At 40.4% G+C, this 72,089-nt stretch overlaps 1 protein-coding gene across 3 annotated transcripts; it reads right to left on the bottom strand.

The window, feature by feature from the left end:
• Positions 1-15,404: 15,404 nt before the first annotated feature.
• Positions 15,405-52,314, bottom strand: SP3 (Sp3 transcription factor). 3 transcript variants are annotated; one of them, XM_035567777.2, is made up of 8 exons: positions 52,009-52,305; positions 51,539-51,663; positions 51,240-51,350; positions 39,984-40,074; positions 38,712-39,878; positions 26,209-26,401; positions 19,196-19,392; positions 15,405-17,178 (listed from the first exon to the last, which is right to left on the bottom strand). In XM_035567777.2, exons 1-8 carry the CDS (start codon positions 52,013-52,015, stop codon positions 16,862-16,864), a joined length of 2,208 nt encoding a protein of 735 aa, XP_035423670.1. In that variant the 5' UTR covers positions 52,016-52,305; the 3' UTR covers positions 15,405-16,861. The 3 variants fall into 3 exon arrangements, with proteins under 3 accessions (XP_035423670.1, XP_035423662.1, XP_035423654.1); XM_035567769.2 differs by having other exon boundaries at positions 39,963-40,074; positions 52,009-52,181; XM_035567761.2 differs by having other exon boundaries at positions 38,712-40,074; positions 52,009-52,314.
• Between the last annotated feature and the right edge of the window lie 19,775 nt (positions 52,315-72,089).

The raw sequence follows: 72,089 nt of genomic DNA, 5'->3' as shown, positions 1-72,089 counted from the left end.
CACCCACTCTCTGACAGCTCCCTCTGGATCATAGAATGATAGAATCATTAAGGTTGGAAAAGACCTTCAAGATCATCTGGTCCAGCCATCACCGTACTACCAATGTCACCCACTAAACCATTTCCCTAAGCACCAGGTCCAACCTTTCCTTAAACACTCCCAGGGACGGTGACTCCACCACTTCCCTGGGCAAAAAAAAAATCCCAAGGCAATAGCTGATTGTCAGTATGGCTGAAATAGAGCTGTTACTCTCCCTACCCTTTTCTCTCTCCAAGTTCATCTTGCATTAGATCTCCTGTTGTAACGACAGTGGATAATATTGCCATCCTGCCCATCACTCAAACAGAATTGGGACATCATCTTCAACTCAGACTTTTCTCCAGGTCCTCTCCTGACAGCTATATATAACTGTTACAGGACTTTGCTGCTTAGTGCAGGAGATAAAGTTTTCCCACCCATCCATATTGATGCCTTCCTCAGGCTCTTGTCATCTCACATCTTGGTTATTCTAGTATCGTTTCTCCCAATCCTGCCAAGTGCCACCTTGTTAGATGGTCAAATAAGAACACATTCACTTTATCCTACACCGCCCTTCATGCTTGGGAGGAACTTTTCAGAAATACCTGTTCAGGGCCCTGTTATCTCCAAATTCTTCCTTCAAACTCTCTTTTAGCAGTGTGCCAATTAAATGCAGAGAAAACTGTGCTCCCTGACCCACACTGTCATTGGGTCCTTCTGCTTCCCTATCTCCATGTCCATCCGTCACCTCTCATCTCACAACTACACTGCAAGGTCTTGGGATCAGGGATGGCCTCGTGTTTGTACAGCACCAACCAGAGCAAAGCCCACTGCACCACTAGGATTTCTGCAGAGCAGAGAACAGTACTGCAGACCACAGAAAAGCGTCACTGTGGTAAGAGCAGCTGCCACCCTCAGCACAGCTATCCTTACTGCATCAGGGAGAAAAACCCCATCAGACCTTTCTTCCCACACGTGTCTGCTTGCAGCTTCTCTTAACAAAATACTGTCTGCTTGACTTGGAGGCAGGCGCTCCAAGGGATACATCACTGTCTCACACTTTGTAGTCTGTCAAACACTCAACCGGCTCTTTTCCCTCATCAGAGAAATAATAAGGTAAACCTTGAGAGATCCAGCAAACAAAAACAGTGTCAAAACAAGCATGGGCCAGATCCAGAGCCTTTTATATTTAAGAGAAATGCTAAATTTACTTTAATGGGCTTTGACAAAGGTCTGCTGTTATAAAGAAAAACAGGCTTTTGCTGAAATTGGTTGAGTCATCACAGTAAGAGGCAGAGCACTCTTCCAGTCCCACCACTGAGTTATTCAGCCATTCCCAGCCACCTGCTGGCAGTTCACACTCCCTCTCAGCGCTGCCTTCCTGTAAACCTAACATATTCCAGCTGTTCTGTGGTCCCAGGCCTTAACCCTTGCCTCCCCTTACAGAGCTAAAGGACTTACTGTCTTCCTCTGCACCGTCCCTTTTCCCCAAGCAACTTCGTGTCACACTCTTCATGCAGCTCTGCGAGGAGGCCTAAGAGAAAGTTGATCTGTTTAGATTGCAAAGTAAAACAAGCAGACTGTAAAGAAACAAATGATCTGTTCTGGATCTGAATATTTTGCAATGATTTCATATTTTAACCCTAATTCTAACATGAAAAATAAATGTGTCTTTAGCATTGTCTTTTCTAATTTATCTCTTAGAGAACAAAATTAGTCCTTAAGTCCTAAAACACCAGTTTTATTTGTATACATATATATATGTATGTTTCCTTAGCCTTGTTTGATAGGAAAATTGCACCTTGGTATATTTACAATATGATATTGTAGCAGATGCAGCCTTAGTACTGTTGCCATTTGTTACTGGTCATCACGAGAACAAAGTCAAGGAAAAAACCTACAGTTTCTTCATGAAAAGAAAAAAAAATTTTCTTTTGATTTCACTAACCCAAACAAAAAAGTATCATGAGAATTTCATATGCATCTTCTTGTCAACTGCTTCTGACCCCAGACACTGTGGTTTATACCTATAAGCAGACTCTGTGAGTACTTATCCTTCAGCTTCATCCACAGTTCCAACCTGTGAGAGGAAGAGTAAATCAATACTTGCTGCCATGAACTTCTTGAGAAGTTTACTTTGCAGCTTTTCAATATATTTTTTCACGTCCTCAGACACTGCTTGTGGCCAGCCATCATAACTGTTTGGGCTGGAAAGAACATCAGTAGCATCTATCAATAAGTCACACACAGGGAAATAAGTGAGGTTCTCAAATGTGAAACTAGGAGCTGGCAGCGGGAGAATACATTTCCAAAAGGAATCTCTCAGCAATAAGAGCTCTACAATGAATGCACAGAGACCAAGATAACATGATGGCACACATTTAACACCCGCCTCACATTGCAACTGTTCACATTTGACGAGTTTATTTATATTCTCTCCGTTTTATGACAGGACACATTGGGACACAAAGTCATTAGCTGATATACCTTATTGCAAGACTGTCAAATTCCTACACACAGAAATACTGAGGGCTGAACGTAAGATACTTGTGAATGATAACATCCACTTCATTGGAGGTAATTATGTATGGCAAACCAGCTATTAAAAGTAGACAACCAATTCAGTGCTCTCTCTAAAAACTTAAGACAGTTTGAGAAACAGCCTCAGTTATTAGTAAGAAAAAGTTTTTGGTGGTCACCAAACATACTAACAAGGAGGATAAAGCACAACTGGGACTAGATGTGAAATTCACTCAAATTTTGAATGTTACTTGTATAAAGTGATATATATCTACATTCTTGATCTTTACAAATAGTTTTTTAGTTTTATTACTTCAAAGGGCATCAGGAGCTGACAGCATAGAAAGTAATTAGAGCACAGCATATCCACAGAAAGTATTTTGACAGATAGATATAGAAAAACAGGCATATGATGGATTGCCCTCAATGCAGGAATTGTTTCAAAGATATTTCAAAATTTTGCAATTGAATTTAGAAAGAAGCAATGAAAAAATACGGGGAATCCTATGCCAACCACAAGAGAGTCCAGCAGATGAGAAATACTCTCTACGAAGCCCAAATTCACAGGCTTTTCCCTGCCCCTAATGAAGCTAATCAATGAGATATAGGATCTGATTTGGATATTTATTTTTATATCAAGTATAAATTTATCCTTGGTTCCTTTTATCTTCTGTAATTTGGGATATTTAGATCCTGCCTCTTAAGCTTGTATTATATAAGCTTAATATTGTGAGTCCCTTTGAAACTTTTCCCTATGATATGAGCACATTGTGAAAGGAAGGTTTGTGCTGCCTACCAACCCAGACGATAACTGACATTCAAGACAGCTAAGATGGCAGTTGCGTGGGTTTTTGGTATATGCTTTATTTGAAAAAAAAAAATAAAAAAATATATATATATTTGTCTATATGGAAATTTGAGGAGTATTGATTTTAACCCTGGGTTACAAATCTCTCCATTTCATTTTTCTATTTGACTCTTTAGAGAGATCTATAGAAACACTGAAAACATGCATTTCCTACTCAAACCTCATCTTATGGAACTTGGTATGCTAGTAAAGTAGCCTTCATTTGCCAGATTCTTAAAATGGCTGCAAGAAGTCTAAGACCGTGTCTACTATCTATCTTCTCTTTATCATTTTGAACAACTGGTGCCCTTAGTATAAGCTAGGCTTATAGTGATGATTATGCCCTTCTAATATACTGTACAACATGTACAGTATATTATCGATAGTTGGATCAGATGATCTTGGAGGTCTTTCCAACCTCAGTGATTCCATGATTGTATGATTCTATGAACAACGAATTTTAACAGAGATGTTTCAGCAAGTTCCTGAAAAGCAGTATTTCAACTTAAAAAAGCAGAATCTGTTTGGTCCATAAAAACATAGTGATTGCTATTACAAGTTCTACATAAAGTATCTAGAAGTACTCAAAAGTCCTCCTATCTGGGTTAACTGGCTTTTTTCTGAAGATATTTTCTAGTTTTTTTCCTACTCAGATGGCTTCAAATTGTAATTTGGGCAGCTGGAACCTGGGGGCATATTTGCTTCATTACATATGTTATTTTGTCATCTGGAGCTGATTTTTTGTTAATATACAGATGGACACAGAAAACCTTCAAAGGCCTTACAAATATATTTTGTTTTAAATGTAAATACCACCCTGGTATCATTAATAGCTAAGCTAGCTTGTTTCTCTTAGCATTCTGCGCCTTATATGCCAATAATCTCAGGGTTTTATTTTGCCTGATATAAATTTTCATTACGCCTGAGGAGGGCTCTTTCTGTCTTTCTTGACTGATTCAGGTTTAATTGGCCTCTAAGGACAGTAAGCTGCTTGAGGGTTCTTTTAGAATCTGTGTTCATCTGCTGCTTTGCCAAATATTTTTTTATTATTATTTCATCTAACAATTTGTTTCCATCAGCTTCTTTTCCCCATTTTCCTCATCTGAGACAAAGCGGTTACATTTTTTTTCCTCATATTCTATAAGCATCCCCCCAACAGTGTTCTCTGAAGAACCACTATTTTTCAGGTAGCTCCACCTTTTCTCACCTTTTCTTTCCAAGTCTGGTTCTGGTATGTCCTAAAAAACGTTTAGACAAAAGATTTTGTCTCCATTCTAACTGAATCTCCATAGTAGATGTGTGGGCTGACCATGCTATTTAACCTCTTTCCAGCAAGGACAAACTGAGTGTAAGTTAGAACGTAATTGAATCTGACATAGAGACAGTATGGAAAAACAAAACAAACAAACAAAGCCAAAAAACTCTTATACAAGGAACTCAAAATTATACAGAAAAGTATTTTTGATTTCATCTTTTTTTTTTTTCATCTTTCTTAATAAGAATTTAGGATTTCTTGGAGCATTTTCCTTCTTCCTGTCTGTCAGGGAAGACTAGGATTCTTCTGCGATTTCCTCTAAAGCGAATAAAGAGTTTTGCTATCATTGTGCAATTTCCTGATTTTTTAATTTTCTTCTGTGTAGGTACAGAAGCCTCCACTTCAGCAATATATTATTTCCATGAGCAGTACTAAATCTATTATTTACCTGTCGTACTTCTAATTGTGCTTTCAGCGTTTCAGAAATAGTGCCATTCTGCCACAGTAATTAGCAGATTTCTAAGCTGGTAGCTCACAGTTTGCTCTTTGTAGCTAGTACTCTTCTACTCCTCTATGCAGCTTCTGTTTGTTTTTTTTTTTAATAATAAAAAAAATTCAACCATAAAGTTTGTGGCCATCTCTCTGTTCATAGATGATCAAAACATTCAAATCAGTAGCTATTTCATATGGCTGAGTACTCCAAAAGCCAAGCTTTGTCTGAAATAGATTCTGATCTCTCACAAGTGATATTCAGGTTTTCAGTAGTGTAAACTACAAACTTTGAACCTACTCTAATAGCCTTTCATGGTCTTGTCATTATTCTGATGTTAAAGAGCCTTTAAAAATGGAAACCACACCTCTCACAGGATCTGCTGAAGTTCAGGATAATACTAGCAGAAACTACATCAAGAGGAGTGTAGCAAAAGTCAACAAATTATTGCACAACATTTGTAATGTCTGAGTACTAAAACGTGCACAGAAAAGATAACAATTTATACTTTGTACTTTCCATAACAGGGACAGGAGACAGAGGAATGGACTCCAGAGATAAAAAGAAAGAGAAATAATAGGGAAGGGATAGATAAATAAAACGTTAAAACGGACAGAAAAAGGAATGACAGAAATAGTCTGCTTTTGACCGAAGTGTAGCAGATGTTCCCTATTAAAGCTGCTGTCTTAAATTAACACCTTGAATGAAATTCTGTATCCATTGAACATCAAGGAGGATGAAACTCCTTGAAAAAAATCACAATCTTTAAGATAAAACCAAACAACTGGATAGGTGTTTAAGACTGCCATTAGAATATTTTCTGTAGTCTTTCTTGAAATGAAGAGGAGAGAGAAGCATGGAAGTAAGAAGTTAAATGCAACTTTAATTATTTCACGCAAATATTTAAGCTTACCTGGCTGAGGAGAAGTAAGAGGGTATGTTCTCCTAGCTCACTTGCTTGCTTATAACCTGTCTTGGACCCTTTCACTACCTTTGTCTTCCTAAGAACCTGTAAAATTTTTGTGTTCCAAGAAGCGGGAATCTAAGATAACAAGCAGTAATATTTCATTGCCTTTATAAGTTTACATATACAAAGGCTATAAATCAAAGGATACAAGATCTCTTTCATAAACTCACATTACTCAATGAGCATCAAATACTGTACCTGTATCTCAGACTGTTTTTGAAGTCTTGGGCTGACAGGACCACATTTTGCTTGTCTGCTATACACAATCTGCATGCACTGAATTGACAGATCACAAACTGTGCTGACAAACGTAGAAACAAAACAACAAAAAAAACACTAGAAAACTTTTGGTCTCTGTGGTCTTTTCCAGTCTTTGCCGCTTCAACTGTTTGTTAGATTAAGCGCAGGTTAAAGTATACTCAAAAGGAAATGTCATTTTAAATTGCAGGGATCACTAATACATACCTAACAGTGCACTTGAAAAACAAATCACATTATGCATGCACACACCAGTCTTTAAGCATTCAGGCTACAAACTGTTTACATTTGAAGTGTCAAACGTGCATGGGTTTTTTATAATTACATAATTTTATTATTATTTTTAAAATTTATTGTAGTATTTTACACCTATTTACACGCTCTGACTCTGAAATCTATGATTTTTGCAGTATCTGGTGCTGAATTTCAAAATTAGCGTTTCTAAACTACGGAAAAAGTCATGAACGCTGGGAGACAACTTACAGCCCTTGCTCAAAATTATAAAGGTGTTTCACTTACTCATTTTTTAGTGTAACACTGAACTGAGCGTTACTGTGGAAATCCATTACTATTGTCATAAATGTAGATGTGAACCTTACTTGTACCAGTCTGTGACAGAAGGTCCAATGTACCACCAATGTAACTCGCTCATAGAGTCTCTGAAACTATTTCACAGAGATGGTAGAAAACATAAAGAAAAAAACGGCCTACTGAGGAACACAGAGTCCATTTCACCAGGATAGAAAAGCACCCTAGATAACCTGAGCCTCAAATTCCCCTAGGGAGCCAATCCCCCCCCAACTTCTCATGCTTCCTAGATAGCAAAGGTCAAACGATCCACACCTGGCAGATTTTGCTTAACAAGGGTAGAACCAAGAGACCTTGTGAAATAGGCTCATCTACCTGGCTTCAATGTTTTAAGGCCAATTGCTCCTTATTTTCCAATTGCTCCTAATAGAAATAACCTGACAAGGGGCTTAGTGGTTAGAGTTGACCTAATTGATTAACTACAAAAGGTGCACAAGGGTCATCTTTCTGTTAGTCATTCTGTGAGGAAAATTATTACAGAGTCTGTTAAAAAAAAAAAAAAAAGGAAATAAAAGAAAAAAGAAAATAACCTTAAAGGCAAAATTGCTATCATAGATTGTCATCTGTCTAGTCATGACAGATAAAGAATATAGCAATCAGAATTACTTTTCTTGACGTTAATGTTATTTAAATTTGCTTTTCTGAGATCTCTTCTTTATGCAGGACTTTTCAAAATCTAGCCCCACGACCTCTGGCTACAGCATTTACTTCAGCTGCATACAAACTATCACATATAAATGCCAGGATCCAGATCCTCACTCATTATTCAGGTCAAGGACTGGGATGAAAGTTTTGGCCTTAATTTGGTTATATGCCTACATTGCTGTTTCCTGGCAGGTCATGGGAAGAAGATTGGCTGGCTTGGGGGAGTTTATGTACACATGGCTTTTAGGCTGCAGCCAAAGTGTTCCTCTAGATCTGGAAGTTTGAACGTGGTTGCAGTCTCCGACCTCAGATACAACCACATATTAGTCTGGTGCAACTGATTTTTGTGTTTCTTGCACTAGCTGTTCCTTCACCTCCTCTTCAGATATAAGAAGGACACGCATCTCTTTCACTCTCTTTCATTAGTAAACAAACCAGGATAGATTAAAGACTCTTTCTTCAAGTCAGTAAGATACCTGCCTTTGGTTTCAGTGAGAATTCAAGCCCTAACAACTTGAAAATTCAAGCCCTAAAAACTGAAGAGAAAAGTATATCTTTCTACTTTGTCAGCTACTAGCAAACTTAGGAAAAAAAAAAGTTGTTAAAATTAAAAAGTAATGTTTTTTTAGGACATTTCACCGAATACGTAACATTTAGTAGTAACCAGACTACAAATGAAAGGGAAGATGAAACAGTAGAAGGTACTTGCACGGCCTTAATTTACATGGCAATTGACAACAACCACCATCTGCAATGATTTGTAAGTACCTTACACCATTCGCCCTGGAGACAGAAAAATGGGATTCCCGTATTAGCTAAGGGGAGTGCAATCCCTCTCAAAATATGAGCCTGGGGTACAGTTCTGAGTACTGAAAATCTTAAGACTACACAGCACCGAACTCAACTGAGAAGGGAGGATGAGTCTCTTTGGATCTTCATGTAACAGATTTGGCCACAGCAAAAATCCCCCCAGGATCCTTCAAGAAAGGAAACTCAGATTTTAGCCCTAAGCAACTATTTATTTGTAGAGACAGGCTGGGAACGGGTTCTTTTTTAACCCAGGGTCCATTTCAGCATCTTCAAAGCTAAATAAATAGCTGACTGCTCTGTTGAATCGTGTTCCAGGCGGAAAAACTCATGTTCCTATTAACGTAAAGAGCTTAAGGTCTTGCTTCTGTCCTAAGGATGAGTTTGGGATTCAAACATACCCCCTCCAAGATGAACAACTACCTTTACTTTGTGGGGCTCATAATCTGCATAAGAGATTTGTAACTTCAAACTTCATAATGTCTCCTCTCGATGAAGGGAGGAGGTTGCAGATGTATAAAAGGGCAAGACAACCTCCAAAAATACATTGCATTGCCACAAAACTACTTTAACGTATTCCTGCCAGTGCATAAACACCTTTGCAAACCACCACAGATTAGACATTAGGGCTAAAAAGTGTGGAACACGTTGTTTAACATTTTTCTGCATACTTTCAACTTTGTGAGCCAGTCAAGCCGAGATGACAGCTTGAGATCCCAACTGTGGTTTAGGATATGCTGTGCACCATAGAACTTCCTCCCCATAAGACGCCTTGTTTAGGAATTACATACTCTGTGGCCACCTGACTTTTAAAGTTCCTTCAAAATATTCCTAGTGTTATGTGCTAAATCACACTGCCTTAATCCAGAACTTTTTTAGCCACTGTTACTCTCCCAACAGCATGGTTTCAAAGATTGTTTATCAATATGGAGATGTGGGACAGATCTTACCTCCTGAACAAAGGCATAAAACGTTTTTGCAATCAATAAATTATTTATAAATTTGCATATTTAATTACAATTTGTAAAAAAAAAAAAATCTATTTATATATCCTTACTTGTATGAACTTACGTAGATTGGCTAATACAGATTTTAAAATCTACGCAGTGACAGGACAAGACACATGCACAAATAGCTCTTCTACCTTATTTACCATTCGCAGAGTTGAAGGCTCCTCACAGTAACATCAGGCCACAGTTAACTCCTTGCTCCCTCTTTATGTGTTCAGCATTCAAGAGCAGTGTCCTCAGTCTGTTTTTCACGCTGCATCTCTCATATACAGGCCAGAACAAAGTTTTGACCATTTCTACCCCTACACTTTTTGTCTACCACAGATAAACAAGATTTCGTACAGGAAACATCTGCTGCTCTTGCTCAAAAAGGCAGGAGGAGCGAAGAGGCTTCTAAGAAATTTGGAGAGCTGTGGAAGAGGTGTGTTACATGCTGCTGAAAACAAAGGTAGTGAGAGGCTGGGACGTGACGGTTCATCTCCTGAAGCCAGAGCTTATCTAGGAATCCTCTGTATTTATGTCTTGTATCATGCACAGAGTTAAAACTGTAAAATACACCAGATCTGCCAGTCTTCCCACACTGGAAATATTTCTCATAGCTACCTATTCCTTGCTCTCAGAGCTGTTATGACTTCAGAGGAAGCTAGAAAACACACCTGTTCTGAATCTCAGATGAGTATGTAATTGGACATTTTAAAAATCTAATTAGCACAACTGAAAATTGTACTATTTTAATCTTTCACATAAATATTGACTTGGGATCCCACTTGGGGTGAGATTACGCTTTTCTTTCTTTCCTTTTTTTTTTTTTTAAAGGAAGTGTAAGAGAAGTAATGGAACAACTAAATATTGATATAATTTTAAAAGGTGTGTTATTTACAGAAAATACCTGAATAGCTCCTTGGGAAGAATTTCAAGCTGTTTAATAATTATGCATTTAGGACACATATTTAGTAAAAACATCTATGAGTTTACACAGCAAAATCACTACTAAATCCTGTTATCTCAGAAAGCAGCTTTGGCATAAATCACCACAAAATTATGGGCATTTTTTTTTCCCCTGGGACTTCAGCTAAGAACATACGGCATTGGCCTGCATGTGACACTGTTCACATCTGTAGCACCCCTCACTAGCAGGACTGAAACATCACCTCAAAATCAAGCTGGACGCCACATGCTCCCATCCCGACCCACAGCCCACGCTGGCCCCCACTGCTCTCAGGCCCTGCTTGGCCTGCTTGCCCTTTCCCTCCCCAGCCCTACATACGGCTTGTGTGCCTTGGAAAGATGTAGGGGATGGTGAACGTGGGGCCATAATGCCCTCCCACCATGCCTGTGAGGTCCCCACCACAGGGAGGCCCCACCCAGCCCCGGTGGCAGGACCCAGGCTGGCCTGAGGTGGCTGCCGGGGGAACGGTGTGTGGTGGGTTCATCTCAGAAATAAATAACAAGCCTAGATACATGCTCTGTGTGTGTGCACGCACCCACGGAGGCAGGCAGAGCAAAGCTGTGGCTGGGGAGCCACGAGTCTGGGAGCAGGAGGGGTCTCTGCTTGCCCGCTCTGAGGTACTGTGGCCCACGCCGCCATCACAGGCCAACCGCAGCCTTCTTGTGTGGCAGGAGGCAGCAGCTGTGGAAACCAGCTCTGGCCACAGCAGGCACACACAGCTAATGGGGGCCGAGGGGAGCTGAGAAATAACCTTCTTTCAGGCAATACGTAAAGCTAATATGCAAAAAAGACATGCTGGTAAAGAGGCGAACAAATTTGATTTCCCACAGGACCAATCCCCTCTCTGGTGCTTAATTTCCAATCCAGTTCCTAAACCCTGGTATCTCTATATTTAAAATGAAATGACAGGATTCAGCCAAGATACCTTTCAAGTAACAGTCTACAGTTCAGTCATTAATGCATATCTGTTTATCTCTATCGTAAGTAGCCATCAGTAATGCATACTGCTGGATAAAAGCTTTGTTAGTCCTCAACCAATAATGCATATCGATGGCTAGACCTCAGTCTAGCAAGTGCGCTCTTGGTTTATGTTACCATCTGATGGGACAAGTGACCTGGCAGGAGAATTACACCAGGGGAAGAACAGTACACAAAGGTGTGAAGAATCAAAAGGAAGTAAGGACTACTATGAAAGCATCATGAGCACAGGAAAGCTTTATACAAATTTATGCACAAATTTAGTGCTGTAATAGCCACGCTATTAGCCCTGCTCCAGCCACAGTAAAACAATAAATGCTTATTTATATAAGGCAGAGGTCCCAGCTGGGATCCAAGGCTTACACAGTAAGAGATACGGGCCATGCCAAATCAGCTTGTGCTGAACATTTCTGAAACACATGAACAATGTGACCATAAACCGTAGAAACTTGGAGGAGTGGAAGGACTGGTGGAAGGCCCCAGAGCATGGCCACACTAACAATACAAGAAATGGCTTCTTACCTTTCAGAAGCTGTAGTTTTCAGTGATAAACCTTCCATTACCACCATTCACAGCACTAGAACCATACTCTAGTACTGGGGAAAAAAGAATGGTTGATAGAATATATATTAAAAAAAGAAAAAAGAAAAGAAAAAAAAAGAAAAACCCACAGTGCATGAAAGCAATAGTTTTTTTGTGTTTTGTTTTTTTTGTTGTTGTTGTTGTTTTTGTATTTAGCTATCTCCCCTACGTACTGTTAATGACTCATGCAGGGGCCTAGACAGAGAGAATAGAAATCAGGAATCAACTTATCCAGCAAACATAGAACCGTCTTATCAGAAACATCATGATGTCTCACCATGGAGTGAACACGTGCACAGAACCTGTCCTATCAGAAGCATCATCATGTCTCACCACGGGGTGAACACAAATCCCAGTGATTTTCCCTACAAACCTCTACCATACTGTCATTTCTTAACACTGCAGGTGTTAACAGGTTTTCACTGGCAAGGACATTTCTGGTTTCTGGGTGAAAACAAAAAATCTTCAAATAACATTTTACCTGCTGCCCCACGTATACAAAGAGAAATGTCTGTAAATTGTACATACATTATATATTTTGTACCTAAAAAATAAATTATGTATGCATTCTATAAATACTTATTTTCCAAGCACAAAGGCTGAGACACTGCAAAAAATCATACAGCACAGTTCTAAGCAAAGGGACAGCTTACATTTTTGGACTGTTAGGGGGGTGGGGAAGTCATTGAAAACATTCAAGATGTTTTTACCTTTTTTTTTTTTCTTGGCCTCTTGGACATCTCAGGAATTGGAAAGGATCATTACAGCTGGACTAGAGAGTTGGAAGGCTTCCACAGACCACTGTTTACTGTCAGGAAGGTGTGGCCACAAATTTTTGTGATTAATTACTGATCCCATTTGGAGCAATTCTTGGGGATGCATAAAGCACTTACACATCTAAGATTCTAGCAGACATCCTACAGACATGGAAAGATGTGCAAGAATATACTGACGTGATAATGAACAGCAAATCTGGAGCATCAAAATGAGGTGGACTTTTTATAAAAACAATCGTCTGCTGTGTAAGACCATTGTCAGCCACGTCAGTCTCTTCTGCCCTGTACTACAGTGCACACTGCACTTCTGGCGGTGATGGTGGTGGTAAAATGCTGGAGGAAAGAGAGCCTCACGCTCATTAGTTCATAAAGAAACTAATAACCATTTGACAGGTGACTGACTATTAGGTCCCTTCACCTCATTCCCTGACACCCTGAACAACTTGTTAGAGAACATATCAGAGCTTTCCTGAAGCCATTGGGAAGGTTTATGTTACTGATTCCAGAATCTGAAAATACCTCAAACCAAAGCCTGTTACTTCTTGTTCAGACAAGCTGAAAGAGCTCTGCAAAGTCCCTTCCCAGAGGAAAATCTGCATTTTGAAATCAATCTTGCTCTTCACAAGTGTTTCTGTGATTACATCATTCTCCTTACAATCACGTTGCCCCTTAGCTTGGTAAGTAGCAACGAAGAAAATCTCTTCTTCTCTGCAAGAACTGGTACTAGTTTGTAACTTGCAAGAATCAAACCATGAGTTCAGTCAGGAAAGAGACCAGGAATTTAGATTACAGCAAATGTACATCCCAGCCTTGTACTTACTGAAAATAAGTACCCTGAGTGTTGAAATTGAAAACATCGTCCTCTCAAGCTCATGCTCGCTTGCAGAACCAGTTTTAAGGTCTTCTTAATTACTGATTACACTAAGCTGCAAGAGAGACAAATCATCCAATGATCTAAAGGCTACCATACCAAGAACAAATTTAAGTAAGAAAGCCTCATATGAAAATAAGTATGAAAAATGGTAAAGATTGCACAAATAAGCAGCAAGGCACACACCAAGCAAGCATCACCAGGAACGCATAAAGAACTGTGATTCACAGATAAGCTCAGAAAGCCTTCTATAGAGCGCACAACTTAGTCTTGGTATCATACGAGTGCCTAATGCAAACAGAAGAGAGCCATAATGTGGTAACAATTTTAGAATACACCAACATTTTTATATCAAAGCTAGCGAACCTTTGTGCTAGGGGTGAGCAGAGATCTTTCAAAAATCATTACCCTGCAACATGTGAACGCATGCAGTAGCACTCTCAAATACAAACACTATGGCTGTGAACCATTAGACAGACAGCCCTTAGTCTGTAGGCTTTCCATCAAACTCTTACCTACACATTTCCAGTTACTTTCTTCCAAAACTTACACCTTCTGAAACTTCCGAAGAAAATATCCTTTAAAACTTGTGCCACCTAAACATCAGTTATATTAACCAGTTGATATACTGAGTATTGAAAGTTCTGAGAAATGAAACAACATGGTTTGCAGTAAGGAGGCATCAAAACCCTTGGCACTGAAACACTTTAATCCATGGAGGTACATCAGTGAAAGTGTCATTCGATAAAACTTCTGTATTGAAGAGCAGTTTCATTAAGAAATTAACCCTCTTGCCTCCATCTTAAATAAAGCACTAATACAGCTACAAATAAAGGGAGAGATTAGAATGCACGTAAATCATACTAAAATGCTCTGTGAACTAAAACAGCTATTGGAAATCAAACCCATTCACCTGTCAAAGTGAGGTGGATTCAGATTATGTTAAAATATTGACAGCATCCATGGAATGGTTCAAGTTTAAGCAGAACTTCCTTTTCTCCTAAGCTGCTGCCTTTTAGCCCTCCCAACCAACTGAACTCTCTCATTTATTAAATAAACTGATGGTGAATTAACTCCCTTTTCTTTGAAACCTGTCGATTCCTGTTTCTCCGAATCTTGAAAGATTTGCATTAATTTTTTCTTCCATTTAACTGCAAATGCAGAAAATCTTCTTTTCATGACTTCTTCCAGTTCTCTCTCTTCTAAGCTGAGCTCTACCCGGTTTATCTTAAAATTATCCTGGTCTGTCCTCTAGCAGTTTGATACTCCAAGACTTCAGGCTTCTTTTATCACAAATATGAACTTCTCGCTTTCATTTTAGCACCAAATGCAACCATTAGTCTCTCTGATCTCACAGTTCTCACTGGCCCTTCTTACATCATCTAAAATTTTCACCTCAATCTTCTAAACTCATTTTTCCCCCCTTGTCCTTATTATTTCTTCCTATGCTTTAAGCAAAAGGCCATTATAATTTTTAGACACAATTCACTATCAAGTCTGTGTGTATTATGGCACTTAAGTGTAAGGGGATTTAAATGCAATTTTATTCTCATATTCAATAGGATAGGGCCTATGTTTTCTTCACGCTCTACTCAGCATAAGCTTAAAAACATTACTACAGCACCTCCACAGTATAGTACATGTATGCCTGGGCATACAGAGATTTTGGGATGGAGGGAGAAGGAGGTGCTATCTCACCATCTCTGTGCGCACAAGGAAGGTAAACACTATTTCTATTTCCCACCATCTGAAGAAAAATAAGAAAACATCTCAGGCAATTAATATATATTATGAAATTACACCTTATTAGTTAACAAGAAGTACAGTAAACTCAAGTCAAAAGAAAAAAAAATAGTGTTTTATTAACTACCACACTGTTATAATACACTTTAAACGTACAATAAGGTAGCCTTTAAATTTGAGGTGGTTTTAAGAATAACAAATGAACAGATTTCCAAATGTTTGTAAATAGGTGAACTGCAGTAATTATTGTTGTACATTTTTGGAAAATGGTATAGCACTTACAGACTGGCTATATAACTTCATTTTGTACATTTTTTCTATAATTGAAAATATAAACAGTAATTAAAAAATAAAAAGAAAATTCAGCATAATAAAAAACATATATGTTTATCAGTTAAATGTACTGGATACATACAATTTTTAAGGGAAGAAGCAAAAAAGGAAAGATGGCTGATATTTAAATGCAGATTGACTAACCAAAAACTAAACAACAAACAAATAAAAACCTCATAAAACCCCTAGTTCACTATGACTATATCCATATGTTTGGGAGTACTGTCAATATGGAAGTGATTTTTCTGTTGTATTTGCATATGTTATATTTTACTGGTAATTTACATGATGGCTTTTAAGGCCCTGGCAGACAGATGTTTTTGGAAAAAGATTTGATAAAAATCACTGCTGCGACGCAATACACCTTATTTTTGGTCCTCCAATGTTCAAGAGAAGGGATATACTTCACTATAACATTTGCCTTACCACCCAAATGCCTCAACCTATACATATTTATTTTTTTTATTTTTTTTTTTTTAACATTTTAAGTTTTTTAAACATTGGTTATATTGCCCACCTTGGTTATTGAAAGAATATTAACAAGACATCATTTTGGCAAATTAAATCTTAAACATGGCTTTTCAATAGGATTTAAAAGGTGACTATCCCTAGAGTTCCATGTTAAAATGTAGTTTTCAAAATCTTACAAGAGTAATGCTTAAAATATTGTACATAGTTAACCTAATTAAAATAATTAGCTTCAAAATGACAAGTTGATGAGCTAAGTAAAGCCTACACTATGTAACATTTGCTTGGAAACTTGATTTGTCAGTTATGCATAATAAAAATTCCAGTCATCAAGAAAATTACAAAATTTCTTTTATCATAACATGATTTCTTTTCACCCATCAACTTCTTTTATCTTACAATAGATAAATACCAACATGTTCTCATTTTTTTTTACACTAAACCACACAGGATTGATGCATTTGGTTAGACTACCATTTCCATCGTTAAATTCTTTTTTTTTTTTTTTAATATAACTTGGTAAAATTTCATCTCTTCTAGATTCCAAAAGTACCTACAAAACCCATGCAATTTTACCATTTTAATATACTATGGAATATCATACAAAGTAAGGCATTTCAGTGTCATGTATAACCAAGTTACTGTCAATCCAAAAATTTTTGCACATCAATAAAAAGATATCTAAGAACTTAGGAACAATATTCTTCTCACTACTGTATAAAAATAACCACAATTAATAGGTATCTTGTGTAATATTTACTCCATTGTCTCGTTTCCCGAAACTGTGACAAGCTGTAAAGGTATTTCAGTGTTGGTAAGAATATCTTGATTGCTGGTGCCAGATGTATTAACAGTTCCTATTCCTGAAACAGAACCTTGTTGAATATTTGCAAGGATAAGTGTTGTTCCTCCTGCAGTAATCAAAGTATCATCAGGCGTTGCTTCTACTGATGCCAGCACTGTACTGCTGGAGTGAATACCTTTTTTATTCTGATGTGTTTTAATGTGTTTGGCAAGGTGGTCACTTCTCATAAAGCGTTTTGAACATTCTGGACAGACAAATTTCTTCTCACCTGTCATATAAGATAAGAAAAAAAATTGTTTTCAAGAACATTAGAAAAAATTCACACATACACCAAAAACTGAGGTAACTTAGTGCTTCTAAGAGTCAGAATTCTAACAACATTTTAAGAAAACCTCTATCCAAGATGATAAACTTAAATTGTCATTTAAATTTCTAGATATTCATACAAATCATTTAAAAGAACTGAATTATTTTTCTGTCTCTCACTGAGCTTAGGGAAATCTTTCAGGCAAAATAAAGAATATCACAATCTAATATCCTCAGCTGCAGTTATTAACAATAAGTAACTTCTAAGAGGAGAACAAACCCTGTAGAACAATGGACAGGAAAGATAACATGAACTGCAGAATACCACTTGAGACTGACAGACAGGACTATAGGGCAATTCAGGTTGGAAGGGAGCTCAGGAGGTCTCTAGACTGATCTCTCAGAGCAGGGTCAGCAATGAGGTCAGTCCAGGTTGCTCAGGATTTTATCCAGTCTGGTCTTGAAAGCCTGTAAGGATGGAGACTGTACAAGCTCTCTGGGCATCCTGCTCCAATGCCTATCAGTCCTCACAATGGAAATATTTTTCTCTGCATCTGGTCTGAACATCTCGTTTCAACTTGTGTCTGCTGCCTCTTGTCCTCACACCAACACACCACCATGAAACGTCTGGCATTTTCTTCTTAATGTTGGCCTTGCAGGTTCTAGAAAGCTGCACTTGAATTGCCCACCCCTTGCCATTACTCTTCTCTTTGCCTAGCTGAACAAGCTCAGTTCCTACAGCTTCCCTGCTTCCCAGTCATCTTGGTTGCCCTCTGCTGAACTCAAGCCTGTTGATTAATGTCTTTCTTATGCTGGGGGCTGAAATATTCTAGATGCAGTCTAACCAGTACCGAAAAGGTGATAAGCACTCTCCTAAATCTAGTGTCTGTGCTTCTGTTGACACAGCCCTGTGCATCTTGGCTGCTGGATCACGTTGTTTATCAAGATTTCCCTAGATCCTTTTCAGCAGAGATACTTCCCAACCAGACAGCACTTCACCTGCATCGATGCAATGGTTTATTTCATCCCAAGTGAAGTACTTTTCATTTATGGCTAGGACCCATTAACCATACCCTCTGAGCTGAATCATTTAACCAGCCTTTTTTTTTTTTTGATCAAACAAAAAAAAATCTGGCTGTCCAGCCAGCCAGACCGTAACACCCCAGATTAGATTCAACCATCCAACACGTTGAACAAAAGTACACCATTGCATACAAAAGATGAAATAATTTTCATAGACACTGCAGTTTTCTAAGCAATGCATATGCAGATAAGCACAAATTATCTACTGTCATTGGGTTTTTCAAATAATCTAATTTTAAAGATAAGCATGCTGTAGTTTGAACATTCTAGAATATTATCATGTGTTCCGTTTGTAGGAAAATAGGTAATACAGACAATAGACTTGAAACAAACCTCTTCTTAAAAAGATGGAGAGCTAAACTAATTTCTATTCCTTGTATTAGACAAAAGGAGAAGTGTAAACTTGGGGTCCCAGTATCTCTAACAAATAGTCTAACCACGAAACTAGAAGATGTAGAATGATGCACCATCAAATGCTCTTCCTTGATTTTGTGAATGACATCTAATCCCTTGGACATCTAGCCCTCCATTTTTCTTTTTTCTTTTTTGCTTTTATAAAAAGGGAGAAAATTATTAAAGTTAAGATGTTTAAAAACAGTTCTAATCTGGTTCAAACAAATCAAAGTCATCACTGAACTTGAATCAAAGTTTTCTGATTAAGCTAATTTAAATATTAACTTTAATGTCAGTTCTGACTCAGGGTGCATTTTTTCCTCCTCGGATCTACTAAAGGACCTAAAACATACACATACCTGTAAATATTAGCTGATTTTAGAAATGCCATACAACAGTAAAATCAACCTAATACAAAGATGTTTTCCTCTTTAAAGTTATTTATCCAAGCCCTCCCCATGACACTCCTTTAGTAAAAGGCACTGGAATCAAAAATTGAAAACCTGTGTGTGTTCTTCGGTGTCGCTGAAGCTCGTCGCTGCGAGTGAACCTTTTGCCACAGAACATCCAAGTACAAACAAATGGACGCTCTCCAGAGTGCCAGCGGAGATGAGCTCTCAAATGCGAAGTCTTCCCATATACTTTGCCACATCCTGGTATGTGACAAATGTGTTGCTTCTTTTTTCCCAAGTTGGAGCCTCTGTTAAATAAAAGTGAAGTTATTCATTGTAAAGCATTCCTCCTAAACAGTGGTCATACATAGAACTGGGGTTAAATATACCAATAGATCTATGAAAAAAATCTGAGCAGCTGCCCATTTTTGTTTCAAATATATTCAGAGCCCGGTACACTCCGTAAGAAGCTGAAAATAAAAACTATAATGGTATCTCAATTCTGCAGCAAATTATAAATTCAAAAGCATGTGACATTTAAATGACAGAAGTATAATCTTTAGCAAACATGCATGCATATAAAGTTAGAAATACAATAATTACAGCAGTTTGTATTACTTTGATATTGAAGTGCCCATATCTTAAATTTCTCCCAATTTCAGCTTTTACTATGCCAAACACAGTTTTGGCAAAGAAACACAAATCACTACAATTGCCACTAGGGAAATTGGAGATTTTGGCAACTGGGAAGAGAACAGATGGGACTTTTGGCATCTCGGGGAAACCTGAGAAACAGTTTCAGGTTGGAGGATAAACATACTAACCTGCCGATTTCCACTAAAAGGAATGACAGTGAAATAGCTGATCTTGCTGACATTTCTATTAATTCCTTGATATTTCAGAAATAAAATTCATCAAATATGAATACATAATTCCTAGAAAGTGTAATCTAGACACTTGAGCTTGATGCCTATTTTCAAGATGCTACCTCACTGAAATGGTAGTTGATTACATTCAGTGTAAGCACCTAACACAAAAGCATAGCTTTTTTTCTTTTTTCTTTTTTTTTTTTTTTTAATTTAAAAAATAAACAAACCAAAACCACCAGAGAGATAAGAACTTATGAATACTCAAAGAAAGATCAGTCTGGGCAGTGCAAGGCTGCTGCTGCTACGTCAGTGCAGTTATATGAATGATACAAGGTAAGAGACTGAAAAATGCAGCCAAGCATCAGGACACCTTATTCAACAGCAATGTTAACTTAAAACAGCTTAAGTTGATTCTGAAATCACAGTCTTTGGCACTCTGTCCTTGATGACTAGGTAGAGAATTTTTAGTTGCCTCCCCAGGACAATTTTTTTTTTCCTTAAATTAGGGTGCTCCACTTCCTCTCTACAGTCCAGTGAACGATTTTCCAAACAACTGTTAAACCTAGATTCTCATCCCTGCATTCAGAACATCGCTGTTTCACATTCGATGTAATCTAAAGGTGACAGAAGAGATTCTGCTCATCTCATTTTTTGTTGTTGTTACTGCTACCCCTCAAATCCATAGCCTCACAGAAAGTTCATCTGTCTTTTCCAGCTTGACTATAAATTCCTTGCAAAGAGTACTCTGACATCTGACCTGACATCTTAAACTCTTTCATCATTATTGGTACTGGCAAAAATATTTTTGACTTTTTTTTTCCCCAGATGTACCAAAAGCAGATTGTTTATCTGGACCAGATAAATACTGACTTATTTTTTAAACATCTACCCCAACTAAAATGTCCTTTGCTGCATCTAAACCATCATGTTCACACTCGTACATGGCCTCCCCTCAAGCCAATATTAAAAGACAAAAATCAAATCTAATGTCAGACTTATATTTGTACTGTGCCACCTACAAAAAATCTCAATATTCACAAGTTTTGAACATTCAGCCAATCACAAAGGTATTTAGGAAAATGTCTTCAGAGTGCCCCCTTTCTTTTCTAATTACTCAGCTTCCACAGAAGGCTAGGCCAAAGAAATCTCCGTAACACAAAATTCGATCTACCTCTAACAGTTTCAGTAGCATTCATCCATCATCCCCAAATACCCAATTCTCAAGACTCCAAGGAAGAAATTTTCTTTAATTCCCCTTTTGTCTCACTGCAACCAGTTCCCCGGTTCTCAGGCTCAGTTCACCTTCACCTAATGTTTCAGTTCTGGGCACTCATAGAATCACAGGATATCCTGAGTTGGAAGGGACCCACAAAGATCATCAAGTCCAACTCCTGGCACCACACAGGTCTACCCAAAAATTCAGACCACGTGACTGAAAGAACAGTCCAAACGCTTCTTAAACTCCGACAGGCTTGGTGCCGTGACCACATCCCTGGGGAGCCTGTTCCAGTGCGCAACAACCCTCTCGAACCTTTTCCTGATATCCAGCCTGAACCTCCCCTGCCTCAGCTTGACACCATTCCCTCAAGTCCTGTTGCTGGCCACTAAAGAGAACAGACCGGCGCCTGCCCCTCCACTCCCCCTCGTGGAGAAGCTGTAGGCCGCGATGAGGTCTCCTCTCAGCCTCCTCTTTTCCAGGCTGAACAGGCCCAGTGACCTCGGCCGCTCCTCATACGTCTTCCCCTCTAGGCCCTTCACCATCTAGAGGGGAAAAAGTCCTTCAGGTCTTCTTGTTTGGTGGCTCAAGGCATCCAACAATTGTGGCGACAGCTTTCTTGGCAATACAGACAAAGGAACTCCCATGTCTCTTCCCCATTATATAGTCTTGGTAACTGATGGAATTCCACATAATATTCTGCTATCCTGTATCTTTAATTGCTTGTCCTACTCCATGTAACCCTACAAAGTGCTCAATCTATGCTTATAACAAAATATGTGTCTGCATTTTAAAATCTGTATACATTTCTGTATACAGATTTTTTTTTAATTTGGTATTTCATCCTCATATACTCCAAATATACTATAATCTTCCCTCTCCCATAATAACCAGTCCAAATATTTTGGAACTTTGCATGACACAGTACACAAGTGTGACACAAATCACATGAAATCACATCCAATTTTGTTAAAATAACTAAGATTCCTTAGTCAATCATTTGGAGTTGCTTAACTACACCTTTAGTCTAGACTGAAGGAAATCATGGTTCAATTCACGGTCACGTTATTGTGCTTCAGAGGTAGTGTACATAATCCTGAGCACGTCACCTGATCGCTGAGGGAATTCCTCAGTGGACTCCGCAGTCCAAAGAGAAGAGAAAGTTAGGAACTCATAGAATGAGATCTGCAAGACTACTGTGAATGAGTAACTGAGTGTATTTACTGTACACAGCTTCATACAGGCATGTGCACGTTTGCTTCATGCGTGCTCTAAAGTGACTGGATATGAGCCAAATTCTGTCTGGATGCTTTGCAGCTGTGACAGACTGGCACTGCGCCCTAACACGTCACGCTAAGAGGCCTTTCTTGCTGCACTGGCCAATAACCATTGCCACTGAGTAAAAGGATATGACTCACACCTCAACTGGAGTCCTCAAATCAATTAATACGTTAAGTATTTTCATAGCACATTTGAGCTTTATAAACACAGGAAGCCACATTTCTCAGTAGCCATACAGAGTGCAATGGTTTCAACCGAAGATACCTTCATCTACAAAGAAACAAGACTTTCAATCCAGCAGTATTTCCAGGAAAAACGTTAATTATTTCAGGGGTAAAACAAAGGCTTTTTAGTTATTTTAAGAATGTGCACTTTAGGGTTAAGTATCTGAAGTGGTACTCAGAAACACTGTTCCTCTGTAGATCCAGAGGGTACTAGTTACATCCCAATGTAATTGTAGATATAATTGAGAGGACAGTGAAACTTCCCCCTAACTTCTGACACCCTAACAGTAACCTTAATACTATCCAGTTGGGATCAGAGTCATCCTCTGAGGCACGTATCTCTCTTCTCTTTTATTCACCATTTACCATGTAAGCTTGAGGCTATAAGGTTTTCAATTTACACATCTACTACTTTCTCCCTACTTCACAGAAGTGGTAAAAATATAAATTCTTTGAAGACTGCAATATGTTCTAATTCTGCATTGAGAGTCAAAAACCAAACAAAAAACAAAACCAACCCTCAGCTCTCCTTTGCCCCCTCAAAAAAGAAAATACAAAAAAATGCCAAAATTAAGACTACATAAAAGATGAAATTATGATGAAGTCTGCATATGTGAAGCCATATACACTGTATTTACCTACCTCATTCAGCGCACAGGAGGGACAGCATTCATTGAGCGAACTACCATTCAGCTTTCTCATATTGATTTAATGTGTTTTCCTAATCTTACTAGTTACGTATTATTTAAATACTATCTTAATAGAATTATTCATTTCCCATGTGTTTTTTTCCTCATTAAGAGCACTCACAACAGCATCTAAGCTTTTCAGAAAAAAAGAGTTTACCATTGTGCAACATACTTGTGTAGTAAGCTTGAACTAATACAATCATTTCATACATCCAAACTTGATGCAGAAAATGATTAAAATTGTCAAACAACCATCAACTTGAGGAATCAATCTCTATGTAGCAGAAGCTTGATTTTTTAATATATTTTTTATAATTATTATTTTTTAAATACTGTAGATATTCACAGTTGAGCTCAATTGACTCTTTACAGCAATGAAGTCAGTACTTCTGTAGTGAAAAAAGTGGGGTGGATAGTACAAACACCTCCAAAACTTCAGAGACCTGTTACTGCAATCCCCTATTTCAGTCCCTATATGCCTTCCAATTTCTGCAGTAAGCAAAGCAGGTGCCAACCATTATACTGTCCTGACTCACACCCTGAGCATCACCCATCCCATTCACTGAATAGTACTGGGGTTGTATGATTATTTTTTTTAATGCAAAATTAAAATAATTTAGCATAAATATAAATTTAGAACAATTATACAAATTTATTTTATATATATATATATATATGGAATAAATTAAATTTATAAATACATTCATAAATTAAATTTATAAATTTAAAATGATTATAAATAAATTAGAATGACCAAATTAGAATTTGGTTTCTATTTTTTAGAAACAAAATCACAATGCATATGCGCAATTAATGTCACAAAGGATATCTTAACTTTGGCACTTGCCAACTTCCAATTTTTCAGTTTTGCAACCTTAAAATTTAAAAAATTCTGATTGCTATCTGAAGAAATTTATGGAAGCAGATGTCCTATTGACTGAACCTCAAAGTCATCAGCAGAGCTGAAAGACAAAATAAAACTCTGCATTACAGCACTAGACATAAATGAGCAAATGGAACAGCTACAGAACATTATCCATGTGTATCAGAGTGAGAAGGAAAACATTCCTCTGGTGGGTTTATTGCTTTTTTGCTAGACTCTGAAGGAATTTTACATTCTGGTGGAAACATTGCTCTAGCAACTGTAGGCACTTTCACTCTTTTTCAGTTTCACTACCATTCCTACCATTGTCTCCTTCGCTATCCTGTTTCTATTCCAGTCCTAATTCTCACATCCTGACTTCCTGTTCTACTTTTCTCCTTACTTTGTATGTTTGATGTATCCCAGTCCTTCCCTTAACTGTGGAGTTCAGATTCACCCCCATCTCACCTCTGCCCTATCTGTGACCGCAACTCCTTCCCCAATTCCAATCAGAGTTTCAGACAATGTACACCCTTCTCCACACTTTCTCAAAACCATCTCTCAATAAGACTCTCTCTCTTGGGCTTCAACCTTACAATTTGGTGTTATAGCAACTTCACTTCGGAGTAAGAGTCAAGTTTAGAGTAAAAATGTCTTTAAGTTAAAGCCACTGCAGGCTGGAGTAGAGCACAAAGAAGAGAAACTTTATAAGAGTATAGTCATTGCCTGTAACATTATCAGAGTTTTCTCCTAGACCGAAGCAAATCTCAATCCAGGCTGTCCTTTGGGCAAATCTTCATGGCAAAGCCAAGGCTCACCAAGCCAGGTTTTCAGTGGACTACATGTAGGAATTTAAGAAAAAGCTGACTTACAAAGATGCTATATGACTATAACAGATATTATCAATAGCTTCATTTGTGATGAAAACATAGGAAAGTGTTTTTGTCTTCAAAAAAAAAAAAAAAAACTTTTATTTGGCTAGGCGGACTAAAATATTATCTCCTTGTGCTTGCAAAGAAGGTATCTGGAACTTGGAGCAAAAAAAGCTCAAAAGGCTAGACAATACATGTATTTAGCCAGTACTCGTTTACAACTCTTAAAGCCGTGGAACACTGACAGGTTCTTGAAACAGAACTCAGTAATTTACATTATAGTTCCCACAAAAATAAGACTTCCACTTTAGAGAATGAAGTATTATCAAAATGGGCAAATTTCAGTGTACTAGAAACAAGTCTTTGCATAGTTGTATCAACACAAAGTTAGGCTGCCTTTTACAAGTGAAAATATTTAGTCTATTATCCCCATTACCCCTCTTATATCCTTTCAAATATCACAATTATAGAAGTGTTTTAGAATAGAATAAAATCTTTGTATGCAGCCCTGAAGTCCTATATGAATAGAAACTTAATATCTTTGCGTTTGCCATATCTATACTAAATTTGACTAAAACAATCAGCCAATTAAAAATTTTATATTTAGGGTTATTATACAAACCTTGTTTTTCTTAGGAACCTAGCAAAAAAGAAAACCAGGATAACTGTATTTTTATAACACTCCAAAGCAATCAAACAGAAAAAAAATGCTCAATCAGTGAGGAAATGCAGGAACACAGCATTTAATCGAGTCCTTGACATATGATAGGAAGCCAATCACAGATGCACATATTCCAAAATATTTCATTTTCATATTATTTAGAGCAATGTTCTACTCCCCTCACTTGTACTAGGTGGCATCTAACTCCAGATTTTTCCAATTAATCTTAATGGAGTAACTCAGAGAGGATGGAATTATTTCCCCTTCCATCTGCAAGCCCAGAAATAAAGGTGGCTGTCCTTTAGCACATAAGCTCTTTTGCATAAGCCCATAGTTTTCTCTTTTTATAGCCAACTGTTATTAACTGTTATTAACTAAGGCTCCTTTTTTTCCTCACTCATTATTTGTTTTCATTATTACATGCATTATATGACACTGAAAGTTACATACCTTCCACCACCTTCTTTGCAGTTGGGACATGTACAAGCAACTCGTCGCAGTCTTTTTCCTTCTTGATGTGGTTGGTCCCCTTCCTCATCTACCACCTGTACTCTCAAATGTGTTAGATCATTGGTATTCAGTGTAGAATCACCACTGAGCTGCCACTCTTCTGGATCAGGTTCCTCTTCTTTAATCCTAATATCTGAGGAAAAGAACAGAGATCCATAAGTAGCCCATTAAATACAGAGAAGGAAACCATTATGATCAAATCTTTTTTTCTGTTGAGAGCACTATGTCTGTCAAAAGTCAACATAATTTAGTGCATACTGACATTGCTTCTGTGCCCTTATAACCCCTAAGGTATTTAAAAAGTTTATCTTACTATACAATTCAAAGTTGAAGACATGCTGTAACAAAGTATTAAACTTCAAGTTTGAACCATTCTTGGTAGTGAATGCTGTCACCTGCAAGATTTTGGCTGCTTGAAAGATAGGAAAAAATGAGGAACAAGAGGTTGGAAAAAAAAAACGTAAACGCATGTTTCAAATGATCCTGAGTATCCATTTATATTCCCAGAGGGTTTCTCAATTAATGTGACATATAGTAGAAACATCCTTTCTAGATGATCTTCACGATTTTTTCAGTATGCGCAGTAACAAATGAAATAATATAATAAAATAAATAAAAGGTTTCAACCTAAGAAAGACTAAGAAATCCAATGAAAAAAAAAACCTTAACTCCTTTGCTCCCTCTTCCCCTTCTCATCTCAAATTTATGTCTTTTTTTTTTCCCTTAAACTATTTACAGAGAAGAAAAAATTCAGGGAAGAATGTTCAGTATTAGAAAGAAGTAAACAAAACCCAAACTACTTTAAGGTTATTTTGAGCTGGCAGTCAAAATAGGTCTTTGCAGTTTCATGAAAGCAGAAAAAACGTCTCAAGTCTCAACTCACAGGACACACGTTCACAAGTATGTGTACTCTACCTCCCCTTCCAAAGAAGCATCTAAATGCCTCTTAAATAGTACACGTTTTAGGAAAAAAATTGAATCTTATACCACTCTTTCATCCACCTAAAGCACAGGTAGAAAAGCAAAGTCCAAACCCAAAACCTATAAGGCAAAACGTAGTGTCCCTATTGAACATTCAATGCTAAGCATTTGTTGGAAGTACTACATCCAACTAAAAGGTAGAGGACTACCCTCATGTAAAAGCTCTATTTTCTACCATCACTGCCGTCATAAGCTGAACATAAACATCACGCAGCTTTTAAAACAGTAACATGGAAATAAGCAGTTAGACCAAACTCAAAGAATAAGTGCTGCATATTACACACAATACCACCAGCAGGTAATGAGCATCTATCAACTGTTGCTTTGAGTGCTCTTTCTGGGCAGCCACACAAAGCTACACAGCATTCATTCGGTTTAATCCAAGAACCAACTACAGTATCACAGTACACTGTGAGACAATTATTTCAACAGATTTACATTTTAACAAGAACATTTTTTCCCTCCAGACACTACTCTGGATTCCCCATGAGCTGAAAGTCCGTAAATCAGTATTTATAAAAAAGTTTCTGTATGGCATTTTAGAAAGCTCTCTCTTAGATTCAGCACTCTAGTTTGGATTTTTTTCAGTGAAAATGATTAGCCACTAGCCCAAACTAGTGAATAAGCCATCAAAAGTGTTTTTGTTTTTTTTTTTTTTTCCTTTCTTTCCTTGAAGCTTCAAACTAAAAACTGTCTCCTCCTGGATGCATTTAGCAACTGATTTCTCTGCATAATTGACTCTCTTAACATGTAGGTTTTCATCCTCAACACAACCTCTGCTCAAACACTAAAACCTTAAGTGAGCACTGTGGCAATTCTAAATTCTTTTGGGGGGTCAGTGCATCAGCTACCACCTCTATAATGAAGACAAAGCTAAACAAATTGCATAGCAAAACATATGAAAAACTGTACTGGCCCAGATCATAATTGGCAACTGCTCACAGTGAAGATCAAGAAATAAATTAATGGTAAAACCTGTAAAGAGTAATAATTACCTGGTCTACCTTCCAAATGATGTCCAGCATGCGTTTAGAGACAAAGGATGCAGCTAAACTAAAAATTTCTTGGTGCTAATAAGGTGTCAGTGCACTCTTTCCGAACACCATAGTTTGCCGTCCTTTTGGCTGCATCTGTATAACCACTTGTGGGATTGTCCTGTAAACTACATTGCTGACATAACTTGAGAGTTATTTCAACTTGAGGAAATCACTCCTTTTGGGATAGCATTACAGGTCAGAACCAAGGAAGTCTAGATTATTAACCGTTTTAGCTGCAAAAGTCAATGCTAGAAACTAGATTGAAAAAAAAAAAAAAGCCAGTCTGAGCTATGGGAATCCAAAAGCTAGCACGCTTACTTTTGCTGATTCTATGCATATGGTAACATCAGCAGAAGTACTGCAGTAAGCTTTTGCACTGTCCTAAGTCGCCTGCACACTGAGATTTACTGCTACAGTAAGAAGCTCAAAATTTCAGGCAGCAACGTAAGTGTCTTTCACATGAAAGGTACAAATTTTGCTAGTAAATGAACAGAAAAAAAATAAAAACCTGCCTATATGTACCTCAGAAACATCATATTTTTTCAGGCCTCCAACTATCAGAAGAAAAAGAAAGATATACTATTAAGCATATCAATATATTCACTTACAGCATCTTTAGAAAAAGTCAAAAGCCTCATTGACTCTTATGCAACTGGGCACTCAATAGGAATTCACACACAGCAAAGTGGTAAGGTTGCCAGCACAGACCGATCAGCCTTGTATGGATGTGCCACAAAAAAATTACAAAAAAATCTCCAAGCGGTTCTTTAGGGCTGGCTGTGGTAGACACCACGGTTAAAATTCTTTGACTGATCAAGTGTGCCACAAGGTTTTCATCTAAAACGAGATGAAGTAATGCTAATAAAATAAAACATTGTTTTAAGAAGGTAATTTCATTATCAACTTACTAACATAAGATACAAAAGTCAGTAAGTGAATCCAGCTAACACTACATACACATACTTATAAAGAGATACCAACATGGCCCAGTAAAGTAGAAAGGATCACATCAGGGATGGAACTGTGCTACCAAATCCAACACTACTACTGAAGTCAAACATTCCACGTAACACAATTTCCACTTCCACATACCCACATTATATGGGCAAATCATATCTGCAATAACCAGTCACAAAGAAGACAATTGCCTGTGCATTCTCCTTGTAGCTATGGGCCTCACTTGTAACAACTTTTCTAGTTTTTTGGGTATCTGAACATGCGCACCAATATTCTAGATAAAAAGATGATCAAAACACTAGATGCTCCAAACCTAGTGCACAGTTGGTATGGTCAAGCTCGGAATAAACTTTGAACATCCCAAAGCCTGTCAGTTCTTCTCCATTATATATGCAACGTGGAACTGCTCTGCTCCTGAGGTGTGTGTCTGGACAGTGGACAACTGCAGACAGAGCTGGTCAAGAACTGAGGAGGTACACAGACTTCACAATCGCTTCATAACCCACTTCGTTTCCATCAGTGTCACTCTATTCCCAATTCCCATTTCAAGGTGTAGTCTAGGTGAGAGTGGATCTCATCAAATCCCATAGTGAATCAGACAGCCTTAATTAGATCCTTAGAAGCAATGAGGCTGCTGCTCTCTGAGCAGATTCTACATTATTGCAAGAGATAAGGGTAAATCCCACCACTATTTTGGGGAGGAGAAGGGGGTATAATTTAGACATTGGAACGAAATGAAGGGGTAGAAGGGAGAAAGCATGGAGAAGAGCAAAAGTTAAGAGTCTTCTCAAATGAAATGCAACTGCAGATTATGCAAATTCATATAGATAGCAACGACACCGTATTTCTCCCTTGGTGTTCCTCTGGATGTGTTCCATTCTAATTCGGTCTTAACTGACAGAATACTAGGTTTCACACATGCTCTGCAAAAAATTGGGACTAAAAACCTTTTTTTTTTTTTTTTTTTTTAAACGTAACCCCTAATGTCATGACAAGCACTGATAAATTTGAGGCAACTTTCATTTTCTACCAATTAAACACGGGCAAAATGAAGGTCACATTTGCTTTATTACTATTTTATTTCCGTGCTTCCAAGTTTCTTTATGTCCTTACTTCTTCATTATGTGTTCAAGACCTAGTCCTAAGTACGAAAGGGAAATTCAAAGATACTATTTCAAATGAATTCTTCTTGGTATCTAATGAGCTAGATCTGGTTTAGCATTTGCTTTCCTCTGAAGGATGCAAAGTGGGGTCCTGGTGCATAATTGTTCCAAAGCGACTATTCCATAATCACAGAAAAACTAGAGCTGGCTTCAACATAGAACAAGTTTAAGTGTATTTGGTGAATAAAAGTAATAACTAGAAGATTCATCTTCAGTGCTTCAGAGAAGATTAACTGATAGGATGAAACTATGCAGGTAAAAATGCAGCTGAACTATTCTTGAATATATTTCAGCTACAATCTAGTGTGGAAAGAATTACCGCTGCCCACCGATACAGCCAGGTCACTTACTCACCTAATCAGGTATCGGATGAATGCAGCAGTTAAACTGAATCAAAACAGAGAAGAAAAACTTCACATTCTATTTTGGTCTGTTTCAAGTGGAACTTCAATGCTATTTTTTTTCCATCTCTGAGAAAAGTTATTGGTTTACCCAACAGTTATAAAAACAGATATAAAAGAAGAAGGCATGAAGATGCAGTGCAAAACCTCTTCATTTGCATACTTCACTACCACCACCATAATTTTTGGATCTAACTGCCTCTGCAGACTGTCACATCAAAGTACTCTTGGAATTACCTGTAACTGACTCCAAACCGTAGGCTTCCAGTTTAGCTTCTTTTCCTAGATGCTGAAAACCACCCTGCCATTTAACTCAACTAAGATTTACAAGTTCCTGATCTGAGAAGCAGGAATATGGTTGTTCAACTGAAAACAGATTTGTATCAGCATTGCATACACCTTCACACGAATTTCCTCACAGCATCACAAATTGTCTGTCTACAGTTTCAATGTCTTGTAATCAGTCATGCCTATTCATTTATTTTTCCAAATAGATACTTCCTTTCCCACCCCTCTTCTCAAGAAAAGAAAACAGATGTGAATTCCCATCTTCTTTCCATCTTCTTGCTCATTTGGCTTTCACACCCACCATTCATTCCCTCAGTGTCTTGACTTATCCTGCTTTTATCTGTGAATGTGAGGAAGCTTTAATAAAGATTTCTTAGATACTGCCTTTGTTCATTCCCATCCAAACTAACCTTCTTCTAGCCTAATTCCTATCTAAATTAAAGCCTACCTAATTGGACAGCTGTCCAAGTCATTCAGACAGGAAATTCAACTAGGTGAATTATTTCTATTTTGATGTGCCCCTCAAAACTTATGTTTGAATTTAAGTATTCTTGCTATGTCATAAATTAGAAGGGGAGTAGAAAACACACTGCGGAATGTCATCTTGCAATACTAGCTCAGCTCAGCGAAAAGACTGTCATCTAGTTTCAAGAGAGCAAAAATCACACTTTAAGCTTCTAAGGAAAACAGCTTGTGTACAAGTTGTATACAAGTCTAAGAGCAGGACCTCACAGTACTGAATATTGAAGCAGCACCAGCAAAATGATTAAAAACAGAGCTAAAGATCTCTTGCAAGAAATGCCACATACTGTATTTCCAAGTGATCCCATGCATTATTCTACACCAATTCTTTAAAAATTTCAATCATGAAAATACTTATACCAGTGCTATCGCAGCACAAATTATGCATCAAAGAACACTTACTTACCCTACAGCAATTTCAGTTCTTCAAAGAAGATACACTGTCTACAGATTCTCAAGATTTCGGGTTCTTTTGAAGGGTAATATCTGCTATAGCATGCCCCTATTTTTTTCCCCTATTTCCCATTGTTAAAAATTTAAGAGGGGATTGCTACAAAGGGGGAAGAAGAGTTCACCATACTCAGTACAGAAGCCAGGAACTGCACAAATAGGTAAGGAAAGCAGTAGGACACAGAATTCTGGGTCAAATATTCCTACATAAGAGTACTAGAATGCTACTAGGATTAAATGCCCAAACTGTCATCAGCAATTCAGAAAGGCAGAACTGTACAGTAAGAATTTCTGTTACGTATTTGGCTTTAAAGCCAAATAATAGTTCTATCACTAGATGAGAATGAAATGCTTTCCACTGACAATAAATCAGGAAAATGTAAAAAAAAGCTACTAAAATAAATATTCAGTAACAGATCAAACGATCCTAATCAACAGATTAGGATGATTTTCATTCAGTGGTTTTAAAAGAAGGCTGAAGAGCTTTCTGCAGTTTTAATGCTGTAAGCCTTGGACCATGTGAATGCTCCACCAGGCTTAGAAAAAAGCTAGCACTGTGGTAATATTGAAAAAGGATAAACAAAGACTCAAGAAGTAGGGAAAGAATTAATGCCACTCAAGATGGGATTATGGGAACTATGAGATCAAAAAGTAAGTTGTTTTTTGGTGTTCGTTTGTTTAAAATCTATGGTGACACCATTCTTGACATAAATACTTGAGACTTCTGCACAGCAAGTGCCTTATTAGGATACAGTAAATGTTTTGAATAAGAAAAATTAGGTACAAAATGTACATGGAACACATGGGTTAAAAATGGCAATGACATTTAAATGCAGATTGAAAACTATCTCTTCTGTATGACCAAAAAATGAAGAGGACATGCCACTCATGATACAAATTTCTTCCTCCTTTCACCCTTAACAGCCTCTTGAGACAATGCATCTCATCCAAGCAGTATTCCCATGTGTACAGCCCATCCACAACCTATCGCCTGAACACAGATGCATCAAGAACCTTATCTTCAAGCGGGCAACCACGACTAGGAACTTGGTGAGCACTCCTGGCATTATGAAAAGACTGGCAGTGTCCTTGCTAGAAATTTCAGATGCACTAACAAGTTAGCTTGAGAGATCAGAACCAAAGTATGCAATCCTGTGAAGAAGGTCAAAAGGCAACAAAACCACACAGAACCAGAAGCACGGGACTTACAGTCGTGAGATTGCACAAAAACAGAAAATGGGTTGCCAGCCTTCTTTTTAAGTTAAAACATTACTGAAAATAAAATCCCTTGCCTCTAACTTCACAGACACGTCCCATGCATCCATCCCTATGGGTATAAGGGAGTTTTCCTCTTGCTTCATGTAAGAAGGATCTTTGAAAAACAAGCAAGGAACGAGCACCTGAAACTGGACAACTATTATTTTATGAACATTCTGAGGATGGCTGAGCCTAAAGTAACTCAGACTGACCTCCTTAAATTTGCATCACCAGACACTCAACGTACATGACAAAATATTCACTTAAGGGCAATATATAAGCACCTCACCACCGTGGGCTGTACGAAAGTGCATTAGGCTGTGAGCTGTTTTGGGATACAGAGAGCAGAGAAGCACATCAACCACAGACATGGAGGATGCACGTTAAGATTCAATCTTTTCCAGAATTCAAAGAAAAAATGCAATTCTATACCACAGCAGTAGATACTGCATTAAAAAAGACTAATTAAAGTTATACAAACTTCCTTACACTTGAAGTGAGTTAATTTGCTATATGCTGTTATAAGCAAGATTGTGAAACACGAGTATGATCATCTAATTCTTCCACAATTTATTAATTTCCTTTGAAAATGATGAGAAAATAGGGAATGTAATTCTTGCATGCTGAAAGCAAACTGTTTACATAAGATTGCTACATAAATAGCTCTAATTCCTGCACTAACTTAAATCTGTCAGTTTCCAATTCAAGTTTTTCGTATCAAAAATAGAACAGTGGAAGTACCATTTTAAACTACATTGATTTTACAACATGTAAGCTAAACGCCTCAAATTTAAATGGGATAGCCCAAAACAGATGTCAGATGAAAATATTTATTTAACATCATAGCTTCAGCTTACTTGATTTCATAAGACTTTTCTTTTTTAATTATCAGATTTAATTTCATATGAACACCATGCCCTTCTTGCAAAAGGTTGGAAGAAAGGATGCCTTAGAAGGAAAAACTGCAAAACCGAAAGTGAAATTAATAAAATTTTGAACTAGAACTTGAAAAAAGCCAAGAAAAAGTCTTGAAAAGAAAAAAGTTGTGTAACACTAAAAACTAGCGAAAACCTTTTATAAAGTTCTAGATGCCAGAAGAAAGCTATGCTTTAAGTAGCATTCTGCAGTACTTCACCAGAAGCATTAGAACACTGAAACAACCACTCCAGCAAATAAAACGTAAATATTCCATTTTTAATTATCTTGGGTGGGGGGGAAGGGGGTTAGACTGTTTTACCTAATGGATGTCAGACAACAGCCTCACAAGACATCAGCAGATGAGCAAGAAATTGTTACTTAGGCAACTATTTACCTAGAAAATTGCCATTTTTTTGGCCAAATTTAGCATAGCTCAATTATTTCAGCACGATAGTGACTTCAGGTTCTGGCAGGAACGGAATGAAGTCCCCACCACAAATAGCCAACCACTCCCACTCTCTATCAACTGGTGTAAGCTGATCAACAGGCACGACTGTAAGCTTCAGTGGCAGCAGGCAGATGAGTCCCTAAATAGCTGTACATACTCCTGCAATGGAGGAGCTGGGAAGAAAGATGCAGAAATTAAGATCTCAGTTTTGCTGCAGCACTTGAAGTCAACTCTTGAAAGGGACCCCTTTGACTTTATTTCAACTATAGACCAAATGGAAAACTGTGGGGTTTTATTTTTAAATAAATTAATCTTCCAGCTGAGTGTGCCTGGGTTGATAAGCAGCTAAGTCCCTTCTCAAGCCACTCGCTAGTTTCTTCAGATGCTACTGGAAAAGTCAAAAGGATTATTAAAAAACATTCATTCCAGCTTTACAAAAAGTGAAGTAACCTAGATCAGACCTGGTAAAGTTATCTTTTTTCAGGTAATAACCAGTCCAAATGCATGATTCAGTATATTAATAACTTAACTTAGACACTATTACTATATGTTGCCGTACTCCAAAAGGAAAGTTACTCCATATTAAACTTTTTAAGAAGAAACCAACGAAGAAACAAATACCTTCTTTGAACAGGTACGTTGCTAAAGAGTAATGTGAACAGCGTGCCTAATGCCTCTTTTTGTTACAGAAAATGCAGTATTTTATTACCAAGTGCCTATAAAAGGAGTAGACTACTGAAGAGTTTTCTCAGGCTTAGCTTCCTCTCAAGACCAAAGGACTGATGCTAGAACACCTGTGAAAAGTTATTCTCTCTTTGCCACTGGTAACACACTGATAGCATTTGATACCACCTAAGCAATGCTAAAGAAGGTTTCAGATATGACAAACCAACACCCTTCCCTGCTCTACCTCATGACAACACTAAGCACAAAAAGATGGAATATGCGCTCTGATAAACAGCCAAAGATAAAACAAACTCATCTAAGACTTTTCCAAAACAAATTTAGTGCAATGAAAGTCTCCACATATGTACACCCTGTAAAACAACCATTTTGGTAGAAGCATAATTACTGGACGTTTTTCAAAGAAAATTGTACATTTACAGGACAGAACTATTAGCTTTGTATGAGGTATGTGATGACTTTCCATTAAGTAAAATGTAGGATGTAGGTAAAGACATTTTTTCTTCTCACACGCTCACGAGAATAGTGAGGATGTTCTCCACTGATTACCTGGAAAGCAACACCTCTTGCACTACAGACTGTAGCTGCCAAAAGCTAAAACCAAACCTTCGGTTTTCCCAGCTACACAGCTAACAGAGCAACCTGTATTATTTGAATTTCAAATAATTACCAACCACCTCTGATCCAAAACTAGGAAAGTGTTTTATTTTAGCCTCAAGTAGAAAAGTTTTGCTAAATGAAAACACAAAATACAGCCTAGCAGTATCTGTTATGGAAGTTTTTGTTTGTTTGCATTTTAATGTGCACTTCACTGAGGTGAGGGAGAACATACAGGGAACACCTTATCTTGCTCCAAAGCTCATTGGTAGCTTGTAGAAAAGAGGAATAAAGTAACCTCTCACCCTTTAGCTTTAACTTCTCATTCTGCTGTCCCTTCCACACACCTTCCTCTTTCAACTTAAAATTAAACTTTTTCCTCATTTGCAGGTCAGAAGAGCAATATACTCTCCACTGAAAAAAAAAAATGAACATTTCACTATCTGTTTCTACTTGTGCATTTATTCTTCAAAATGAAGAAAGGGTGCCATACCATACCGTGGGGTGTTATAAAAAAAAGATGAAAATCACTCTACAAGATTGTCTTAGACAACCTCAATACAGACAAAATGAGAGATTCATATGGAAAAGGTAGCGAAGGTCAGTCAAGATAATTCCGTTTGAACGCTAGATTGATCGTTACTTTGGAAAAGTCAGTTTCCTGTAATATAAAGGAGGGACCAATTAAATTCTCCCCAAATTTAGGGGATGGCAGTTTTAATGCCTTCCAGTCCATATATCACTCCTAGACAAGTAGGAAAAATGTCACTGTAAATCTCTGCCCTGTCTTTAATATAACCAGGTGTTTATAGCTAGTCACTTCAGGCAATAGTTTCTGCTCTTCCTTGGCTGAATCCGCCTGTTTATTCACATTTCATATATCCCATTTATTCACTTCAATTCACGTGTGAAATTCCTTACAGAAGAACAGTTCAGGAATGCTTGATGGAATTCCCTTGCAGTTGATTATGAGCTGGCATTAAAACACTCTCAAAGAGTGTCAATGGACAAACTAACATATACACAGCTGGCTCAACTTCTTTTTCACATGCCTTTTGTTCTGGTTCTTCTCTGCTTTTCTTTATCTTTACTCTCAAATTTATGCTATGTTAATCTGTAAGCAATAACCATCATCTACATGTTTCTACCCATATAAACCTCAGAAATAAAGAAGTTCTCATCTTTCTTGTACTTCAAGTTAGCCATGGGGCTCTTTTTCCAAGGGTTGGAAAGACACCACCAGACAAATCACAGGCTTTTTGTTATTGATGTCTAGACACACTGCCCTCATACGTAACAAGGTGTGACAGAGACAAACCAAGACTTTCTGTTTTCACTGGAAATAGAAAATTTAAGAACAAAGATTACCCAGCAGAGCAAATGCTGTTGGCAGCACACTCATTTATTTGCTGTTGTTGCTGATGAGCCAATGAGAAACAGGTTTATCTAGGTCTGGGTAACTTCTCCTTAGTAAATCTATAATATAGAAGTAATTTCCAAAACAAAAAGAACTAGAAAAACATCCCACTTATTATTTTAAATTCAAATTTTAGATCACAAAGGAAAAGTAAGCTTATGACATACAATATATCAACAGCAGCAACTATGCAAGTATTATAATCAGTAGGCCTTAACTCAGCAGCTCCTCTAGACATTTTTACTTAATATTGCTTTCTGCTCACGTGTTTAAATAGGCATACAATACAAAACATTTATGCTTTACATTATACATGTATGCTTCAGTATCTTAATGAAGCGGAGCCTTGGATCACGTGATTATAGTAAAATAGCAATTCCCAAGCTACTTTGTGCAGCACTTCCCTCCAGAATTATCTCTACTACCCACTCCGCCCCTCATAACTAGCCTGAGCACAACGCCAAAATGATTAGATTAAATGGCTTCTGGTACAACAAAACACCTTGAGGCTCTCTTATTCTTGAACCTCTCCTATTCTTTTTTTTTTAAGTAGCTAAGCCCTGAAATTGGGAATGCACTGTATTAAATTTACCAAAAATAAACATGCGTTTGTATTTTCCTCACATTAAGAAATTCCTATTTTAAGAAAATCACATTTCTTATCTGCTTACACAGATAAAACATGCTGTGATGCTCATCATTCAAAACTGTACATTCTGAAACGTAATGCAAATACATACTACTGGAAACTCATATGTGTTGTTAAGTACAGCCTCCATTTTGATATTCAGATGCTTGTTTCACTTCTGCTTACACAGGTGTTGTACATCCTAGTAACACTGACATTATATCAACAGGAAATTAATTTAAAAAAACCATCGGGTCAATAACAGCACCTCAGAGGATCCACAGATTTTCAAGAAAGATAATGGTAAACATATATTTGGATTTTCCATGAAAAAATCATCTATTCGTTACGGGTAACGCTAATGACACTGCTTTATTGGAAGCGTAGTTGCTTGTCAGGTTTCTGTAAGACTTGTAAGTACTGACAAACATTGTATTAGAAGTGCAATCAACTAATATGACCAGCTGAGAGTTACAGGAGTTTACAGTAACACAAGCGGGGTAAGGACCATGTTCTACCATTACAGTTTTTTCTTATGCAATAGTACTTTCAAGTAAAATCTGTCATTACTTTAACCCGCTGTATTTTGAAGGCTTCTGCAGCAAAAACAATAATGTTATGATTATCATCATTCAAACCAAGTGCATACAATAATAATAAAAAACAATTTTATGCAAAAAGAGTAAAGTAAATACCTGCAGGACTGCCAGCATTTTCTCCTTGATGCAGCTGAATACCAGCAGAATCTATAGAGTTTACTGTAACTGTCTGTAGATTTGGCAATTGAGCAGTGCTTAGACTAACTGGAGTTGACGTCAATGCCCCACCTGCTGCAACTTGACCAAGAGTGAGAGTCTGCACAGGGGTTAGAGTTATTTGTTGACCAGGTGCATTCTGAATTTGCAAGTTCTGCAAATTCTGAACTCCTTGCACTTGAAATGTCTGCCAGGTTATCTGCCCAGAAGGGGTCACTGTTTGTGCCTGAATTAAAAAAGTTCCGGGGTTCAGCTGCAGTTGAAGGTTCTGAAGAGCCTGTTGAGATATGCTTTGACTTGCTTGCACACCGTGGATTGTCTGTTGCGCAATACCTTGTACAATCTGGGCTTGACTGGTTGGCTGCTGAGACTCTTGAAGCTGTATGTGTTGTACAATTGGCTGTGCTGTGGAGACCTGAATATTCTGAGCCTGTGTATCATCAGAGACTGATGTCTGAATGTAATTTCCCTGAAGATCAGAACTGTGAACCTGACCACTGGTTGTGGTCAAGTTGTTTGCATTTTGTTCCAATATACTTGAACTGTCTATGGTAACGGGCAATTGTGATGAAGATGATGTTGGCACAAACAAGTCGTTATCAGTGGCAGTTTCTGTAATTTCGGGAGAAACTTGCTCACCAGTCCTTTCAGAAGTATCTGAACTATCCATGGCCTGTCCAGTATTTATCAAGTGCCCATCTGCATTAATGCCTGCTGTCATGGTTTGAGAACCACTGCCGAGTCCCAGAGAATCTAGATCAACACTATTGATGGGTACAAAAGTAATATTTCCTGGCAGTCCAAGAGGGACGTTAGCAACTACTTGTGCTTGGCCAGGAAAAGACGAACCACCAATTGCAACTCCCTGAACCTGGACTTGACCAGACTGTGATAAGATATTCTGAATATTAGTTGAAGGTGTTCCAGAGGCAATGATGGTTTGATTAGAGCCAGGAATGATCTGAATTTGACCGGTTTCTTGATTTATACTGCTATTATCAGAAGAGGCTGCAAAGCCAAGTTGAACTTGCTGACCATCCGCTGTCTGGATCTGGGGTATTACTTGGTATTGTACGTTAGACACTGTACCATTCGACGAATCTGATCCTGGTGCAACAGAAAAGATTTGTTGATTTTGCAAACTCTGAATAGGAAGGACATACTGCCCACTTGAAGTTACTGTGGCAGCACCTGGAATCTGTACTATATTACCAGCTTCATCCTTTATAGTGGCAGGAGCTGCAGACAAGACCTCCCATCTATTTGGGGTTCCTGCTAATTGCACAGAAGCCAAATCCCCTGTCTGAATAAAAAGAAGAAAAGAAAAGAAAAAAATTAAAACAAGAGACATACAGATCACACGCTAGAACAGTCATGCAATTCAACACTAGAGATCAATACACTACTGAAAAACATGCAGTGCAGCCTATGTAAACAACAGCAACTGAATTAGAACTACAAAATACAGATTTTTGTTACGTGAGCTAATGCTTAAGTCAGGGTAACCAACCTGTGGTTCGTGAGCTGCATGTGGCTCACAAGCAGATCAAATGCAGCTCCTGTGCCATGGCTACATCAGGTGACCAGCAGCAGAGTTATTCTGGTGGGATGCTGCTGGGTAATCCAAACCCCTGGCTGTGGGAAGAAGGGAGCTGGCACGGGCTGATGAAATTGCCATCACCAGGTTACCCTGGGACTCAGCTACATGCCTTACCAAGCACCTACTGCACAGCAACGGAGGAACTCCTGTGAAGCCAGCATCGCCTCCATCTCCTAGAGTTCCACTGCCTTTTGACTCTGTGTTATATACGGTATATACGTGCATATGGTGACTCTCAGCAACATGGAGAGCATTCAGAGGTAACTTAGTCATTGGGTTGGAAAGACCAGATAGCCTCAGTTTGAGTTACGCATAATACAAAGTCCTAGTATTTATAAGCTTATATGAGTTACTGTTTCACTAGGCAAAAACACTTCTAGAACTAAGGATTTTTACACTGAGATCACGGTTGGATTAGTCGTATGCATCTGTTTGGAAAAAAAAAAATCTATCTGCATTAAGTTGGAACAATAGAAAAGGTCAGTGTTTCAGAACAGACCCCCGGAAGATTAAACATTAAAGAACCTAAAGACTGATGTAGTATGCTCTTGTTTCTTATTCAGTAAAAGAAAGGTAAATTGCACTTACCTTTCTTTACCAAAGCAAGCTTTTTCAGAATAGAGTATTAAGAATTAGATTTAACATCCTGCAATGCCTAGATGTGTGTAGTCAACCAACTTGGTAATGTAAACAACCATCACTTTTAAAAAAAGATATACATAGGTTTCTCCTCATCTGTTTTATGGCACTACAGTAAACCAATGGAATAGTTTAATATTTAGCAAGAAGTAAGTAACTTGCCTTACAATTCATTAAACTTTAATTGTGAAACAAATTTTGTCTCTTTGGCAGAGTCCACAGTGCATAGAACGAAAAGCTCTAGCTTGTCCTTCTGCACTGATCCCATGATCGCTCCTGTTAGACAAGTTACCGGAGCATATCGCAGCTTCCTTTAGAATAAAACCTGGATATGCAAAATATAGCACACAGCTTATTATTCTCCAGCATGGCATTGAGATTTAGCCAGCATGAATGAATTCTGTGGCACACATCAGAGTGAAGTTAGTCTACGACGTAGGCTGAGACTTCTCTAGTTTCACTTTCTTATCCTATTCTGAGCAGCGACACCAAAACGTTTACGTATTAAAAAATACTCAAGCTTAAGAAGTATTTTTCTTCTATAATAGTTTTACTGCTCTTGGTAAGCTTCTTTTCCAATAAGGAAACCCACATCTTGATTCTACATTCCTTCCAAGAGCTGTACAAATAAAAACTGTCAATAAAGAAAAGAATGCAAGCCTTCCTTTTGCCCTGAAAGAGATACAAAATCCTTCAAGCAGTTTGTTAGTAAATAGACACAGCATCACCAGAACAAAACTAATTTTATGGCCTTAATGCTTCCAGGAGCAGAAAGAGAAAAAGGGGTCTTGGTAATCCATCCTACTATTTTTTTTTCCTTATACTGATTAGCCCTTCACTTAAAGAACAGTTTTAAATCCTGTAGTCTTATAAGCTTGTAATTTACATGATTACAAAAATGTTCGTCAATATTCCAAACCACGCCTTCCTATCTAGAGAAAGGCAAAAAAATCCATTTTCCTCTACTACCACATTAGCTTTATAATCTTGTGTTTAATATTACTTACACATAGGTACTCGTTGCTGAAATACTGTTGAGAAAGTTCCTAACTACTCAATCTGCTAGTATAGAAACATTTGTTAACTGAAAGTTTTATAAAGTATCAAAAGATCCATAAAAGTCATAGGTAAACAGCATTCAGAAAATACCAAAAGCAAAAATATGATCATTATATGTTCAATGCATGCTGTTATAAAATAAATGTGGAATACAACGTGCTGATAGTGACTGTTAGAACAAGAGAAAGAAAGATTAATGGAAAGCACTGCAAGTCTGATACTACTCCTTGCCGATTTAAGATTACGCAACCTAAACATTTGATGTTTGGTTCTACAACTAGACTGACTTAATGAGCAACAGCAGGTATGTACGTAAGAGCATCCCCTATAGAAACTGTCCAAAGGGAACCTGTCTCCTTCACGGTACAGAGATGACCTACCGTGTTCTTCCACTCCTCCCTAAATGTACGTTGATTTCCACATCCCATTCAATGGCCTTTGGTCTTCTCACCTTGGGCACATATCTCTCCTCACCTATTTGTGATACAGTGAAATCTTCCCCCAAATCCTGCTCCGTTAGGGTTTTAGCTCAGTACAGGCACTCTTAACAGATGCACTTGCCAGTTCACAGAAAAGTTTAGGAGGGTCATGCATGTGGATACAAAGCTATCGCTACGCATAATAGGTGAAACGCCAGTTGTTCACACGTTGCCCTTACAGCTGGCTATATCAAAGAATACCAGATGAATCATGAGGAGGGAGGGGCAAAAAGAGGGCGAGGTTTTCAAGAAGCTATCTGCCAGCTACCAAAATTACTAGTATTAAAGCATGAAAAAAACACTTGTATGATGGTAAAGAGTATTTGAGGATGATTTCTAACCTCAACTGGTCATCATCCTGTCATAACAAGCTCGACTGCTATACCCTTTCTCAAAGACTCTGGAGATAGTAGGACACTTATTGGACTCCTTTTCCTGCTAAAAGGAGTACTCATCTTTCACTGCATCCTCAAGCAATTAGGAATTATTGTAGTAACTCAAATTTCTACCACTGATGCATAAGCAGCAACATCTACAGCCCACTCACTCACTCATCTTTACAGGGCAGTCCTAAATAAAACACTTTGTTTGCTGTGCCTCGGCCATCCGTGAAAAACACTTCAAGGGTATAGATAAAGCTACAGTTCTTCTTATCGACTGATACGCAGGCAACAGTTTTGTGGAAGCTGCTCCTTTAAGGGCGGGCTGGACAGTTGCAATCCCAACGCTGTGTGTCAAGAGGAAGGGACAAAGATCTGAGGAAAGCTCAGCACCAGCGCCGCTTAGCCCAGGAGGAGGGAACAGGAAGCAACTGGGAGCTCGCTGGAAGCAGCAGCAGGAAGCAAGAGAAAGAGACAGCAACAGAGCAAAGAGAGTAGCTGGAGCAGGGCACAGGAAGAATTAAAATCAAGTGATATGTCCACCTGAAGAAAGGTCAAGTACCACCGAAGAATGGGAGCAACAACTGCTATTCAGCCTGTCTGTTGGTTCAACAAGTCTTGTGTAAGTTTATGGCGGTAAAATAAAGAGATCTCTCAGAGCAAAAACTCTCATGCCTGAAGAATGAGGGGTCATGATAAACAGAAATGTAGTAATGGTCTTGTCTGCTTTTTAAGAGAATATCAAAGCAACACTAAGTTGAATGTGGAAGGAGACAAGAAACACACACACAAGGTAGATACCTTTATGAAGTGCTCTAAAGCACGTTGAGGGATGGGACTTGAGTTGGAATAAAAAAGTCCTTCAACCAAAGTAAAACCATCCCTGTGGTAACTGCTATGTGTTGTAGGCATCTGCATTTCTACAAGACAAGCGTGATCAGCTGGACATAAGTCATTAACCATGAGTACTCTGCTCCTAAAGAACTCCAAAAGTTTCCCTGTACCAGTCTACGGTGGCTTGCCTTTTGCTGCACTTCTCAGAAAGTCAATTTTTTTCCCCTTCAGTCCTGGAGTAAAAGCATCAGCAAACAAGCAAGCAGAGGTGGACAGATGAGTCAGGAGCTCCTAAACACTTAAAAATCACATACCTAATGAACAAGATTGGCCAGTGCCTCATCCAAATTGTTGTTTTATGAAAGACTTAGGGCACTAATGCAGGAGTTTAATACCATGTGTTTACCAAGCTACAATAAACTATCTGTGCATTCTTGGGTTATTACAAATATAAGATAAAATGCACCTGCTTCAACTCCCTCATTAAGGTATGAGCTAACACATTCTATCTCGTATTTGCCACAGGTTAAAAATATGCTTAGCGCCAGTCACTGTGGTTCAGATGACACAAAGCTTGTTAAGGCAAATTAATTCTGATGCATGTTTCAGAAGCACTCAATTCAAAGAAATACATTTTTTCCAAATCAAAATTTTAGAAAATAAAAGAAGGTTTCAGGGAAGAAGTATTACCATGGGCTGCTTAAAATGTTATTTTAAAAAGTAATCCCAATCTGGCAAAACACATTTAACATTAATTGCATCTCATTTAAGGAGGGTCCACATCATTTTGCTCAGAATGGACAATTGGGCCCAAAACTCTAATACATTCTTTTTAATCACCAGAAGTCCAGAACCTGTCTATATTAAGACAATACAACATCCTTGACATTAGTAAAAACTAGAAAGCTGCAGTAGGCATTTTTAACCAGACTGCATGTAACTTCATTTACTAATTATTAACCTCTATATATGTATTAGATGCTTTGTAACTGCATGCCAAACTAGAATTTTGAACAATTTAATGTAAACTTCTGCTCATTTTCCTCATGCCTTCACCTAGGTGCTGAAAGCTCTACCAGATCATCAAGATGGTTTAGAAAGAGGACCTGGGGCCAGTCAGCCTCAACTTGACCTCTGGGAAGGCAACGGTGCAAATTGAAAACCGCTTCCAAACACATCAAGAACAAGAAGGTGATCAGAAGCAGTCAGCCTGGACTTACAAAGGGGAAATGATGCTTAATTAACTAACCTGACAGACTTCTACGGCGAGATGACTGGCTTGGTAGATGAGGTTTCGAGTGGATATTCTTTACAGCTACTGTAGGTAGGCTATTGACACAGCTTCCTGCCCACCGTGACATCCTCACAGCCAAACTGATGAAGTACAGCCTAGATAACCGTGCAGTGGGGCGCACTGAAAACTTGCTGCATTGCTGGGCTCAAAGGGTTGCAAGCAGCAGCACAAAGTCCAGCTGGGGGCCAGTCACTGTACCCCAGTGGGTCAATACTGGGGCCAAGATTGTTTAACTTTTTCACCAGTTACCTAGGTGATCAGACAGAGTGCACCTTCGGCAAGTTGGCAGTTAATAGCAAACCAATAAGGTGGCTGATATATGTGATGGTTCTGCTGCCATTCAGTGGGACCTCAACAGGATGGAAAATTGGGCTGGCAGGAACCTAAAGAAGTTCAACAAACAGAAATGCGATGTCCTGCACCTGGGGAGGAATAACTTATACACGCACCAGGACAGGCTGTGGGCCAAATGGCCGAAAAGCAGCTTTGCAGGAAAAGACACAGGGATCCTGGTGGACACCTTCATCATGAGGCAGCAACGTACCTTTGCAGCAAAGAAGGCCGAGAGCACCTTCATTAGGAAGCGCATGGCCAGCAGGTTGTGGGAGGTAATCTGTCAATGCTGGTGAGGTCACATCTGGAGTGCTGTGTCCAGTTCTTTACTCCCCAGTGCAAGCAAGGAATGGACATACTGGTACAAGTCCAGCAAAGGGGCAACAAGAATGATTTAGAGACTGGAGTATCTGATGTACGAAGAGACTCATGTACAAAGACCGGATGAGAGAGCTGAGACTCTTTAGTGATTCAAAGAGAACACTTTGGGGGTGGGGAGGATGTCTTAGCAATGTTTATAAATATCTGATGGGAGGCTACAAAAAAGATGAGAGCCACGTTCTTCTCAGTGACACCCAGTGGCAGGACAAGAGGTGACAGGCAAAATTGGAATGCAAGGAAATCTTTGTAAATATGAGAGAAGACTTTTTCTTCCCCCCCCCCCTTTTTTTTTTAAGCATTAAGGGTACTTTAAACACTGTCAAAGGTTTCCCAGAGAGGTTGTAAAGTCTCCATCCTTGGAGATACTCAAAAACTACTGCACATAGTCCTGAGCAGCCTGCTCCCATTGACCTACTTTGAGCAAGGGGGTGGACCAGACGATCTCCAGAAGTCCTTTCTAGCTTCAACTGTTCTATGAAACGTTTATGTGAAATCTCACTCTTCCTGAATTTGTCTAAGAGTCAGAACTTTTTTTCATTTTGTTTTTAAACATGGAAATGTTTGGTGTTTTTTTTTTAATATACTTTCTCTAATACCATAGGGAAGAATAAAACCAAATTTGACAAACATCCTTAAAGCACTAGAAGGGGAACTCCTACGCTTGGTTCTGACCGAGGACCAGGAAGATGTAACTGGAAGAGGAAGATCAAAGAACATTTTAAAGGATGAGCTTCCAGGCAGCAATAAGGGGAAAAAATGGTTAGGGCCAAAATGGTTAGGCACTCTTTCTACCTGAAACTTCTCTGTTTTGCAAGAGCATAAAACAGAGGCTGGACAATCCCAGGTAGATTTCCTATAGTGGATAAACACATTCCAGTGCATCTGTTCACCTCCAGAAACGTAGCTTCAGGAAGCTTTATTATCATCCATAAAGGAGAAAACGGACATCAAGGTAACTTGGAGCTTCCTCAAAACCATGATATAGGCCAGAGAACTGAGAGGTATGGATAACTGATGCATGGCGCTCATCTGTATTTTTGCCTACTGCAAAATACAGAATTTGAAAGACCCTCGTGTTTCTCTATCCTACCAGCACTATCACTATTTCCATCTAGAATGAGATTAAGCCAGTTGCTTCTCAAATAGTTAAAGTAATGTTCCGAGGCATCAATAAACTGGACTTACACATTTTCATTAAATTCTGTGAATCACTGATACTCAATTCTAAAGCTGAAGATACGCCAAAGCAGTCTTGTAACACTCTAACCTTTATTTGTAAAATATGCAAACAAATGCTTTGTCTACAGCCCAGAAATGACACTCATCTTCCCCACATTGCTAATTATTAACCTCTACAAATGTTTTTAACATCTTGCTGGTAAGCAACAGTACGTATTAATCACTCCCCACCCTTTTTTCTTTTTAAAACTGAGGAATAAGTGCAGCCTGCAATGCACTGTTTGCAACTACCTACCGCGACTGGGGCAGTCAACTCCGACAGCTCCCATTTTTTGGCAGCTGTCAGAGTCAACGGCTTTCTCAGCCAGCCTGCCACTTTTCTTAATTCTTGGGCCTTCCAGCCCTCCCACCCCACGCTCCCATCAGTCTTGCACTCTATCCTCACCTATCCCAGCCATGCCTGGCACAACCGTAAGAATGACCCCTGGGAGCCTGGTAGTATCTTTTGTTTTGCATCGCAATGAAATTGGAGCACACACACACACCTGGTTACCATCTCAGCTTTGTACATCACCAAGACTTAGACTGAAATTTTAGAATGTTTCCTCTTTCGTTTTCTCCTCTATGCACGGCTCTGCCATCTTCTACATTGCTTCTCCTTTTCCCCTAACGCTAAAATCTTTGCAGATGTTTGAACTGGAATGAAACTAGATTATTTATAACTAAATGAAAAAGAATCCTAAATATGCACGTTTAAGTAGAACTATTAGTCAATGATAAACAGTGAAAAAGCAATACCCAAATTAAAGCTTCTCAGACTTCAAATTCCCAAGGGAGAGAGAGGCAGCCATAGAGGTCAGGATACATGAGCTGTCACTCTGGGTCAGGCAGTAGGGCGTACCATCCCAGCAAGACTTTTGTACGCACCAGTAGTCAGCAGTATTCAAGGGGAAGTGTCCATGGCGAGCGTTTGAACAAAGCATGGATACAGCAGTATGCAATGGAGGAAAAGATTCTCAGGTAAGCAGGCCACAAACTCAAGGCCATCTACATTTAAATGAAAACCAAGCAGGCAGAACACAAAGCACCGGGGTCAGATGGTCGTAGGCAGGACAAATCACAGTGGAAAAGCCTAAGTTGAAAGACTGCAGTCTCCATCAACATACAATGACAAGATCAACAGTAATGCTTGCTAATATGCTTGTCATCCAAAAGCAAATATAGCCCTAATCAGAATCCTAGACCAAGCTGAAAACCTTGTGAACTAGAGACAGCCTTTGCAGTTAGTTCCCTGCCAGCGGGATGGAAGGTAGTCAACGGAGCTAAGCCCTCTCCTATCTTCTTCACTTGCTTTCCACACCAAGCAGTTGCCACTTTTGTTAGTCTTTTTATTTCCATGCTAATCCTTTCAGTGCTGTAAAAGTGGTGTCTGCTCCAACAGCAGGCCCGGATTCAGACGCAAACATAGAATAATTTCGGTTGGAGAGGACCTCTGAATGTCATCTGGTCCAACCCCCAGGCTCACGGCAGGGCCAACTAGATCACAGCAAACACAACCACATTTGCTCCGGCTCTTTCCCAAATCCCAGACACACGATATTCCCCACATTCCTATGGGAGTTTTGTTGTTGCTGTTGCTTTTAAATCATTCTCCTGGTCTCTTGGGGAGCAGCTGCAGCATACCATTTCAGCCAGGAAAGCAGTGTGCAATAACTGGCTAGTCCAGCACACTGGCTCCAGCCCTGCCATTTCCTACCAAGCGAATGTCAGTAAAGCGTTAACAAAACTACCCTAAAACGCAGCACTGCTATCCTTATACATAAAAGCTCTTCAAGTGCCTCTAAAAGCAAATGCCTACTTAAGCAAATAAGCAAATGCTTATCTTCAACTATCCATTTACATGGCTTGAGAATCCTACCAGACCTTCAGCAGTCTGGACCACAATCCAGGCGTGGAAAACTTTGGGAAAGGATCTCCTCCGAGCTGCTAAGCTAAGCCCCACCACCCATACACATGTATCAAACTGATTCATCTGTAAGCCTGGGAAAGGGAAGAACACCAGAAACCCCACAAAGACAATACGCCTGCATCCCCGCATATAGACTTTATTTTCCCTATAGACTAACGAGGCGTCTACAATTTAAGCCTTTTTAGCTCCTCCCTCCTTCTCCCACTCCCCAGCAAGATGCATTCCAGGGATCAGAAAAATCTGTATTTCATCAAAACTCTTTTGTCATTCTTTTTCACAAGGAACACGTTTCAGGGACTTCCCTCCCCCTCCCTCCCTCCCTCCCTCCCCTCCCTCCCTCCCCTCCCTTAATCAAGGTCATCTTAATTAACTCCAGTGTCTAGTTCAGCTACCATAGACATCTCCTCCAATTTATATTTAGATTCCATCCAAAACATTCTGAATCATTCAAGAGCAATGTTGCAGCAGAAAAAAATTACCAGAATTGTATAACCTAACTCATGGCAGATATGTTGGAGAGGCCTATCTGCATGTATGCAGAACAGTGAGTAAACCTCTATTAGTATTTTGTTTTAACCAAGGTTTTGGCCTCTCATAAATTTTTTCTGCCTTGCCCTGAAGAGCCCCTCACACATAAGCCTAAGAGAAGTAAAAAAGCGACTTTTCAAAACCTATTTGCCCATTTTGAACTATTAGGAACTATTTGTCTTGTCCTGTACTAGCACTCCAGCACCCATTCAGACCACTGCTCATGCTGAACAGCCAACCCATTCTCAAGATGCACATTTCTAGCTTTATAATGAGAACCACCTTGAGATGGATATAGGAAAGCAAACCATCATTTAAGCATCATTCATTTTTTGATGTGTGTGTTTATGCAAGAGACAGATCCGACATCCCACTTTTCAGCACCGTATGCATCTGGTATTATGAAACAAATTTTAGAGGCAGTAGACACTTAACAATATCTACAAAGACTTTTAAAAGACTAGAGCTTAAGAACATAAACATGCTCAGCAGAAAGTGCAGTTGAAACGGGGGAAGAATTTTAATATATTTTCAAGTTCTGTTCTTAGGCTGCAATATACCGCATGACCTCAGACAACTATTTTTACATTCTTCCTTTACCTGAAGGGAAAAGGAAGCTGAAATATACAGATGAACATACAATATGTTAAAGTTTAGCACTTGAGTGTTTAGTAAGTTTAACGTTACCATTAACATTCTGACGTTTGTAAAAAAAAAAAAAAAAAAAAAAGGTCTGGCAGTGCCAATCTGCTATGCAGATTTTTTTTCTCCAATTTCCAGAACCCTAGAAACATAGAAGGCTTTTGTACAGCAATTTTTAAAAAACAGCAGACTTGCTTTAGAAGAAAAAGAAAAAAAGAAAACAGGAAAAAAGAGCTTTGTTTCTTGTTTTAAAACCCTGTTTGTTAAAAAGAGGTAGTATACGTGATTTCCCAAGTAGTAAGGCCAAAAGACCTTGTCACGTCATTTTTAAAGGCATTCTGGATCCGCCCTTTTTATATACCCGTATTTTTAGATACCATTTATTTTTAAACGCCCCATCTCTGCTCGCTTTATGAGCGTAAGCCAAAAGAAGAGATTAGGTCAACTGATCGAGGAAGATAGGAGGCTTTTGTTATGGAGATGGTTAAACTAGCCTCTACAGGAATAAATTTCTAGCGTGCAAGATCCATCTCATCATGCAAGGTCCCAAGGTCATCAGGGCTCCTTTCGGAGCAGACGGCACCCGGGAGATAAGGACAGAAATTCAGCCCGCGGTAGCAGAGACCGCGTGGCGACTGCGTCTGGAAAACACAGCGTCGACACAGGAAGCAGCTTTCCGCCGCCGCGCTCGGTTTCTAACAGCCATTTTACTTCGCACTACATCCTTCCCGGCGAGGCAGCCTTCATTTTGTGCTCCCGCCCGGCCGCGCCGTCCCGGGCCGCCGGCCGCCGGGGGTGCGCCCAGGTGGAGGTGAGGCGCCTCCGGCCCCGCCGGGCGAGCCGCCGCGGTGCCAGGGCCGGGGGAGGGCGAGTTTCCCGCCTGCCCCCGGTTTTGAAAGTAAACGGAGGCGCCGCTGCCGGCGGCGGGGGAGGGGGGAGCCAGGCTCCCGCCTCCTCCCGGGAGCCCGGCTCCTCCTGGAGAGGCAGGGGAGCCCGGGGACCCCTCTCCTGGCAGGTCGGCCCTGCTATCGTCCCTCCCCCCGGGCGGGCAGTGCCGTGTGTCCCGTCCCTCCCCCCGGGCGGGCGGGCTGGCTGGCTGTGCTGTCTCTCCCCCCGGCAGGCCGTGCGAGAGCGGCGGGGCGGGCACTCACCGCTCCGGCAGAGTGAGAGGCGGCGGCGGCGGCCTCATCCTCCTCCGGCGACGGCGGGCCGATCTTGCTGCAGGTGGCCGCCAGCAGAGCGAGCGGTGACGGCTGAGCGTCCTACCCACAAGGGGCGGGTTCAGGGAGAGAAAGTGGGTGGCGGTTAGTGCGGGACGGCGGCCGGGCTCCTCGCAGGCGCGCACACAGGAAGCGGCGGCGGCGGCACCGGCTCCCGCACCCGCTCCCGACGTGTCACCGGGGAGGGGGGGGGGCCGGGGGGGGTGCGGCCCGGCCGGGCCTGCGCTTACCTGGGGGGCGGCCGCGCCGGCGGAGGCCGAGGCGGCGCCGTTGCCGTGCTGGAGATACTCGCCGTGGCTGCTGCTGTCCACGTCCAAGGCAGCCATTTCCTCTTGTTTCACGGGCTTCTCGGGAGCTGCGGGCGCAGCGGGGAGGGGGAGGGGAGAGTCACTGACGGGAGCGATCACCCCCTCCCTCCTCCCTCCCTCTCCTTCCCTCCCTCCCTCCCTCCTCTCCCCCCCCTAACCCCAGCGCTCCCCCCGCCCTCCCGCACGGAGCCCTCCTCCTCCTCCTCCTCCTCCTCCCCGTGCTGCTGCCCCTGCCCCTCTTCTCCCTCCTCCCCCTGCTCCTCCTGCTGCCGCTCTCAGTGCCGCTCTCGCCTCGCTACCGCACGGACGGCTCCGGGGCCGGAGCGGGGGACGCGCAGGGCCGGAGCAGGAGCGGGGAGCCCCGCGGGGCGGCTCGGGCGGTGCGTACGTACCGGTCATGGTGCGGGTGCGAGCGGCCGGCTGGCTGGCTGGCGGGCTGCGCGGGAGGGAGGCGGGCGGGCTGGCTGGCTCGCACGCAGGCCCCGCCGGCTGGGGCTAGGCGGCCGCCGCCGGGGACATGCTTATTGTGCTCACGGGCTGAAGCGGCGGCGGCGGCCCGAGCCTTACTCCGGGGTTTTTTTTCCTATTTTGATTGACGGTGCGGGAAAGCCGAAAGGTGGGGCTTGCAGCGGGAGAGGGGGCCCGGCCGACACCGCCGCCCGCCCGCCCGCCTGCCAGCCCGGAACTCCCGCCTACGCCCGGCCGCGCGCGCTCATTGGCTGCGCCCCGCCGCCGCCGCCGCTCGCACCGGCCGCCCGGCCTGCCACTCACCCGCCGGGGGCGGGGGGGGCGCCTCGCGCCGAGGCGGCTTCCTGTTTGCCGGGGCTCGGCCGAGGAACAATGAGCGGCGCCCGACGCCGCCGCCGGGCTCCGGCCGCCCGCCGCCGCGCTGCCCCCGGCCCCGCGGGGGGCTCGGCACCGGCCCCCGGCCCGCGCCGAGGGGGGCACCGCGGGGCCGCGGCCGCCCCCTGACTGCCCCGAGGCGGCCCCGGCGGGGGACCCTCGGGGCCGCTCGCCCCGTCCCGGCCCTAAGATGTCGGCGCCGCGTCCCCGGGGAGCCTGGCGGGGGGCCCCGGGGCCGGGCCGGCGGGGCAGCGGCAGCCCGGGGCCGTGGCCGGGCCGGCGCCGTTGCGTAAGGCGCTGGCCGCGGCGGGCTAAATCCCCGAAGCTGCTTGGGCCGAGCCGGCCCCGGCCGGGATCAGGCCGCTGGCAGGAGCACGGCGCCGCGCCTCGGCACCGAGCGCTCAGGCAAACGGGCCTTTTTTAGTCATATTAAGGGGAATTGATGAGATTCTCCTCAGCAGCAGCAGTTGGTCGCTCATGTTACACAACAGAAAGGAAACTAGTAACTCGGGTTGCTAAACTGTGACAGGAAATAAGTTCAAAGTGTACGATGATGCAGGAATGATGATTAGTAAGGCCTGTTTGTTCCACCACAGCTCGCGAAGGCTTCCTGTGAAGCTGGACGGCTTCAGCGCGGCCTTTCTTCGCTTCCAGGTGCAGGTGCAGCATGATACAGCACCGCCTGGCCTGTGCAGCGAGCGTGACCCCAAGCTTTTAGACACCTCCAATAAATGAGCTCTACCTTTCATATAGAGTTCCAGGGAGTCCATGAACAAGGTTGAAAAGCATCAGACTGAAGAACTCAAGCCTACTTTCCTTTTAAAAAGAGTGATTATTGCTGAGAATCACTTAGAAGATCCAGTGAGCATATTTTCATCTGTCCGTATTTGTGCTTTATAGCTGAACCTACAGGCTACCCAGAAAGCCCTGCTGACAGTAACTATGAAAGCCAGGAACATGGTCAGGATTTTCAGCATATTCTCTGAACAGAAAATAAACATTTATTCTTAATCAGTCCATCCCTACGACCTTGCAGTAATCGCCCAGCATTACTTAGCCCAGAAACTGTCAGAGAACACGAAAAATGCACTGTGAAAAATGTGAATTTAATATTAGGAAGTTAGAATGGAGGAAGACTGCAGCATCTGCACCATCAGCATAAGATTGCTCTTACTGTGTCATGTGCAGTCTGACTTTTGGCATATGTATTTTGCAAGTAAATTGCGAGTGCCATCAGATGACTTTTAATAGTAAATTGCAAATCAATTTCCAAACTATTTGTCAAACTCCTTTTTTTTTCCCAGGGTATTAAAAAAACACTTCATTTTGAACTGGCTGTATGTTTACATAGTCTTTGTGAGTCTACTTTAGAATCAGTTGTTGGCGAGTTAAATAGCACATCCATAAAAGAGAGGAAGCTTTTTGCAATTCGTAATTTTTATTTTAATATCAGAACTCTAAGAACGAAAAGCTTTCACTAAGAACACAAGTCACATTTATTTTGACGTAATGTCAGAAATAACTTTTAGCCAGTAAAAGCTAGAATCCACAACGTTTAAGGATGAGTCAGTATATACACATGAGCAAGTTAGGGGATGATGAAAATGGAAGATTACGTGCTGCATAAGACCACTGTAGTATCTAAAAATTTCTGTTTGTATCAGACGTTGTTAGTGATACCCTGTCATCCTGGAACAAAAACTATTACAGATGGCTTTGGACTTCCGATAACCTAGGAAATAGTTAATTTAAAGTTTGATGTGTAAGGGAAGTAATTTCCTGTTCATATGCTGGGAATGATATTAAAAAATTGGGCCTTTCTAATTAGCAGGGTATTGCTGAATATTAGCATGGCATTTTGCTTTAGAAAGAGGATGTTGTCTAGGACGTAGATTTCAATTTCTACTGCAGTTGGATATACGTGGAGAGCTCTGTGACTTCTTCCATGAGACGTTGCTGATCTGGCAGTTTAGCTGTATGGATCTGACTGCAGACCTGTGGCATAATTGCAGTGCTTTAGGACAGAAGAATTTGAAATACCTGTATTGGGATTGTTTTTATTTATTAAGAGTTTTTTTAGCACAATAAAACTCAGATGTATAAACAGGCTTCACAACACCAGTTGAAGACCAATGTTTTCTAGTCCAGTACCTAAAATTAGGGGGACATGGTCATGGTATTACTAAATGCAGATAAAGAAAGAAAAGTGAAACATAATAGAATAGTTACAAGTATTAAAAAGAGAATAAGATAAATCACAATAAATTTGGAAAAAAAAACTTAACTAGGTATGTTATTACCAAAAAAAAAAGTAGGTACACTATTACAAAAAGAAGCAGAAACGTTAAATGAAGACTGATAAAAGTTTTGATTTACAACTTTACAGTGGAGATAAAGAACAGAAGAAAAAAAAATCAAGGAAAAAAGGAGATGAGACATTATTTGTAGCTTTGTGTTTATCAATGTACAAGAGTCAAAACATTCACCAGGAAAATCCTGGATGTATCAGGGAGGTGATCATATCCATAGTGTGTGAAAGCTCAGTTAGGTGGTGGTCTTGCTGAATTAGCGCTGACCTGATATCCCCACAGAGACTGAGCTCCATACCCAATTAGAGGAGCCATTGTTTCCTCTTTCTTGAGATTACCCACCAGATGTACTGCATCAGTATGTGATCTGAATAAACTAACCATGACCAGTTTATTATTAAACAGCCTTGCCTTTTCAAGCCCTCACCACCTCTTTCTAGGCTGCTAGTGATAAACTGCAGGCCCTGTGATGAATTCCCAATCTATTTGCTGAAAAGGTATGTTGTAGTTTGAGCCATGTAGATCTAGAGAAAGCAACACTGGCCTATAAATAATGAGAATAACCAACAGATTCAAAAATGCACCTATTTCAGAACTGAGATACAGCCCTTGCTGTAAGTAGCAGCAGAGTTCAGGAGAGGAACGATGCCTACCCGATTCTGATGAAACCTCAGGGAAGGTTTTGAAAGATCAAGTAAGATGCAAACTGGAAAGAACTCTAACACCTCTCCTGTCATTCACCTGTAAGCTTAGTGTTGCATTTGACCACTTAATTAGATCTCGTTGGTTTAAATCTTTGAGTTGTACAAATTCAGAAGGAAGTGCACCATCTAAGACAACTTCCACCAAGGAAATGTCTTTTCTGTCTGTACACTCCTTTGAAACTGCTGAGTTACGTACAGTACGTTATTTTTGGGTTTAGTAGTCCCTTCTACCAGTGACCCTGCATTTTTTTAAGGAGCATATTATTTAACAATTGCTGGTATGTGGTCAAGATCAGTTTTCACATCCGTGTTGCTCTGTTCCTCTGTAAAGTGGTGTTTTTTTCATACTGAAGCCTAGAATGCAACTGGACAAGACGCACAGGAATGCATGCTGGTGTGGTGTATTCTGCACCACTGGGAGAACTGGGGCTCAGGTTGTTTTAGTTTGAAAGCCTGGGATTTAAAATGAGGTTGAGTAATCATTAGGGATTCAGTTCAAAAAAACACAACCTTTACTGAAGGGGCAACAAGCAGAATATCTAAATTGCATGCCTGAAAAAGCAACTATGACACACACAAAAAAACAATGAATCAGAGGAGGTATCCTCTGAATGTGAGGTACCTTCTTTGAACTCAGTCACCTGGGTAAAAATTGCAGTAGAATCTGTAGGACCATGTTTTGCTTTTTAAACCAAACGTTTATGTGTTTCTACAGAGAAAAAAAAATACTGACAAGGTTCTGACTCGCACATTAAACTTCCTAGAATCCAACTTCATCCAGAATTTTGGCTTTCCTCTTCAAAAAAAATTTTTTTTGAAGTCTTAGCAACCCAGAAGAAAGATTTAGCTACTATTCCTAGACATTGCCCTGAATTCCTGTCGCATATGGATCCATTTGCTTAAGAAGATTGGAAGATCTTTACCTAAGGCAGCAGGAAGGACTGGCAGGTTGACTTGAGAGGTTTCTTGAGTCAGCATGTGGTAGTTGGAGGTAGTTGCATGACTGAGTTCAACCCTTCAGATACCAACAGAGAAATGATTCCTTGCGTGGTGTAAAATCAGCAAGGAAGCAGCAATGGTCAGAGAAAGGTGTTGGCTGGGATTGTATCATCAGCCCCCAGAAAGCACCTCCCTGTCCCGTGATGAGTGGCTACAAGAGCACAAATTTTGCAAGGCCGGAGCAGGCATGAGCAGTAGGTGTGGTTTGACCAGAAGAAGCTGAGCCAACTTAACAGCTCACTGACCTCGCCATAATTTAATCAATTTACAGATAGGCCACAAAATCAAGCCTGCAAAAATACTGCTTCCCACATTGCAAGCTAAATTGAGTCAAACTACAGTAGACAGGGCTCCATGGGTGGGAGCAAATGAGTAGAGGTAGGACTCTCTTCAGCAGCAAAAAGCAGATTAGTTCAGGGTGTCAAGCTTGCCAGACTGCTCAGGAACTTGCTTTTGGCTATGTTTATGTGAAGTGTCTGTCAGTAGCCCAGGATTTCTAGCCTCCAGAGGAGCACAAACAGTACTCAAGAGCACTTGAAAAGCCCTGTGGTTCTGTATGGCTGCCATGAATATCAAAGACCGTGTAGTCCGCTGTGCAAGTGTGATAGTATCCAGCTGTAACCATATAAAGGACAAATAATATTCATTAAAGATGGAACTGGATTTTAGACAAGCAGTTTTTCTGTTTTCAAAATACTAGTTTCTGCCTGAATGTCTCCATTAAGCACCTCCATTTTATAAAGGTCAAAGAAATCTCCAGTACTTGGGTCCAGCTGTTAGCAGGGGAGACATTTGATTCCACTGATCTGCTCACATCCAGTGGGAGCAGTTCATGGGACAAAGAAAGGCCTAGCCATCTAGTGAACAGTACAGTTCACAGCAGTAATACACCAGGCCCAGACTCTTTCTGCACTGAACTGGAGGTCTGAGACATACATCCTAGCCACAGAAGAGGAAGAACCTGTGAATAAGTAGCTTAACCAACCAGTCCACAAACAAATCTAAAGGCCATGACTCTTCACCAACACCGATGACAGATCTTCAAAGAATGGGGCCAACAGAAAGTCTGTCCAAGCTCTACACATGCCAGTGTATGAGGACAGTCATCAAGAACATTGTTTCTAGCCTAGTCATTTTATTTACAAATTTTTTTTAAGCAATTAGGACAAAAAAAGTCATGTTGCCTTTTAGTCAGAAATTCTTCCTCCTTCATTATAGCTGTAACTCACTGGGTGATACTGTTTTTGTATATTCTCCCAGTTGTCAAATTCCATGAGGATATCTTTTAATATTTGACTGGTAAACAGGATCTGTCCTTAATAAGATGCTAGCGAAAACTAATCCTGCTGTTTTTAATTTCCAGTGTTAAACTGTGTGACTAAGACAGGAGAAGAATTTCAATGTGCTATGCATGTGTGGTTGTTTTTCCCCATTAATTGTATTGTCTTGTTTTTATTTGTGTGTACCTGTAAATAAAGAGTATGTTAGTTTCTACTCTGTAAAATTTGGGTGGTTTTTATTCAATTGGCAACTTAGTCCATCTAAGTAAGTATATTTTAACAAAATTTGTTTCTTTCAAAGAGGAAACAAATTAATCTGCCCATTTGGAGAGAGGTGGCAGGAAAAAGCAGATAGGCACACAAAGCTAAAAACTTGTCATTTGGCAGGTAATGTCACTGGAGAGAGGAAAGAACTCTTATTTCACCTCACTTAAATGAGAAATATGTCACATTTTTCAAGCTTCCTAAAACTTACTACACTTGAGCCCTGCCATTATCCTGCTTGTTTATGCATAATTCCTATCCTCCAAGGTCATCACGACAGACATAATTGAATTAAATAAATAATTTAAATAAATAAATAAAAACATAGGATGCTTTAGGTAAGGTTAGAAAAACTGTTCAGAGGAAAATTCCATAACCATGACTTGCAGAATTGGTAATATGGTGTCTAAGGATCTTTCTCCATAGCCTGTCAGAAGGTTGGAACAGAAATAAATAAGTAGATACATAGATAAAAAGAAAAAAAGATATTTTTTTTCTTTCACCTGAAAGAAAAAAAAATGTATTATGTACTTCTTGTCTAGCATAATTCTGTCTGTCTTCCAATTTGGCATTTTACTTTTAATAATACTGATAGCAGAAAATTAGGCCATTGTGGAAACGAAAGAGACTGGCAAATTATATATATGCACATATGTTTACTGAAAATTTGAAAACTTAATAGCAGGAATTATGTGCTTTGAAAGGAAATATTTTTAGAAGGATTAAGTGACATTTTTAGGAATCTCAATCTGAATTCTAGTTGCCAGAGCAAGATCAGGCAGGACTCTGTGGCTCCGCCTAGGAGAAAGAAGCTTGGGGCTACAGTCCCAACCACATCCCGGCTCGTGCTGGCAAGCAGCAGGTATCAAGGCTGTTGGAGAGTAGCCCCTGCTCCAGCAGCCTCAAGGCCAGGGGGTTAAAGTGGTCTGAACGGTGAGGGATTGAATGCAAATTTTGTATGCAAAGGGGATTGATAAACCTGGGTAACAGCTCTAAACGCTTTCATAGCTTTCAGTGAGGGAGGGGTTGGTTTTGGTTTCTTAAAAAACAATGACAACAAAACAATAACAACAAAACTGGATCTTTGAAAGAAAAGTTGTGGGCAGTCACTTCTAGAAGAGGGCTCAGGGCCATCTGTGACAGGAAAACCTTCTCCAGGAAGGGTCTGGGGCAGGAATGACCTGAACACCCAGCAGTTCCCAGCATTTTGTTTTAGCTGGCCCTGGGAGACTGCATGCAGCCCATGCCATCACCAGACTGCTTGGCTTGGATGCTCCCCATGGTGCCTGATCTGCTCTTGCTCATTTGCAAGGAACCCCCAAGGTTTAGCTTTCTTTCTGGCCTGTCCACAGTGGCATATAAAACCTTTGTGGTTTTTGCTACAAGCGTAATTTCATTAGAAGTAGACATAAGCATCAAGAGTAATGGAACAAATTAGGTTTGTGCCTTTAACTTAGTAACTTCTAAAGAGGAGGTGGAAAGTTTCAAGGTTCACTGCAGGTTTTTCTGTTTTTACACTGCAGAAAAGTCAATATTTAAAATTTGGACAAGACAATGGTAACAGTTATGTTTGCCTTTTTTTCCCCGCAATACCACAGACAAGGAGAATTACATCACAAATACCAAGGAAGAGAAGAAACCTGGGTGAGATTTGAAATTCCAGTTCTAGTCATAGAAGAAACTTTTCAGGAAAAAAAATAGATACTTACTAAAATTTATCCAAGAAACACTGTAGTAAAAGAATTGTCAATATTTCAGCGTAAGTCTGAAAGAGAGACATTTGAGATTTGAAAACGATAATTAACACACTGATGGTACTGTATATATTTTTGACTGTTAATTAACCTCTGGCTTCTATAAACACCTTAAAAATGTGCATCTTCACTGCCTTTTTCGCAGCTCACTAGCAATCGCATAGCGCACACAACTTCTCAGACCATGCTGCAAATCACTCTTGGTCCTCTTGACCCATTTTTGTTTCAGAATTACTACACAGCCTTCCCAATCTAATGACACCCACTAATGTCTGTGCTTTGCCGCAGGTGTCCTTCCTATTTCTAAAAATTAATTAACAAAAGTTAATTATTTTTACTGTATTGTTTCTCTCTCGTGTGTCAATTAATATTTGAATTATTGAAGTGGATCATTGCTATTAGTTTGTTTTCACAAAGTTGGAAAATTCAGAAACCCCACTATCATCTTAATTACTTACAAGTGAAGGGTAAAATGCCTTCCTTTCCATGGCAAAAGTCCAAAAGATTTAACAGAGACAGGATTGCACTGCAAGTCTAAGTTCCCTGTGCATTCCTCCAGTCTCAGCAGGACCACTCAAGCACTGAAGGCTAGGTCTGCGTGCCCTGCATAAGCATCAGCATGCAATTCCAGGACAAGAATTCCAGTACATCTTTTACTTTGCTACAGTAGGGCCAGATTTTCAGCAATGCACACAATTTAAACAGAGGGGTAATTGAATATTTTATCTGCCGCCAAAAAACAACAAACCACCTTCCTGCTTTTCTTCTTTCAAAGAAAAAAAAAAATTACAGCACTTTTTTTTTTTTCCTCCTAGCCTGGATTCCTACAGAAATTAAAAGTTTTTTGGAGATTATTATCTCTTCATAGCTTTAATAAATCTCTGTGTGCGCCTGCGTACACACATACGTGCGTGTACATACTTGCACGTTATGCAAGAGAAAGAGGGGGAACAAGAACAAACAGTAGCCAATTTTAACCACATCTGACAGAGCAATAAAAGGCTCTAAAATGGTACATTCTTATACATTTTGTGAAAACAGGCTGCTAAGTAAAGGAGACAAGACCCACTGCAGCTTGAGTTAAACCCTTATTAAACACCAGGAAAGCTGGAAAGATGAAAGATGTAATGAATACCCACCCACAGGAAAAGCTGCAATCGGAGCCTCTAGCCTGCTAGACCTAGGAGAATCCAAATAAGAGATCACCCAAGGGAAGCCAAGCTCCATCAGATCTGTAGCTCACAGGACTACTGGTGTATGTTGGATTTCTAATCCATTGTTGTCCAGCTCTGAAGATGACATAACACATTTCTGCTTAAACTTTGGGGAAGAATATATCTTTTTTTTTTTTCATACCAATTCCTGAAATCTAATTCAATGAAACACAAGATAAAAGGACCAGAATTTATTTTCTAAGATGTCCTGGGATGTTCTCACCAGAGCCTCAGTGATCTGCATGCAGCACGCTAGACAAAGACAAAACATCTTCAGGTTCTTGGATCCTGGAGACTAGAGAAAAGCTCCAAGCCCTGCCATCCAGGACTATGGTCTTAAATCAGCAAGAGCCAATGCTGTTAAAATGCCTTTATCCCACATTTTAACCTGTCTCATCACTGATGTCCCAGCATCTATCCACTCTCAAAAGTTTGTCTGAGGGATACAAGGCTCAGGTCTTCTGACTTTTCCCATTTTTCTGCAGTGCAGCTGTGGTGTCTATGGAGATGCCACACTTAGAGAAAGTCAGGCTTCTCTGGACTGCTTTCTCCTGCCAGTGCAGCACAGTGCCCTCCTCTGGGCTGTGCTGCAGGAGATGTGGATGCCAGCACCATTATTTAAGCAAAGCGCAGGGACTTGCTTTTTGCATTCCTGGAGTCCAGGGCTGACCACAGTGATGAGTCAGGTGGCAGCTCCACTCAGGACTGTTATCAAATATCTGAAATCTCCTCTCACTTGGATGCCAATGGAAAACTGAAAGCAAAAGAGGTTCCAAACTGTACTGCATAATGTACCAATGAACACATTGTTTTCCAGATGATGCTTACTAACTGCAGTGTTTGTGTCTTGGTCACATTTCCTCTCCATCCATAGCTGGAGCATGTTTGACAAAGCTTGTTTACTTTATCCCAGAGTTGCATGTTTATCACCTATCAGTCGTACATCCAGGGGCAAATTATTTTACTCCAACGTTCACAATCCCTTCTGGATGACTGCCTTCCTTTTTATGTTCTAGTCACAGTAACTGATCTTTCATCTCTAACTCTCTTCTGCACTGCACACTTCAGTCCCTCCTTTGCTAGGCACGTTCACATCTCTAAAAATATCATCCAGGAACTTTTTATTCTTCTTAATGCTGTGTAGCAAGGAAACCTGGCTCTCAAGATCAGCAATCTTGCTCGTAGGTGCTCAAGAATCAATGTGCATAGACTCCCTTGGATGCCTGTAGCCATATCTATCAGTGCTCTGATTCAGTCCTTCATACCCCACACAAAGGAAGGATAGATAATGAAAGAATTCAGCAGCCAAATCCTGCTATTTCCTTCTTCTTCCCAAAAAGGTTAACTCCAAGAAAAACAAGTGCCCATTCTCATCACAGGGTGACAAAGGGATTTGTGTGGCATTTTTATTATTATTGCTGCTTCACACAATGTGTGAGGTTAAGCCTGAGATACTTTAAATTATTTTTTGTAACCTTTTGTTGCTAAGAGAGTAATAATGACCCTAATAAGAATGTCCAAGACTTGGAGCAATAAAATTAAGGTACAGTCTAATAAACTAGCTACATTTTGCAATTTTATGGGAAAATAAACATTCATTCTCTTCAGTATGTTATAGTTGTCAATTCCTGTTTTTCCTAAACTAACCTAAATTAGCTGAGACAAGTAACTGCCTTTTTATGGTCTGTCATTCATTACTTAAAGATATATAAAGTCGGAACAGCATGTTTGTTGAATAAGTAAATATTTAACAAACTGACTTTCATTTTAACAGAACTGTAAGAACATTTTAACTACTGTAAGGAAACAGTACCACAAAGTCTTAGAAATTCAGCGGTGTTCTTATTTTTTTGTTATGTGACACTGAAGTTAGTCATTGGAGCCATTATATTCCCGGATGAATGATAATTCCTATAGCAGGACAATTCAACATAAATATGTGCAATAAAACAGGTCGATTAAATCTGCAAGTTAATTCTGTGCAAGAATGAGAAGGCTGCCTTAGTCTTATTCACTGTTCCCTAGGGAGTTAAAGCCCCAGGGCAGTATGGCTCTGCCTGGACTAAAGGTTAAACACGCACTTGATTTCTGAGTTGGGACCCAGATACTCGCAGGTCTGTGATTCACTGCATGCTTTCAGCTGGGAAGTGGTTTTCATTAGGAAACATTTTCTTATTCACGTGATTTTCAGGCAATGTAATAGGCATGCTGGGAAACAGGTCTCTAATGGCCACAGGGAAAAAAAAAAAAAAAAAAAAGCAGTTTCCAAATGATCTGTAAAACTTTGTATTCTGCCTCTGGGCTTTCTGTGGGAAAAAAGTAATTTATTTGTCAAAGTCAGTATAAAGACACAGTTTGGCTTCTGTAAAAGCTGTGAGTTGGATATTACTTTTGCCAAATAGAAATCAATAAGAATTAAAATATGTTAATGATTTCCCACAGGGCCAGAGCGCCAGCCACTCAGGCATCAAAACCAAGTGTCAGCCAATGCAGACGGGAGCTAATACTCATTTCTCTCATTTTCTCATCGATTCATCTACCGTTTGCCCACATTTGATACACAGGTCATCAATGCCATGACTGTAAGCACAGAAGAGACTTCACTGGGAACATTACCTGCTGTATCCTGAGTGAAAAGGCCTCAGCCTGCCCCGTATCTAGCATTTAATTAAACTCCCAGTCACAGTCTATATCAAACCATTTCAGATCTATCAACAGAGTCTGAGAACTCCCAACTGGTGACTATGGAAAATATTTTCATTGCTGCCGCTAATCTACAAAGGCAAATATTTTCATGTTTACACTGTGAGAAACAAAATATCCTTATCTCACAATAGAAAACATTTGGTCTTTGTTGGATACAAATGCTATTCAGTTCCAAAACTGTTTTAAATCCTTGCTTGTGGCTTATCTAATTCAGTGATGCCCGTTATAGGAATGGGAGCATTGCCTCCAGTACTGCTCCATAAGCACTTCAGTCAGCTGAGGATGTTCTCCGCCTGAAGTCTCTGTTAATCATGAGAGAAACTATCCCCATTTCACAGACATGAATTTGATGTGCAAGAGTACTGAGACCCTTGCCAGAGGCTATACACTGAGACTCATGGCAGAAACAGGTGACCACCTTACCACCTCAAAGAAGAAAAACAGAACAATGTTTTTCCTTGTCCTCTGGTTTGAGTAAGAGCCTAATTATTTATTCACTGCTCCATTCTGTTCTTTGGAAAACATTTTTCCATCCTGTTGTAGATTTTCCACGTACATATGCATTCACAATTTGCAAATTTATGCTGCCGATCCAGGCTCTGCCTGTACCACCCACCTGTAGCTCTGCAGTTCCCAAACAACTTGAAGCATTAATGTGGATTCTCCAGCTCACAGGTGGAGTGGGAGCAGCTCCAAATCCAGCAGCAACTCAGTGTCCCCTTAGGTGGTGAGGCACTGGAACAAGATGCCCAGAGAAGGTGTAGATGCCCCACCCCTGGAGGTGTTTAGGGCCAGGTTGGATGAGACTTTGAGCAACCTTGTCTAGCAGAAGGCATCCCTACCCATATCAGGGGGGCTGAAATTAGATGGTCTTTAAGGTCCCTTCCAACCCAAACCATTCTGTGATTCTATGATCTGAAGGGGGAAACCTGCAAAGGCCACCACAGAGCTGCCACCAGGCCCAGGCTCCCTGGTTTGGGCAGTTTCTCAGACACTTGTGCATAGGAAGTGTATCATTACAGCCCTGGGCATAATATTCAAACAAGCTTTTCAGCTGGGATTTTAAGAGAAGCCATTCTCAACATTTTGCCTATTAGTGCTATTGCCAAAATACCAGCTGGAGATTAGAGCCCATTCAGAACTTGTTTCTCCACTTTTTTTTTTTTTTTAATTTAAGGTTTTGCTGTATTTTAAAACAAAACACTACAACAAAAAAAATTTAAGTCCACCTGTGCAGTACTAATAACTGTTTCCTTGTGGGACAGTGCTCCTCTTTCAGTCATCTCCGTACAGTTTTCAGTCCTTGCCCATCCAAGTTGTTAATTCTCTCTGACATTTTCCTATATCTTTCTTCCAGAGAAGAAAGAGGCCATTGAAGAATATCGTGCAGAGTGTCAAGCAGTTCCCGAACTGATCCCTCAAGGCTCAGGCTGGTGAGAGGGCAGCCCAGCTCAGAGGCAGAGCCCGGCAGAGTTTGTTGAGGAACCTTTGAGCCAGCAACATGCCACTTGAAAAGCCTTTTTCCTTTAGACACACTTGTGCCTCAAATCAGTACCAAATATAGAACGTATTCTTTAAAAGATACTACTTTCCCCGCACGAGGTATCTAAAATTGTTGGGAAAAGCAAAGCTGAAAAATACAATGATACCTGTTACCATATATGACACACAATTAAATCAAAATTCCCCCACAGCCTGACTTGGTGGCCATATAAGCCTTCACTTTACTCCTCTGAGTGGGTTTACAAGATACAACCAGATCCTCACGCGTGTACACAGCCACCGGCAGGGCTGCTTGCATACCCATTTGCCTAAAGGAAGGGGCACTTGACAGAATCATTGTTAATAAATAACAGGGAGATATTAACAATGACCACTACAACAATATAAAATCCCCTTGTCCAGACTCTTCCAGTTGCTGCTCCAGCTGTTGTGATATCTGGCAGTCACAGAAATGGCTTCCGACAGTATTAATATCTCTGTGATGCAAAAAATAGCATTGCTGGCTCTCCTTCTGCCCCATCCCTTCCCATTAGGGCTCCACACACAGCCATGAAGGGTCACTGGGCCCTCGCTGTTCTGCCTTGTCCTACTCTGGCACACAGCAGGCCCCACTGCAAGGCTGTGCCACAGACGTCACACATGCTCCCTCACCCAGGAAGCACAAGAAAACAATTTTCAAGGCTTATGGGACATCTTCCAACAGGAAAGGCTCCCAGGAAACTGTTAGGGATGAACAGGAGAAGGATAAAGTCCTCCCTCCCACTACTTTTTACACACACATACACTGTGTAAGCTCCCCTTCCCATTCCAGGAAGTAGGCTGCCATTTTGTGACAGCTCTTCATCTAAAAGCCATCTTAGTTTACTTCACACAAATTTAAAAAACAAAACAAAACAAGCAAAAAACTTATTCATTGCTTACAATGTATAGATGTTTTAGACCCCAGTTTTAGACCCGAGTACTGTCAAAGTAGGAGGGATAACTCTCCCTCTCTCATTTCTTTTCCATTTGTATCTGGTCTCTGGCCTACTTCCCCCATGGGTGATTCTGTGGCAATAGGTGCTCATGCTGCTTGGTTGAACGAAGGAAAAAATGGAGAGGAGGAGGGAAGGCAAACTATCACTACTTCTCTGGTCAGAGCCCCAACCCTCAATCCATTTCATTGCTCTGCCCAAGCACCTGAACATTACCACGATTGCACTGCTGAGATATGAATATAAATCCATCCTTTCAATGTTGGCCAGCTGATCACTGCCATCTTACAAGTTTTACGTATTCATTTTAGTATTCTTTCACTATAAGGCTAACAAATGCCATCTGAAAATTGAGGAAGTGGGAAGAGCCAGCATTCTTCCACACTGACACTGTTCCTAGAAGGCAAATCTAGTCAAGGCAAGTCTTACTCCCCAGCAGGAGCTGAAGAATAACCTTAGTTTACATTTTGTTCCCCTTTACAGATGGAGCGCAACACGTCTCTCATGGAATTTTGCTAAGGGTTATTTTTCCGCTTGTGCTCCAAGTAAGCTCCCTGGAGGTGCAGTACGCATTTATTAAAACCGGAGGACAGCAGCTGTGGGTCAAGAAAATCAGAGGCAGAAGGCGCATGAAAAGTATTTTCTGACTGATCACAAAAAACAACAGAGAGAGAAAATCTTTAAAATCCTCTCAAGATATTTTAATATTAAACATTAAAAATTTTACAGATGTGATACTTACAAATTGCTCCCAAATATAGAAGAACTTTGTAAGCAACTATTAGAATAGTATGCAGTTTGTAGTAACACTTAAAATCCTGACAATATTTACAGACTTTCCTTTTAAGCCAGGGGTGAGCCACAAAACAAAAAAGAATTATGTTAACAAGAAGACTACAGAGAGAATGGTCTTAATGTGAGTTTCCCAGGCTGTGGAGAGTGGAAATGCACTGAGATCCTGCTTGTTCACATACACCATTTGAGCAGCAAACATCAGATTTAAAGCAAATGGGTTCACCATGAGAGAGAGACTCTACAACTCCTGCTGGTCATCCAGCAGTGGGTGTCTCTCAGCTTGTTTTTAAGAACTTAAAAGAAAGAAACATAATATATCACTCTGTCTAGACTCTTACTAGTGAACTGTTTCTAGCTGCTGTTAAGTCAGAAGCCTCTGATCCTTAACCAATACTAGTCTTACCAACAGCAAGGAGTGCAAAGGAAACCAGTCTCTCTCAAAAGTGAGCAAGGATTTAATGCTAAATGTAGTGCTAACAATTGAGCAGAAGGTAGAATTAATCTATTTCACTGTTACAACAGACCACGTCTGGGATTCTGGGGGAAAGGCTAGGTAGGACTTTCCCTTTCAATACAAGTCCAGGATCCAAGTACCTCCCAAGTGAACGGGGTCTTCTGGTGTTGCTTTCTTACCTGCTTGTTGTGGTTTAGCCCCGGCAGGCTGCTGAGCACCACCCTGCCCCTCGCTCACTCTCCCCGTGTGGAATGGGGGAAAGAATCACAAAGGTAAAGCGTGAGAACTCATGAGCTGAGACAAAGACAGTTTACTAGGTAAAGTAAAAGCCACACACACAAGCAAAGCAAAACCAGGAACTCACTTGCCACTTCCCACCGGCAGGCAGGTGTTCAACCACTCACAGGAAAGCAGGGCTCATCACACATTAACGGTTTCTTGTGCTCCAAATGTCCCCCCCTTCCTCCTTCTTTACCCCACCTTTTAGTGCTGAGCATGATGCCATATGAAATAGAGTATCATTTTGGTCCATTCTGGCTCACCTGTCCTGGCCATGTCCCCTCCCAGCTCCTGGTGAACCCCCAGCTCCCTTGCTGGCAAGAAGCAGAAAAGTCCTTGCTCTGTGTAAGCACTGCTTTGCAACAACTAAAAACATTGCTGTTATCACCACTATTTTCACCAAAATTCTAAAGCACAGCATTATACAAGCCTCTACAAAGAATTAACTCTATCCCAGTCAAAACCATCACACTGCTATATTGGGTTAGCCATGAGAGACTGTAGAAGAAAGCGCCCCATTCTGTTCAAGCACAGACGTCCATCCATCACCTGCTCTACCAAGACTCATATTCAACTGGCTGTGCAGGGAAGGGCAGCTCAACAGAGCTGTGTCCTTGCCAGCTAGTGTCTCAGCAAGCCTGCCCATCAGTGGATCAAGCCGTGATGTCTCGTGGTTTCTTACTTCTCACCCCAAAATTCTTGCTTCACTTCCCATATCTTCTTCATTCTCTTCCCTTCATCCCTAGCTATGCTTGATATTTATAGAAGTTTTACTTCTCCTTTTTTTTAGCTTTGTTTATTCTGTTTTCTTGTTCTCAGTATTTTCACCAGAAGCTACACGTTTTTTCTCTCTTTTGACATGCACATTTGGAACAAGCAGCACAGACACCTGAGCTCTGCACTTGTCCCTGCACAATAAAGGAGAAGAGAGGCATACAGTAGGAATGAGGAAAAGCAATAGAGACAGAGGCTGACTTCCTTTCAGCTGCTGTGCTGCCTCTCAGCTGCCTAGTCCTCCCACACGAGCCTAGAACCACCACCCTACTTCATACCAAAAGCAACAATTTTGGCAACCCAAATATCACATGGCTTTGCCTCCTCCTGCCAGACAGAGGACAGCGTGGCAGAGGACAGCTGGGAAAGAACTCACTCCATCAAAACAGCACCTCCAGTGAATCTCTCCTGGATCTGCCAAAATGCCAGCTGCAGCGCTTCCAACAGTTCAGCACAGAAGTATGCGGCTACCTGGGACATGCCACCTTTGTTCCCAGCCCTTCTGAAGTCTGATGAGTCCTGGTGGCCTCAGCATTGCACCCAGCCCAGATGACAATTCCAGTTGGTGCTCTTTACCATGCCGTTGTACTGGCACCTGCGGGGAAAAGTCCCATGTAAGGTCCCTGTGCCTTGCTGTGCTGGTGTGGGGGAAGTGGGTTGCAGCCTTTGACTGGTTGCCTCCAAGTGCTCCTCAAAAACCCCAGGGAGATGAATGAGCCTCTTGCATACACCTGCCTTGATATGATTATGGACTGACCAGTTCCTCCCTTCTACCCCTTCATTCAAAAATCATCTTAGAAATTCCTGTTAATAACGAGTAATTTTTTGCTGTCTGGTGTCTTTCAAATACTGAGTGATATCATGTATGCAGAGTCACAGCAAGGTTTTTGTCTTTCAAAAAAGCTTCATTTCCTGAAGTACATTATATCAAAATCCTACCCTATGAATCCCTTCTGTGCAACACAGCTCCTCTTGTTAAAATTCTGCACAAGCATATTGCCTTCCCTCTCCCTTAGGTACCATTCTCTCTATGTACACTACAATAACAACTGCGCCTTTACTAAGATTGAGCACAATAACCAGGTCTTTGTAGAGGATAATTAACAGCCAGCAGTGAATCTTAGTGTTTATTCAATGGACTATGAATGAGTTATGAAAATTCTTTTCTACTGGGGAAGTAGGGAGATATCATTACGTTTGCATATGCTTTGCCTCTTGCATGATAGCATATTTATGGTATTCATAGTTTAAAGTCAGAAATATGTACACAGTTATTGTACGTTTGCATTCAGGCAGTTATGGCTCAATGTTTACTTCTCCTTCTGTCATTAATGAAATCCCCACTCCATCTGTATCTAATCCAAATGCCTCATGTCCACCCTGAGCTGGATGAGTAGACCTGAGCCTCTGCAGCTGTTCCAAAAGATACAAAGGTTCATTTCTTGGACTGAATTTCTACAGCATTACATAAACTATCTAGATTAGTGCCCTCACACAGGATACTTCACAGAGTGCTTGGAGGTGAACACAATGATATTACACAGCTCTGAGATACATGGAGCACCTAAATTTGCATGTGAGCTTTTCATTTCATGATAAAAAAGCTGTCATGTTGTTCTCTACTATTTAATAGATTTGTCAAATATTGCAACTTCCAGTTGTAGCACATGTCTAACACTAATTAGATTACTAATTAATACTAATAATGAATCTAATAATGTATAGATAGATACGTATCTATAAAGTGTATTCATATACATATAGTCAATTTTTATATAACACAGAAACATCTCTCAAATTAAGACTGGAAAACAACTGTTGTATAATTTAAATGAGAACACAGCCTTTTAAAGTAGAAATACTAACAACCATTGATAGAAAAGCAAAAGGAAGAAAAAACATCCAGATGCATTAGAAAAATAACAAATAAAAACAAAGCTTTACTGTTACTGTTCCGAATATCCAGTTTCAGTTCTCATCCAAGCTACCAGGATATGACTAAGAGAAGAGGGGACTCGGGCTGAGGAAACGTGCATATTCACTGCTGACTCAAAACACCTTTCCCCTACATTTTTCTGACCAGGAAACATTGATCCAGTAGGTAAGCTGCTCTTACCTGGATGCATATTGCCGGAAAAATACAGCAGACCTCAGTGTTTTTTCTCACAGAAGATCCTCCCTGGGAGCTTCCAGAAGCATCTGCTCTAGGTGCTTGAGCGATGGAGATGAGGCAGTCACCTCTGAGCAGGGAAGGTGGGTGAGTGCCTTCAGGTACATCCCCCAACTTGCGCAGGTAATTGCCACACACAAAGAGACACTCGAGGATGAGGCCCAGGAAAGCCTAAAGCATCTGAAAAGGGTGTGAGGCCAGGCACTGTGGTGAGCAGAGGCCAACAGAGAGCACCTGAAACATTGCACTTAGGAAGTGCTGAATCTGTCCAAGACACAAGTCACCTGGGACAGCAGAATGGCCCTTTTCATGGTGGGACAGGTGCATTCCTGCTTCTGTAGAGCGTGTCGGGGCACGATTCCTGAGGCACAAGGGCTTAGGCAGCGAGCAGACTTTGTTGCTGCTGTTACATGGTTTTGCATTGCTAAGGCATGCACAAAAACTTCAGAACACTGCTGAAAGATGAGCCTTTTGGTCTGACCTTGGGTGTGTGCAGTGGCTGGCACTGCAATTACATGATTGCTGGCGTGCCAGTAAGTGTGCCAGGCAGCCCAGGTTGGTGGAGGAGTCCCGTCTATAAGTGGGCCACAACTGGGAGTTTTCCATTTTCGGCCAGGATTTGCTAGAGCTGGAAACATGGCTGTACGTGGGCACTTGGAACTAGCACTCCTGACAATGAACTTCATGCCATTTCTGTAATTGTTACTGAATAGGACTTTTTTCCTCTCCACTGCAACCTAAAAATCCCCTTTCAGTCCAGCAAGTCATTCACACTGAAGGGCCGCTTCCGAAGCAGCGATCTGACGAGAGGATTGGGAATAAAAGCATCACAGCCCTCAGCTGCAGCGCAGCAGCCCTCAGAGGTGACCTACAAAGGGAGCCCGTGAGCCTCTGACCTCCCCGGCCCTTTTATGATATTTTAAAGCTGTCTTTTTTTGTTGTTGTTGTTGTTTTCTTTGAAAACTACCAGGAATAGTGGGGGAGGTTCTGCACAGTGGTTTGTTTGTATGTTTTGCTCTCAAAATGTAGGTCCCATCTCTCATGGAAGGGGTTCTGACTATCTGGACAACTAATGACATAAAATAATATTGCCTGAGTCAAGGGGGTGAAAGTCTAGAAAATAAATTTTTGTTTTTCATCTGGCTGCTTAGCATTCCTCCTTCCTCATTAACATGTACTGGAGTTTAGTCAAAATGTTCCATTTTGGAGAAACAAGGTTTTTGTGAAATGTTCAAGAGCTCTGCTCGTCCTGGCACTAAACACACATCTGCCAGCCCACTGAGTATTTTTTCAGATACTCAGGTATCAATGTTTAGCACTATGCAAATTTTAGAAGCTAAACAACACACACACACACAAAAGTCTTTTAAGTAACTGCCTTTTTAACTGCAAAAGAAAACAAACAAGCAAATCAAATTGGTCTATAAGTTACCTGTGGACAGTAAACATGA

Source organism: Cygnus atratus, chromosome 6 (assembly GCF_013377495.2).
Source record: "Cygnus atratus isolate AKBS03 ecotype Queensland, Australia chromosome 6, CAtr_DNAZoo_HiC_assembly, whole genome shotgun sequence".
Lineage (NCBI taxonomy): Eukaryota > Metazoa > Chordata > Aves > Anseriformes > Anatidae > Cygnus > Cygnus atratus.
Note: the sequence above shows the minus strand (reverse complement) of the source record. Positions and strands in the feature narration are given on the sequence as shown.

What these genes read in the sequence shown, in the direction of transcription:
- SP3 (XM_035567761.2), bottom strand. An exon ending in CCTCTCACTCTGCCGGAGCG is followed by an intron (nt 40,075 to 51,239) that starts GTGAGTGCCCGC and finishes CTTTTTATTCAG; the next exon opens with ACAGGGGATTTGGCTTCTGT. An exon ending in AAATGCTGGCAGTCCTGCAG is followed by an intron (nt 26,402 to 38,711) that starts GTATTTACTTTA and finishes TCTTTTCCTCAG; the next exon opens with ATATTAGGATTAAAGAAGAG.